The 68,961-nt window shown below is 42.5% G+C and overlaps 7 protein-coding genes across 7 annotated transcripts in view; 6 read left to right on the plus strand and 1 right to left on the minus strand.

Annotated features, from left to right (window-relative positions):
* LOC115101347 (phospholipase A and acyltransferase 3-like) overlaps positions 1-25 on the plus strand; it is a 3,263-nt gene extending 3,238 nt beyond the window's left edge. Inside the window, exon 4 of the mRNA XM_029620755.2 lies at positions 1-25. This exon is cut by the window's left edge and continues 657 nt beyond it. The gene's annotated coding sequence lies outside the window, so the exon portion shown is untranslated.
* Positions 26-3,512: 3,487 nt separating this feature from the next.
* LOC115147039 (zinc finger protein-like 1) lies at positions 3,513-6,603 on the minus strand. Its single transcript, XM_029689031.2, has 8 exons — positions 6,465-6,603; positions 6,080-6,196; positions 5,854-5,965; positions 5,552-5,745; positions 5,223-5,298; positions 4,798-5,004; positions 4,445-4,568; positions 3,513-4,236 (listed from the first exon to the last, which is right to left on the minus strand). Exons 2-8 carry the CDS (start codon positions 6,179-6,181, stop codon positions 4,050-4,052), a joined length of 1,002 nt encoding a protein of 333 aa, XP_029544891.1. The 5' UTR covers positions 6,182-6,196; positions 6,465-6,603; the 3' UTR covers positions 3,513-4,049.
* A 3,354-nt stretch (positions 6,604-9,957) lies between these two features.
* LOC115147040 (sororin-B-like) lies at positions 9,958-15,679 on the plus strand. Its single transcript, XM_029689032.2, has 5 exons — positions 9,958-10,282; positions 10,732-10,799; positions 10,935-11,003; positions 11,118-11,615; positions 12,765-15,679. Exons 1-5 carry the CDS (start codon positions 10,249-10,251, stop codon positions 12,843-12,845), a joined length of 750 nt encoding a protein of 249 aa, XP_029544892.1. The 5' UTR covers positions 9,958-10,248; the 3' UTR covers positions 12,846-15,679.
* Positions 15,680-17,317: 1,638 nt separating this feature from the next.
* si:dkey-273o13.3 (filaggrin) lies at positions 17,318-27,435 on the plus strand. The gene is made up of 7 exons (XM_029620756.2): positions 17,318-17,704; positions 18,098-22,124; positions 22,509-22,534; positions 22,698-22,859; positions 23,089-23,155; positions 23,305-23,412; positions 23,989-27,435. Exons 1-7 carry the CDS (start codon positions 17,484-17,486, stop codon positions 24,838-24,840), a joined length of 5,463 nt encoding a protein of 1,820 aa, XP_029476616.2. The 5' UTR covers positions 17,318-17,483; the 3' UTR covers positions 24,841-27,435.
* A 2,699-nt stretch (positions 27,436-30,134) lies between these two features.
* LOC115101350 (RDS/peripherin-like protein xRDS35) lies at positions 30,135-34,151 on the plus strand. Its single transcript, XM_029620757.2, has 4 exons — positions 30,135-30,821; positions 31,928-32,358; positions 32,540-32,786; positions 32,990-34,151. The coding sequence occupies exons 1-4, from the start codon at positions 30,672-30,674 to the stop codon at positions 33,179-33,181; spliced, it is 1,020 nt and encodes a 339-aa protein (XP_029476617.1). The 5' UTR covers positions 30,135-30,671; the 3' UTR covers positions 33,182-34,151.
* A 913-nt stretch (positions 34,152-35,064) lies between these two features.
* LOC115101351 (ribosomal protein S6 kinase alpha-4-like) lies at positions 35,065-58,594 on the plus strand. Its single transcript, XM_065004848.1, has 18 exons — positions 35,065-36,055; positions 36,657-36,728; positions 36,935-37,002; positions 37,108-37,258; positions 38,751-38,866; positions 39,036-39,143; positions 39,359-39,439; positions 39,571-39,674; positions 40,038-40,188; positions 40,304-40,465; positions 49,369-49,494; positions 51,115-51,248; positions 52,239-52,332; positions 53,274-53,444; positions 53,810-54,001; positions 54,097-54,265; positions 55,479-55,642; positions 56,346-58,594. Exons 1-18 carry the CDS (start codon positions 35,962-35,964, stop codon positions 56,568-56,570), a joined length of 2,382 nt encoding a protein of 793 aa, XP_064860920.1. The 5' UTR covers positions 35,065-35,961; the 3' UTR covers positions 56,571-58,594.
* Positions 58,595-67,631: 9,037 nt separating this feature from the next.
* Positions 67,632-68,961, plus strand: part of LOC135562538 (dentin sialophosphoprotein-like) — a 91,640-nt gene continuing 90,310 nt past the window's right edge. The window contains exon 1 of the mRNA XM_065005039.1: positions 67,632-67,760. Within this exon, the coding sequence (XP_064861111.1) occupies positions 67,632-67,760 (129 nt within the window). The remainder of the gene's footprint in view (positions 67,761-68,961) is intronic.

Raw genomic sequence — 68,961 nt, forward strand, 5'->3', positions numbered from 1 at the left:
TTGTTAATTAAAAACTACACCCTTGGTATGACTACAGTACATATTTCTAATTTAGAGGACCCTTCACTACACACATTATAGCCGATAATGTGGATGTGGATTAAGGCAGCCCCCCCACACCTCTCTGATTCAGAGGGGTTAAATGCGGAAGACACATTTCAATTGAATGCATTCAGTTGTACAACTGACTAGGTATCCCCCTTTCCATACCCAGAGCCTTCTATTTATTTGTAAATAGGCTTGTGTTCATTACAATGAAAAGATTCAAGACAAATTTTTTAAAATTTTGGTCCAATATTTAGAATCTTGGTTCTTGATGTTTCTGTGATGTCATAGCTGGAGAATATGAACATTCTATTACCTTCAGACAGTTCCACACTTCATCACAGTAGGTGTGCTGACAAATTACAAGTTGGGACAATTTTATTCAGTCCAAGAATCTGTATCATTGTGCAAGTGTCGGTCTAGGTCTCTCAAGAGTGGGCCACCAGTAGTTTGTGACATGGCAGAAAGTGGTGACCTCTTCGAGAATGTAAACTATGTTCCGTTTCTCCTTTTACACACAAATCAATTCACACATACATAAATAGTAAATGTCTTACAATCTGCTGGACAAAGACAATGCTTTACAAATATAATCATATAATGAATGATATGTATGATATTTATCCTAGATCCAGTTAGTCATTATCCTTATTTTATATTCAATTACAGAAAATGCTTGTTCTCATCTCATCCATTTTGTGAGCAGGGCAACACCTCCGCTTTGATGGCATGGCTGTTTTCCCTGTCTGTGTCAAAGAGAGGGCTGTACACAACCATGTCGCTGCTCCTCTGCATCTTTCAGCTAGGCCTACTGGTCGCTGATGTCATCCTGCACTTTGTTATCAAGGACAACAGCTTTCCAAGCCAGCACCACACAGAAGCCATACTGGTGGCTACTTCTCATTTGATAATTATCATTGATAGAGGTTATATGAAAATTGAGATATTTTGTCTGGGTATTGATATGAAGACAATCCCTAATATATTTTTTTTACTCAGTTGTTTCAGGTGGTGAGTTTCTACTGGTCACTGATGGGCTCAGTGTATTCACTCCAAGCAGGAAATCGCAAGATGGGCTTCATTGCCCTACTGTCAGTCTGTGAGTCAATCAATGTCTGCATGGTCATCACTCCTAATTTTAGAGATACAGAGCTTATTTGTTTTGCATGCTCCAGTTACTGTTTGACATGAGCGCCTTCATTTCTCTCTTTTTCTAGTTTTTAACTTGGTCATTTTCATCACTCGCTTCTGTTATGAGTTACTTATGATCCAGTACAGAAGAGAGCAGTTCTGAGAACAATAAATTAAATCACCTTAACCTCAGGAAACAGAGACCACTTGCAAGAGTCATCGTTATTTCTCAGAGGACATGTTGCCATGTGAAAATTATCAGTATGACATGATATAAGGCCTACAAGTGTGTGTTCATAGATAAATGAAGTGTTTACAGATATTTTAATTGAGAAATATGTGAATAGTTAAAAAAACATAATGGGTGTTTTTTTTGTATGTCTGCTTTATCAAAAGCATATATTCCTCAAAAACGACATATTGTTACACTGACAGAATTGCCTTCTGCAGAGTAAGCATCAGCAAGAGAGATGTTTGTTCCTCAAATCATTTAACGTGTTTAATGTCACTTGGGGAAAAGTGCAGAGATATATAATAACAGCAGACTGATATAGGTGGTGTAGAATTTGATTTCAATACAGAAATGTGACTTCTCAAACATATATACAGTGCATTTGGAAAGTATTCAGACCCCTTGTCTTTTTCCACATTACAGCCTTATTCTGAAATTGGTTAAATAAAAACAAATACCCCATAATGACAAAGCCTAAACCGTTTTTAGAATTTTTTGCTAATTTATTAAAAGATAAAAACAAATAACTTATTTACACAAGTATTCAGACCTTTCGCTGAGACTCGAAATTGAGCTCAGGTGCATCCGGTTTCCATTGATCATCCTTGAGATGTTTCTACAACTTGAATGGAGTCCACCTGTGGTAAATTAAATTGATTGGACATGATTTAGAAAGGCACACACCGGTCTATATAAGGTCCCACAGTTAACAGTGCACGTCAGAGCAAAAACCAAGCAATGAGGTTGAAGGAATTGTCCGTAAAGCTCCGAGACAGAATTGTGTCGAGGCACAGATCTGGGGAAGGGTACCAAAAAAGTTCTGCAGCATTGAAGGTACCCAAGAACACAGTGGCCTCCCTCATTCTTAATTGGAAGAAGTTTGGAACCACCAAGATTCTTACCAGAGCTGGCCACCCGGCCAAACTGAACTATCGGGGGAGAAGGACCTTGGTCAGAGAGGTGACCAAGAACCCAATGACCACTCTGACGGAGCTCCTCTTTGGATATGAGAGAACATTCCAGAAGGACTACCATCTCTGCAGCCCTCCACCAATCAGGCCTTTATGGTAGAGTGGCCAGAAGGAAGCCAGTAAAAAAAGGCACATGGCAGCCCGCTTGGAGTTTGTCAAAAATGAACCTAAAGGGTTCTCAGACCATGAGAAATAAGATTCTCTGGTCTGACGAAACCAAGATTGAACTCTTTGGCCTGAATGCCAAGCGTCACAACTGGAAGAAACCTGGCACCATCCCTATGGTGAAGCATGGTGGTGGCAACATAATTTTGAGCGGCAGGGACTTGGAGACTCGTCAGGATCTAGGGAAAGATGAACGGAGAAAAGTACAGAGAGATCCTTGATGAAAACCTCAGACTGGGGTGACGGTTCACCTTTCAACAGTACAACGACCCAAAGCACACAGCCAAGACAATGCATGACTGGCTTCGGGACAAGTCTCTGAATATCCTTGAGTGGCCCAGCCAGAACCCAGACCGATGAAACATCTCTGGAGAGACCTGAAACTAGCTATGCAGCAACCCCCCCCCCATCCAACCAGGAGAGAGCTTGAGAGGACCTGCAGAGATTAATGGAAGAAACTCCCCAAATACAGGTGTGCCAAGCTTGTACCCAAGAAGACTCAAGGCTGTAATCAATGCCAATGGCCCTTCAAACTACAGCGTAAAGGGTCTGAATACATATGTAAATTTGATATTAGTTTATTTGTAATACATTTGCAAAAATGTCTAAAAACCTGTTTTGGCTTTGTCATTATGGGGTATTGTGTGTAGATTGAAGAAAAAAACAACTTTAATCGTTTTAAAATAAGTCTAACATAAGTTAAGGGGTCTGAATACTGTCCGAATGCACTGTACTTATTTTAGAGGTCCCATCAACACACCTTTCATAACACTTCAAACTCAGGAGAAAGTAGATCACTCTATCAAAGTGTCTGAGCACAGGGCACTTGTGGATTTAAGACTGCATGTGCCATTTTAATGCTAAACCAAGACCAATGTCCAATGGGTTAACCACTACTTGAATATCCTCACAGTATCTGTTGTACATTTTGTTTATCCACAAAATATGAACGTATATTGCATACAGAATTTGAGAATTGGATAAACATTTATTCCAGTTCAACACAAAACACACTATCATCTCGTTAAATTTCTATATTTACAGATGCATTTAATCACCATACAATGTAGTATGTGAATGTCAGACGTAGCATTCTTCCAATTCAACACAAACATCACTGTCAATTTACTTGAACAACTTATTGACACCCCCTTCAAAAATACCTGTTTTAGCAGATGTTGCAAAAAGCCATGTGTCATAGAATACAGTATTTCTGTGGTGAAAATCTGTTTTCCCCATCACCATTCATTCCAACATTGCAATCTCATTTGATGTGGAGTGGGTCAAAATATATAAATTCATTGTACATATAGCTCTAAAAGCAACTGCCTATCCCAAAGAAGGGTTTAAGGTTGCCATCATTTCCAGGACAAAATGCACCATCCCATCCTCTTTTCTTTCATGTCTGAGAGAGAGAAAAGGTATCTCTCTGCCTTTACTGGTCCCACCATCTTAGATGGCCTATATCGGCCCTATGTTCAACACTCACTAGGACTTGGAGCTGGTCAGTTGTTGCCCACTCGGATGTTGGGGTTTAGTAGGGGGTCTAAGTTGGGGTCGGAGTCGGCTGAAGCACGGCCCAGTTTAGCCATAATGATGATCAAGGTAAAGAATCCCAGAACTCCAACCAGAAGGAGCATGAAGACCCTCTGCTTCCAGGACAGGCCTGTCCTCTTGGAACCTGCCCGGTTTCTGAGAACACAAATTCATTTACATTTTCAGAGTTAAGAGAAATTGGAAAAAGGACTCGACCTTTGGAGACAGAGTAATAGATAATCGGATCTATAAAATGTAAGTCAAATACGGTTCTCCATATGTAAGGAGGTTTGCTAGGAAAGACGTACTTGCTGTGTAATAACAAAATGAAGCAAAACTTTGAATAACTAGTAACATTACTGACTTGAGAATCCGTGCAAACCAGCTGAGTGCTGGTCGTCGCCGGTACTTGTCGTCATCAAAGTCGATCTGTGTCACAGAGCTGTGTGCGGAGTCCCTAGTGTCATAGATCTTCCTTGGGGATGATGCTGGAAGCAATAATTCACATTAAATGAATAAACCAAATATATGAGGATACAGCATACATTATACACTACGTGAGGAATGTCAAATGTGTCATCAAAAATGTCAGGAACTAGGATTAGAGTTGAGGCTAAGGATTGGATTAACGTATGGCATGACAACACTGTGTGTGGCTGGTAATGGTTAGGATTAAGATAGCTCCACTAAACCTAGGTACCATTCATAGTCCTTTACCTGTGTGTAGGGTGATGGTGTCACTGGTGGTTGCAGTGATCATGTTGACCAAAGAGTGTTGTTCATGAGCCACCATCTCCCCTTTGTTGTGGAGACTTCCATGATCTTCCTGAACTGTGTTTGGAACTGGAGTAGGGGCGGGGCTAGGGTGTGGTTGGGAGGCGTAGGAGTCGGTGGGGTAAGCTTCAGTAGGCTCCAATGCTGGTGCTAGCAGAGTAGGGGAGAAGGGAAGGCAAATGTTACAGTAAACTCCCAGATTCAAACAAACATTTCCAACATTCAGCTTAGCATATGTCATGACGCCCTGGATAAATAAAATAAAAACATCTGATATATATTATTATGTATTGCAACATTCAGTTGCAATACAGGCTCCCTTACTGTGGACCAATAAGGCAGTATCAACAGCAGAAACAATTACTTACCATCAAACGTGGACCAGTCGGCATAATCAGTGACATCCTGTGTGCTGTCTTGAATAGCTTTTACAGGTTCTTCAATCTTGCAGTGGAGAAACGATGTACCTGTTAGAGTTGAATTGTCACAGAACACCTATTTCATAATATTTGTGTCTTCTTTCTAAAAGAAACTCTTGATTTATGGGGTCCTAAAAAGTGAATTATGTTTAAGCTCTGACATACAGTATTTTACACAAATATAATACACAACTGAATGTCAGCCAGCATTTGAACCAGTATCCCCCTTGTCACTATCCCTGACTGCTAGTGTGACTCAGCCCACCCATATTCCTCACCAGAGGTAGGCCTAGTCCAGCTCTGGCCCAGTTGACTAAGGACAACTGTTCCCTCAGCATATCAGCTATTGGGCTGGCCAGGTTGGAGGGGGGGAATACTGGACCCTGGCAGCTGGGGCACTGGTATCCGGCAGGAGCAGTGTGTAGGGGCAACCGGGCTGCCAGGTGATGAAGACAGGCCCAGTGGAATACATCTTGGATAGAGAGAAAGAGCAATGAACCAGAGGGTTTGAGCAAATTCCATACAGCAGTAATATCAAGCAACAGCAATAAGGATCTATCCTAGATGTTGACATTCTTACCATAGCAGACCAATCTGACAGTATCCTGGGAGATCAGTGGGTTATTACACAGTCGACAGTTAGGGTTGTAATCACTATCCTGAAGCCACTGGAGGTAGGACTGCACTATACACTTGGGATCAGACAGGTAGAGAAAATAGCTTAGTTTAGTGGCAAACAACTACTTTGTGGTCCATATTTAATTTAACATGACACATTGGGTACTTAGAGCTGCCCATCCACTGACCTTGTTGTGGTTGGAGACCAGGCAATGCTCACACACATTCACCCGATGTTCAAAGCAGAACAAGTTGGTCACCTTCCTCTTAGGACACTTGCACAGACCCATGGTCTGTCTGTCGTGCTGTAGACAAGTGATCACCAAAACAAGCTTCAGCAACGACAGAACTAGTTAACGTTATAGCTATTAACTAAGCAATAGTCTGATAACCAAGGCAAATCGACTCATGGTTCAAATGTAGTTTGATTATTACATATTGCATAGGTGCAAGACACTACTTGTATGTATTGAAAATGTAGATTTATAGTTAGAGCTAACGTTAACGAAGCTAATTCACGAGCATCAGATGCGTTTCGGGTGGCTTTAGTTGTAAAAGTTAACTGAACCCTACCTGTCACACAAGTTTTCTCCTCGATGATTTATCGTTTGAAGGAAAAGGTGGTACAAATAACTAAAGCTAGAAAATGCGAACGTTCTCAGAAGCGGACATTTTGCCACGTCTCTTCCGGCAGTCGCAGTATAATGACGTCATATAAACGGGGAAGATATACCGTAATGTTTAGAAAGGATCCAGCTTTTATTCAAATTAAAAGTCAAAAGTTTATTTTTTTTTGCATTTTAGCTAACCTTTTACCTAATTATCCTACCCGGCTACGTTAATTCTCCTAACCTGCTTCGAAAAATCAAATCTGACATTAAATTGACAAAAGGTGAAACCATTCTAGCCAGGGACCCACATTGTATACCAGCTGGTCCACGGGCAGGTTTTACAGTTTGAATTTAGGTTGTCATGTTACGATTGGTTTGGAGAGAGCTGATCATCAATTCTATTTTATTTTACATTAGAAAGAAACGTTGGCGCACTTAATGGGTGTGTCAGCCTCACCCACATTAAATTTCGATTGATTTACTAATTCAAATCCAAATAAAATGAAATGTTATGTCACATGCGCCGTATCCAACACGTGTAGACCCTACAGTGAAATGCTTACTTGCAAGCCCTTATTAACCAACAATGCAGTTGTAATAAAATACCTAAAAAAAAGTATCAAATAAAAGTAACAAACAATTAAAGAGCAGCAGTAAAATAACAATAGTGAGGCTATATAAAGGGGGCACCGGTACAGAGCCAATGTGCGGGGGCACCGGTTAGTCGAGTTAATTGAGCTAATATAGATATTCAGGAGTCTTATGGCTTAGGGGTAGAAGCTGTTTAGAAGCCTCTTGGACCTAGACTTGGTGCTCCGGTACTGCTTGCTGTGCGATAGCAGAGAGAACAGTCTATGACTAGGGTAGCTGGAGTCTTCGACAATTTTTCGGGCCTTCCTCTGACTCCGTCTGGTATAGAGGTCCTGGATGGCAGGAAGCTTGGACCCCAGTGATGTACTGGGCCGTACGCACTACTCTCTGTAGTGCCTTGCGGTCGGAGGCCGAGCAGTTGCAACCAGTCAGGATGCTCTCGATGATGCATCTGTAGAACCATTTGAGGTTCTGAGGACACATGCCAAATATTTTCAGTCTCCTGAGGGGTAATAGGTTTTGTCGTGCCCTCTTCACGCCAAGGAACTCTCAACCTGCACCACTGCAGCCCCGTCGATGAGAATGGGGGCGTGCTCAGTCCTTAATAAGGGTGTTGGAGTCGTGCATGGCCATGCAGTCATGAGTGAACCAGGAGTACAGGAGGGGACTGAGCATGCACCCATGAGGGGCCCCCGTGTTGAGGATCAGCGTGGTGGATGTGTTGTCACCTACCCTTACCACCTGGGGGTGGTCCGTCAGGAAATCGAGGATCCAGTTGCAGAGGGAGGTGTTTAGTCCCAGGGTCCTTAGCTTAGTGATGAGCTTTGAGGGCACTATGGTGTTGAATGCTGAGCTGCAGTCAATGAATAACATTCTCACATAGGTGTTCCTTTTGTCCAGGTGTGAAAGGGCAGTGTGGAGTGCAATAGAGATTGCATCATTTGTGGATCTGTTGGAGTGGTATGCAAATTAGAGTGGGTGACCAGCCTTTCAAAGCATTTCATGGCTACAGACGTGAGTGCCATGGGTCGGTAGTCATTTAGGCAGGTTACCTTAGTGTTCTTGGGCACAGGGACTATGGTGGTCTGTTTGAAACATGTTGGTATCACAGACTCAGTCAAGGAGAGGTTGAATATGTCAGTGAAGAAACTTGCCAGTTGGTGCGCATGCTCGGAGTACATGTCCTTTTAATCCGTCTGGCCCTGCGGCCTTGTGAATGTTGACCTGTTTAAAGGTCTTACTCACATCAGCTGCGGAGAGCATGATCACACAGTCGTCCGGAACAGCTGATGCTCTCATGCATGTTTCAGTGTTACTTGCCTCGAAGCGAGCATAGAAGTTATTTAGCTCATCTGGTAGGCTTGTGTCACTGGGCAGCTCTCAGCTGTGCTTCCCTTTGTAGTCTGTAATAGTTTGCAAGCCCTGCCTCATTCAACTCGCTTCTAATTCTAATACACTCGCGTCTTTATCGTAGTTTATTTATTTAGATGGAATCACATATTTATCATTAATTTAGTCTCTGTGCAGTGCTGAATCACAACCGGTCGTTATTGGGAGTACCATAGAGCGGCGCACAATTGGCCCAGCGTCATCCAGGTTTGGCCGGTGTAGGCCGTCATTGTAAATAAGAATTGTAAATAAGAATTGTCGAGTTAAATTTTAAAAAATACATGTGATTTGGTAAGAATGCCCCTCTACCTGTGACTGGCAGAACAGGTGTTGTATGTTGAGGATGAGGGCTGCAGTCAATATCTCAGATAGGGGGGAGTGAGGCCTAAGACAGTTTTATAAATAAGCATCAAGCAGTGGGTCTTGCGACTGGTATACAGAGATGACCAGTTTACAGAGGAGTATAGAGTGCAGTGATGTGTCCTATAAGGAGCATTGGTGGCAAATCTGATGGCCGAATGGAGAGCACCCTTACCTGTCGATCTATAAATTACGTCTCTGTAATCTAGCATAGGTAGGATAGTCATCTGAATCAGGGTTAGTTTGGCAGCTGGGGTGAAAGAGGAGCGATTATTATAGAGGAAACCAAGTCTAGATTTAACTTTAGCCTGCAGCTTTGATATGTGCTGAGAGAAGGACAGTGTACTGTCTAGCCATACTCCCAAGTAATTGTATGAGGTGACTACCTCAAGCTCTCTTAACCCTACCTCAAGCTCTAGTGTGTTAAAGGTCCCCAAAGCACACATCCCTGGGTCCCTCCTCTTTTCAGTTCACTGCAGCTAGCGACTGGAACGAGCTGCAACAAACACTCAAACTGGACAGTTTTATCTCAATCTCTTCATTCAAGACTCAGTCATGGACACTCTTACTGACAGTTGTGTCTGCTTTGCATTATGTATTGTTGTCTGTGCCCAATAATGTGTGTACCATGTTTGTGCTGCTGCCATGTTGTGTTGCTACCATGTTGTTGTCATGTTGTGTTGCTACAGTACCATGCTGTGTTGTCATGTGTTGCTGCCATGCTATGTTGTTGTTTTAGGTATCTCTTTAGGTAGTGTTGTGTTTGGAGGATCTAAAATGGTGCCAGAAGAAATGGCAGCTGTTTTATGGGCGCCCAACCAATTGTGCTATTATGTGTTTTTCACCTTTTTTGCACTATTGGTTAGAGCCTGTAAGAAAGCATTTCACTGTACTACACCTGTTGTATTCAGCGCACGTGACAAATACACTTTGATTTGATTTGTTGTCTCTCTTTATCCTATATATTTTATTTAAGTTTATATTTTTAGTCCCCCCTGCAGGAGGCCTTTTGGTGGGCCGTCATTGTAAATTGTTCTTAACTGACTTGCCTAGTTAAATAAAGGTTAAATCAAATAAAAAAAAGAAAGATAAAATAACGGACAGGAACTGCACTCCAATGTCACTTCCGGTACTTTCAGGCGGGGAATTTTGAAACTTTTGAGGACTGACGAGTTAAATCAAAATTAACTGCTCTCAAGTTATTCAGTCGTAGTTTTGCATTAGTTATTTGTTGCCTAGTTAGCTTGTTTGATATATGTATTTGCTAATTAATTGTTTTACTACTAAGTTAGCTAGCTTGTTGTCGATAGCTACTAGCCAGATTACGTTCATGTGTATTCTTGCTAGCTAATCACCCACCGAATTAATGTATTAACGTTAGTAAATAAGTTGGACAGACGGCAAGAATGAGCAACGAGACACATCAATCCTGTTTGGCTGGTCAGTATGTTTAATATGTTGTTCTTTATTTTTTAATTTAGAGAAGTGCTTCTGTTTATAGTAGTGCTTGTCTGTAATTAGCAGATGTGTGGTTCACTCCAATGGCGAGATTATTCTAAATTGTCAAATGGTGCCTATTGTGCAGACTCCGTTAGACAGCTAGCTATATGCATCAATCTCAAATCAATGGCGAAGATGGACAGTACAATTATGGAAACAGATGGTCGTCTTCATATTGAGGCATACAGCTGGATCTTCACAACATCTCGACATTACTCCAAGTTTTTAGATAACAAAAAAAAAAAACCTGTCAATTGACTTTATCAGTCAAGGGACCAGTCAAGTCATGTTGCTAACTAAATATCTCACATCATTGTTAGCTGTAATAAAGGGAAGCCAATGAGCCAATATTGTTGATGGTTGGACCATTATTTGTCTTATCAAACCAGATTCTACCAGCCAGCCACGAAGGAGGTCAGTGCGGTTGACCTCTCCAAATCAAAATGTCCCCAACTCAGTAAGTAGTACCTTTTGTCAGCACAACCAGTAACATTTCAATTTACCTTTTGATGTAGTCAAACTGCATCCTGCAAGCATCTTCAGTCTTGTCAGTGCTTTGTCTAAGTATATATAATGTTACTGTAATCCACAGGCTCCTACAGACACTGTGAAACGCAGCATCACTGTGAGGAAAATTGCACCCAGGAAAACACAATTCAATGTGAGTTGAAAGAACACAGCAAATTCATTTACAGAATAAGCTGCATAGTTTTAATGTTTGGTCCTGCTATTTCATATCAGCCCAGTCATATGTGCACAATTGCTTTTGTTTCAGGTACCCTCTGAGGACAACAAAGAAAATGAACAAAGATTGTCTGAAGGCAGTCTGAAGAAGGCCAAAATTTCTATCCCAGGAACTGCCCAGGTTCCTCCTCCAAAAGCCACCATGCTCTCCCCGATCTTGGCCCCCTATCCCCAGGCTGCAGGGAACCCTGAGGACTCAGCATGGTCACAGAAGGTTCGTCGGTCCTACAGCAGCCTAAGCCCAGGGGACCGTTCGTTTGAGCATCCCCAAGGCCAGGACGTGTCCTCCCCATCTCTGCGTCGGGAGACCATGTTTGGGTTTGAGAAGCTTCAAACACCCCAGGTTCTCCGCAAGGTGGAGCAGTCCAGGGTGGGCTCTGAGGCCTCCAAGTCATTCTGTGGGGTCAGCTCCTTCACCCTGATAGAAGGGGACGACAGTGCTGCAGCTGCTCCTGAGCCAGATGTCAACATTCCTGGAGTTGCTGTGGTAAAGGAGAAGAGGAGGAGGAAGAAGGTTCCTCAAATAAAAGTAAGTGAGACCATAACTGTATCGCATTAGTGGATACCCACTGCTCTCAGGGCAGGTCTGACGGATTTGACTAGCAGAAGTGACTACGTAAGAGGTTAGTAAAATGTAAATGTTAGGAGAACTTATGCAGCAGGTTAGTACAATTACGAATAGGGTTAGCTAAAATTGTCCACAACTTAAACATATCTAGCTATAACCACGCGTGCCTGAGAACAGTCTTGGTTTCCAATAATGTGATTCTGTGAGAAGAGGGCATATGATACTACTGCGGTCACTATTGACAACATTAATAAACAACTTAACCATAGTACACTACAGTGTATATTCAATCTAATTTATTCATGAAGCCCTTCTTACATCAGCTGATGTCACAAAGTGCTGTACAGAAACCCAGCCTGAAACCCCAAACGGCAAGCAATGCAGGTGTAGAAGCACGGTGGCTAGGAAAATCTCCCTAGAAAGGCCAGAACCTAGGAAGAAACTGGGTGGCCAGTCCTCTTCTGGCTGTGCCGGGTGGAGATTTTAACAGAACATGGCCAAGATGTTCAAATGTTCATAGATGACCAGCGGGGTCAAATAATAATAATCACAGTGATTGTAGAGGAGTAAATGTCAGTTGGCTTTTCATAGCTGATCATTCAGTGTCTCTACCGCTCCTGCTGTCTCTAGAGAGTTGAAAACAGCAGGTCTGGGATAGGTAGCACGTCCAGTGAACAGGTCAGCGTTCCATACCCACAGACAGAACAGTTTAAATTGGAGCAGCAGCATGACCAAGTGGACTGGGAACAGCAAGGAGACATCAGGCATGGTCCTAGACCTCAGGTCCTCTTGAGAGATTTAGAGAGAGCATACTTAAATTCACACAGGACACTGGATAAAACCGAATAAATAATCCAGATGTAACAGACTGACCCTAGCCCCCCGACACGTATAAACTATTGCAGCATAAATACTGGAGGCTGAGACGGGAGGAGTTGGGAGACACTAAGGCACCTTCCGATAATACCCCCCAAAGAGGGCCAAACACCATCAAGAAATGAAAAGTAACACTTATTACTTGCTTAAACTATTTTCAAGATGGAGATGTGTAAGACCCTATAGCATATGTACCTTTGTGTTGATCTACTTTTCCATTTCCTTCCTACCCAGCTGGCAGAGTTGGACGACCTTGCTGCAAAGATGAATGCAGAGTTTGAAGAGGCGGAAGGATTTGATTTGGTGGTGGAATAAACTCATAGGTCATCCTCAAAGACTTTGACATGTAACTAGAAATCCTTTTTGCCAAGATTGGAGAAAGTAAACTTTTTACACTTCTATGATGGCATTTCAAAGGTGATGAGGTGTGAAAGTAGTTGATATTTGCATAAATATGGCACCTATGGGAACAACAGGATTAATTTACAATACAGATGTAGGCTTTTTCAATGTTCTAAATGTGAGATTGGTTTAATAAGTGACTTAATAAGAATTGTGTAATCTTAAAACCAGTTTCTATCTTTACTGATGTTCCTGTCACTTTGATAGGTTGATATTTCTTTTCTTTTTGAAATGACAACTTCATTAGGTCACAGGGACATTATCTTGTGTTGAAGAGCACCCTTTTATATTTTAAATCATTGTAAATTGGATTACAGACATCAGGTGTGTTATAACTTGTCAGATTTATTTACAAAGCATTTTCTGTGATGTTGAGATTACAGCTGTTTGCTTTTTACTTTGTTCTTTTCCTAAGTGTTAATTTGGGACAGAACATGTCCAAACTAAGAATCTTCATCATGGCAGATTGTCATGTCCTACTATGATTTCAGAACTTGTGTTTTTGGATTTAATTGAAGCCTGCATGTCATGCATTCCCTTATCACATTTGTTCTCTAGAGGGTGCTCTCACCCTCTCATTGTGGAAGCCATCACTGTTTTTACATATAAAATATTAGTTTAAATGTAATTATTTATTCATCTCATATACAGTTGAAGTTTACATACACCTTAGCCAAATACATTTAAACTCTGTTTTTCACAATTCCTGACCTTTAATCCTAGTTTTGAAAAATCCCTGTCTTGTGGCAGTTAGGATCACCACTTTATTTTAAGAATGTAAAATGTCAGAATAACAGTAGAGAGAATGATTTATTTAAGCTTTTAGAATTTTGGCTCATTCCTCCTGACAGAGCTGGTGTAACTGAGTCAGGTTTGTAGGCCTCCTTGCTCGCACACGCTTTTTCAATTCTGCCCACAAATGTTTTATTCGATTGAGGTCAGGGCTTTGTGATGGCTACTCCAATACCTTGACTCTGTTGTCCTTAAGCCATTTTTCCACAACTTTGGAAGTATGCTTGGGGTCATTGTCCATTTGGAAGACTCATTTGTGACCAAGCTTTAACTTCCTGAGTGATGTCTTGAGATGCTTCAATATATCCACATAATTTTCCTCCCTCATAATGCCATCTATTTTGTGAAGTGCACCAAGTCCCTCCTGCAGCAAAGCAACCCCATAACATGATGCTGCCACCCCTGTGCTTCACAGTTGGGATGGTGTTCTTCAGCTTGCAACCCTCTCCCTTTTTTCCTCCAAACATAACAATGGTAATTATGGCCAAACAGTTCTATTTTTGTTTCATCAGACCAAAGGACATTTCTCCAAAAAGTACGATCTTTATCCCCATGTGCAGTTGCAAACCGTAGTCTGGATTTTCTATGGTGGTTTTGGAGCAGTGGCTTCCTTGCTGAGCGGCCTTTCAGGTTATGTCAATATAGGACTTGTTTTACTGTGGATATAGATACTTTTGTGCCTGATTCCTCCAGCATCTTCACAAGGTCCTTTGCTGTTGTTCTGGGATTGATTTGCACTTTTCACACAAAAGTACTTTCATCTCTAGGAGACAGAACGTGTCTCCTTCCTGAGCGGTATGACGGCTGCGTGGTCCCATGGTGTTTGTAGAGATGAACGTGGTACCTTCAGGCGTTTGGAAATTGCTGCCAAGGGTGAACCAGACTTGTGGAGGTCTACACATTTTTTTCTGAGTTTTTGACTGAAATTTCTTTTGATTTTCCCATGATGTCAAGCAAAGACGCACTGAGTTTGAAGGTAGGCCTTGAAATACATCCACAGGTACACCTCCAATTGACTCAAATGATGTCAATTAGCCTATCAGAAGCTTCTAAAGCCATGACGTTTTCTGGAAGTTTCCAAGCTGTTTAAAGGCACATTTAACGTAGTATGTACATTTAAGACCCACTTGAATTGTGATACAGTGAAATAATCTGTAAACAATTGTTGGAAAAATTCTTGTGTCATGCACAAAGTAGATGTCCTAACTGACTTGCCAAAACTATAGTTTGGCCAGCAGCATACCACCCTGCATACCACTGCTGGCTTGCTTCTGAAGCTAAGCAGGGTTGGTCCTGCTCGGTCCCTGGATGGGAGACCAGATGCTGCTGGAATTGGTGTTGGAGGGCTAGTAGGAGGCACTCTTTCCTCTGGTCTAAAAAAAAAAAATATTCCAAAACCCCCAGGGCAGTGATTGAGGACACTGCCCTGTGTAGGGTGCCGTCTTTCGGATGGGATGTTAAACGGGTGTCCTGACTCTCTGAGGTCGTTAAAGATCCCATAATCTGGCCTTCAAACCATCATGATTTGATTTGATGGTCACCTAATCCCCAGTTTACAATTGGCTCATTCATCCCCCTCTTCTCCCCTGTAACCATTCCCCAGGTCGTTGCTGCAAATGAGAATGTGTTCTCAGTCAATTTACCTGGTAAAATAACGGATTAAAATAAAAAATAGTTTGTTAACAAGAAATTTGTGGCGTGGTTGAAAAATGAGTTTTAATGACACCAACCTAAGTGTGTGTGAACTTCTGACTTCAACTGTATGATGGTTTAGATTTGAGTGATTTAAGACTTTATCTGATCAAATTTATTATCAGATTTAACACTTCTTATTGGCTGTCTTCTCCATGACTGACTCCAGTATATTGCATTTTTGTTGTTGTAAGGACTAGCTTATAGTGGTTGCTTTTTTGTAAATTTCTGTTTCATGAATATAATAAATAGTTTGAGCTATATTCTGTCTAGTAATGGTTGTACGAAACACACTGAGTTGTAGATGTTGTGTCCTTTTGTATGGGTTTGGTATTAAGGTAATTCATGTTTCTTTAAACATACTTTTTGAAGGAATATTTTCCCAGGCCAGTGATCCTGAATGTCAATTTGTTTATATTAAGTATCAATGTTCTAGGTCTCTGAAAAAAGATTGTCCTTAGAATTTAAGGAGTCACTTGATTTCTGAGTAATCTAACCTATATTTGGGTTGGGTCTCACATTAGCCCCACACTGCTTTGTCCTTCCCTTCTCTTTGCTGGAGGGTCTCAATGCAGTACTGCCATTGATTGTGAGTGGAGGGCTGTGCTGTATCACACAATTGGCAATCGATTCGGGGGAAAGGGGCTGCGGGCGATGGACAACTACAGACAATAGGATTGTATTGCTATAACCTCAGAGCTAGAAATGAATTAAAATGAATGTCTATATAACTGGTGTCAAACATCCCGAAAGCACTTGTGTCCCTCTGTACCTACCAACTGTCAGGGTCTAGTGATATGGTAATTGAATGTGATCATTAATTGCAAACAATCATGTTTCTTGGTATGTGGTTGCTTAACATGCTATTGTAATTCAATGGGGTTCTCAACGCTTTCCTTAATTTTCGTTGTCATTGTGTCTTTTGCAGTGATACAATAGGGACAGGCAGGTCCATAGCAAGCTGGATATTAATAACCAGTCAATCTCCTAAACACTGGAATCCAAACAGTTGAATTGTATACATAACTTAAGGGCAACTTTATTTGAGAAAATGCATAGACAACATTTTGGTTTCAGTCTAAACTGTCTTGACATGAACATAACAATAATGAATTATTGAATATTGATATTGAGTAAACTAAGCTTGTTGCACAAATAGGTCTTCTTTTTTTTAAATGAACATTGCCCATATCATTTGAATAGAGTAGCTGACCAATGTTTAATTTTATCGGGCGTGATAAAAATAGAAAAAGAGCACGTGTTTTGTCTATGAAGTAGTTTTCACATGAGATTTGAAAAATCGCTTTAGGCTAGTGGATGGGTGCAAAGGATTTATTGATGTTTCATGCTCCACCGCAATTGGAAAATTGTTACATCAGATGGAGGGTGCAAGCAGAATCCTGGTACAAAACATCAATGAGCATCTCAACCTGTGTCATTCTTATGGGTCCTCTGACAGAGTATATGCTAGCACTCACTGCTTATGTGGTTTAGGATATCAGAATTAATGATTCAGATCAAGTTAATTGAGTTAAGTTGACTATTTATGCTTCTTGATTTAGACAGATAAGGATTCTTGAATTACTGGCACGTCTAAAACATTTCACACCATGTTTTAGGTAAGTCTGACTGTGATTTGAGATTGATGGTATTTGCTGATATACTATGTTTGTGTTGACTTAAAGTATTTCAAGAATAACTTAACAGATGTCAGTAGTTTTGTAACCGCTTCATTTAGGAAGAAAATAGTTGTAGTTGATGATGTGGTTAATGGCCTGTTTTAAGTTAGCATAACTATTATACCCTTATGAAAGTGCTCAGTTAAATTAGCTCAGAAAATGTATTCAGCATGTAGTAATGTCCTAACTTTGCTATAATTCTGTTATTTTTCCAAATAGTTGAGCTATGGTCCAGAAAATATATTTGAATCATCAGAAAGTAACAAGGGAATAACACAGGAAGAGGAATAGTTGCAGACCGAACAACAGGGAAACGATTGTCCCTGCACCCAGGGACTACCACACAAAAGCAGTGGAGGAGGACTTGGGTTTGGGGAAGCAGCAGGTGATGGAGAAGTACTTCACTCCCGTGCAGCATAAGCAGGGGACCAGGAGCCACAGGCACAGCAGGCCCCACCTCCATGACCATCACGAGAGGGACCACAAGCATTGCAAGATTGCTGACCAAAAAACTGATCACCACAAACACCATCACCACAACCATGATTATCATCACCATCCTCATCACCAGCACGAGCTAGATTGGTCAAAGGATCACAATTGTCATGGGTATGTTTGATTAAATTAGTTTATTAGTTCACCAATTTCTGAAATCTTGGATGGAATTTCTTGTTTTTATATTCAACATTTTGGAAATTGTACATATTTTGAGAAATATTCAGATGTGACCAAATGATCTTGGCCTAGTTAATTTAACCAGCCCTGCGTTATTGTAAAACGTGTAACTCACAGGAGGTTGGTGGCACCTTAATTGGGGAGGACAGAATTGTTGTAATGGCTGAAGTGGGAATTAGTGAAAAGGTGTCCAATACATCAAACACATGGTTTCCATGTTCCATGCATTATTATGAGCTGTCCTCCCCTCAGCAGCCTCCACTGGTGTAACTGAGCCCTAAGAGTATGGTCTCTGAACACTGCTGTCATCCTGTTCTCCTCTTGCAGTAGCAACCATTCAACATCAGAGGGCAACATTGTCTGCCACCATGGCCACAACAACCACCCTCACCACCACAATGAGAAATCACACCACTCTCCTCCTGGCCATCCTCATCACCAACACCAACCGCATCACCATGCTACAGATGTGACCTCCCACCCTCAGGTTGCAGCAACTTCTTCCAGCTCTACCTCTGGTTCCTCATCATCATCTTTCTCATCTTCCTTCTCTTCCTTAACATCATCCTCTTCCTCCTCGTCATCCTCTGGCTCTTCATCCACCTGGTCCTCTCAGACCACTATAAATGAGTCTGTGAAGGATTACAAACATCCACTGCAGAACCCCAAGTACTCACAGTCCTGCACTGAAATCTCTGAGGGGAGGAAGGCCTATGATGAAGAGGAAGATGAGACATCTCCTTTGATAGATGACGAAGGCTATCTCCACAAGTCCCCAAGCCAGGAAAGGAGCCTGAAAGGAAAAAAGAAAAAGAAAGCTGTGTCCTCTCATCTGACCCCTGCCAAGATCACCCTGAAGAAGCAGGAGAGTGCTAAATTGGTAGGAATGGCTGGCAAAGTCCGCAAGGCAAAGTCAATGGAGGCGCTGTCCCATTGTGAGGACAGGGATGGAGATGCAGATACCATTGTAGATCAGGAGGAGTTGTGGAAAAGCAAGGAGGTAGCCAATAAGAACTTAGTGAAGGACAAGCTGAAGTTCTCTGCCTTTCTGAACGAGATCACCAGGCAGGTGCTCAGCCCATACAGACTCACCTCTCTTGGAGTCACAGCTGCTCACAGGCCTAGCAGCCCAGGACAAGCCTCCCTGAGGTTCCCCAAGGTGGAACGCACAGGGGAGCAGAGTCAAAGACAGAAGAGTAGTCGGCCTGGCAGTGCAAGCTCTACGACAGTTAGTGTTCACTCCCACATCAGTAGGCATTCCCATTCCAGGAAGCACTCTCATTCCATCAAGCACTCTCGCTCCCATCTCGGCGCAAACCAGCATCACCAACACCATTGCCACCATCAGCCTGCAAGAGACATACACCACAGTCCTAGCAGCCACACCGATGACAGCAGTAGCCCAGGAAATAGCCCCTCATCAAGACATCACTCCCGTTCTTCAACACCACACAATCATAACCAGCATCTCTCCCATTCTCAATCTCACCACCATCACAGAGGTCTTCAAAGTCCATCTCATCACCATGGAGACCACCAAAGCCCAAAGCATCACCATGGAGACCACCACAGCCCCACTCATCCCCATCACCATGGACACCACCACAGACAAATTCATCCCCATGGAGACCACCACAGCCCAAGCCACTCCCGTGATCATGGGGACCTTCACAGCCCCGGTCATCCCCATCTCCATGGAGGCCAACACAGCCCAACTCATCCCCATGGAGACCTCCACACCCCCAGTCATCCCCATCAACATGGAGACCTCCACAGCCCCAGTCATCACCATGGGGACCTCCACAGATCCAGTCATCTCCATCACCATGGAGACCACCACAGCTCAACCCATCACCATGGAGACCACCACAGCTCATCCCATCACCATCCCCATGGAGATCACCACAGCCAAACTCATCCCCATGGAGACCACCACAGCCCAACTCATTCCCATCATCATGGAGACCACCACAGCCTAACTCATCACCATGGAGGCCACCACAGCCCAACCCATCACCATGGAGACCACCACAGCCCAACTCATCCCCATCACCATGGAGACCACCACAGCCCAACTAATCCCAATCACCAAGGATACCACCACAGCCCAAATCATCACCATGGAGACCACCACAACCCAACTCATCCCCATCACCATGGAGACCACAACAGCCCAACTCATCACCATGGAGACCACAACAACCCAACTCATCCACATCACCATGGAGACCACCACAGCCCAACTCAATCCTATCACCATGGAAACCAACACAGACAAATTCATCCCCATGGAGTCCACCACAGCCCAACGCACCCCTATCACCATGGAGACCATCATAGCCCAACTCACCCCCATCACCATGGAGAAACACTTTCCCATCACCATGGAGATCATCACAGCCCTAGTCATCACCATGGAGACCACCACAGCCCAACTCAACCCCGTCACCATGGAGACCACCATGGCCCAACTCATTCCCGTCACCATGGAGACCACCACGGCCCCACTCATTCCCATCACCATGGAGACCACCACAGTCCCACTCATTCCCATCACCATGGAGACCACCACAGCCCCACTCATCCCCATCACCATGGAGACCACCACAGCCTAAGCCATTCTCATCACCATGGAGACCACCACAGCCCAACCCATCACCATCACCATGGAGACCACCACAGCCCAACTCATCACCATTCCCATGGAGACCACCACAGCCAAACTCATCCCCAACACCATGGAGACCACCACAACCCAACACTTTCCCATCACCATGGAGACCATCACAGCCCAAGTCATTCCGATCACCATGTAGGTCACCACAGCCCAACCCATCACCATTCCCATGGAGACCACCACAGCCAAACCCATCCCCAACATCATGGAGACCACCAAAACCCAACTCATCACCGTCACCATAGACACCACCACAGCCCAACTAATCACCATAGACACCACCACAGCCCAACTCATCATCATCACCATGGACACCACCACAATCCTCTCCACCCAGATTCACACCATCACCACGGCTCCCATCCAGAATCTCTCCATCACCACAGATCCCATCCAGAATCTCTCCATCACCACAGATCTCATCCAGATTCTCTCTATCACCACGACTCCCATACAGAATCTCACGATCACCGCAGCTCCCATCCAGAATCTCTCCATCACCGTGGCTCCCATCCAGAATCTCTCAATCACCAGGGCTCCCATCCAGAATCTCTCCATCACCGCGGCTCCCATACAGAATCTCTCCATCCCCAGGGCTCCCATCCAGAATCTCTCCACCACCGCGGCTCCCATCCAGAATCTATCCATCACCAGGGCTCCCATCCAGAATCTCTCCATCACCAGGGCTCCCATCCAGAATCTCTCCATCACCGCGGCTCCCATCCAGAATCTCTCCATCACCGCGGCTCCCATCCAGAATATCTCCATCACCATGACTCCCATCCAGAATCTCTCCATCACCATGACTCCCATCCAGAATCTCTCCATCACCATGGCTCCCATCCAAAATCTCTCCATCACTATGGCTCCCATCCAGAATCTCACGATCCCCAAGGCTCCCATCCAGAATCTCACGATCCCCATGGCTCCCATCCAGAATTTCACGATCCCCATGTCTCCCATCCAGAATCACACGATCCCCATGGCTCCCATCCAGAATCACACGATCCCCATGGCTCCCATCCAGAATCTCACGATCCCCATGGCTCCCATCCAGAATCTCACGATCCCCATGGCTCCCATCCAGAATCTCACAATCCCCATGGCTCCCATACAGAATCTCACAATCCCCATGGCTCCCATACAGAATCTCACGATCCCCATGGCTCCCATACAGAATCTCACGATCCCCATGGCTCCCATACAGAATCTCACAATCCCCATGGCTCCCATACAGAATCTTTCCAACACCATGGCTCGCATACAGAATCTTTCCAACACCATGGCTCGCATACAGAATCTCTCCATCACCACCATAGTTCCCACCAAGATTCCCACCACCACCTCTCTCATTCAGAATCTCAACATTCACACTCCCATTCTGAACCCCATCACATTTCTACCAACCCAGAATCTCATCATCACCACCATCCTTCCAATTTTGAATCTCACCAACATCCCTCACCTGCAGACACACAGCACCACCATCAGCACCATGAGGGTCACCACAGCCCATCAAGCCATTCTAAGGAGCACTTTCCTGTCAGTGCATCGGCTACAGAGCTGGAGTCATTGTCCCATTCCAGCAAGTCTGGTTATTCCAGGAATACCAGCAGCCCCACGAGTCAGGACGAGCAGCAGACGGGCTACAGCGGCTCAACTACCTCTCTACATAAAGTATGACATTGCTCCGGGGGTTGGGTTTATCACTATCGCTAGTTATGTCAAGCATTATCTACAGTATACTGTATATTTATTGACCATTTTCTACCGCTGAACATGCTTTACATTCTTAATTAAGCAATTATGTAAGAATGTTCCACTCGTTTTTTCCCCATCGATTGTGGAATTAAACGTGCAGGCTCCTTCCTAACTACGTAATCATGAATGACACATGGAAAAAGTGATCACATGCAAACTCATGCACATCAAATTATCACACAATGTGTCCCTATTGGTTATCAATGTCTTTTAACTAGAAGCTGCAGAATCAATTTCTATTTCTGAAATGCACGTTGTGGACGACTGTAAATACTTTTTTGTTTTGTCCTTCCCATACAGGAAGCATCTGAGGTTAATCGAATAATGTGAGTTTGATTTTGTTTAATTTGATCTCCATCTTATTGTTTATTGGGGGAATCATTTTAATTGATAAAATAAAGTTGAAAAAAAACGTATTTTCTTGAAGATACACATTAGTATCTAACTGAGCACTAAACCCCTCCCCCTCCACTCTCCTACTTCATTCAGGAAGCTTCAGGAGCAAAATGTGGATCTGCACCACAGTTTGTGCCAGACTGCCGTGCGAATGGAGTGCATGGGCACCGAATTTAAGAGCAGTCACCAGCTCCTCGAGTCAGAACTACAGAACACTTGTGTCGAGCTGAGCAACCTCCTGGACAAATTCAAAAGGTCATGGGTGTGATGAGACGTTGGGACGGGTAGCTCTAGCATTATGAGGGGGTTCAGAGAGGACTGGCAGTTCCAATCCATTTGAGTTGCCTTTTACAGTGACTCTTTCAAAAGTTTAGACAAATTCAAATCAGAATTCATTTTGAGTTAATATGCATGACATTGTCAGGCTTAGATAGTGCTATTATTGTACCTCTTACAGTCCTTATGTATCTCTCTCCCATTTCAGACTTACAGATAACAACTCCTACACTCAACAGACCAACAATCTCCTGCAGCAGAAGCTTCATTCAGTGGTGAGGCACCAGAAGATCAAAAGCTCATTTTGCATACAAGTATACATTAGATAAGTCAATAGAAGGGATTTTGTTCACATATCTGGAAAATGGTATCACCATTTTCATCATGTTTATGTTTGTTCTGTCTTATGTGTGTTGTCTGTCAGGCTCAGAGTATGGACGGGGAGCATGAGCATTTGAACCAGCGGATCACATCCCTGACAGATCAGCTGTCCTCAGCCAAGAACACCATCCACAGCATGGAGACTATTAACGTGAGAACTCCTGATGAACAGATCTAGCCGAGACAAAAAGACAACCTAAAACGTGCGCAAAACCAGACCAGAGTGGCCAAGTACAGAAAAATACTACTAGTACAGGCCCTGAAACAAATTCGCCTGACCTCTATGATCGCCTGACCCTCAAGCCCCAACCTAGGAATGTATTGCAATAAGAATCAGCTATAGTGCATGGTATGCACTTACACAATGTAGCAAATTGTAACTATGTTCCTCTTTGTATAGTATAAAATGTCTCCTACCTTTCACCATCCAAATCTCCCTTTAGTTTGACCTTCTGTTTATTCATCATGCCCATTTTAGTTGAGAGTAAAACCACCAATAGAAACCATTGTTTTTGCTTCGAGCTGCATGTAGTTAATAAATGTTGTTTTACATAACCCATTGTTTCTAAAAAAAACATTGTTAATGAGTTGTCTTTTAGTTTAGATTTTTTTTTCTTGATGTATAATTGTGCGCTGTTCTTTGTCAACAACATGCCTGTATTCTGTTCTGTGTTTTTAACTTTTGACCATGATTGACGAATCGATTGATTACTCCTTCACCCCTTAGGTAACATCATTGCTGCAGGAAGCCTTGGACCAACATTTCCACAGAGATGATTCTGTCAATCAATTAAATCTCCCTGCTGCGCCACCACCGGTCCAGTTCATGGATAGTCATCATTATGGAAAGGTCACCGCCACAGGGGAGGACCTATCGCTGGGAACATTGCCAGAAGAGGAGGAATCGGATTGGTCGGAAATGGGGGATGAGGCTCCAAAATGTGTTCTGAGGTCAGGGGGAGATCATCATGGTGGTACAGCGGTTCAACCGTGGAGACAAGAGCGTATTCGCTGGGCAGGGCAGGGAGAAGGAGAGACAGAGAGTGAGTCAGGGAGTGAGGAGATTGTCAGACAAAACCCTCCCCGCTCCCAGCAGGTCCCCCATCTCCATGTTACCATTCGCTCTGAGACCTTACCAGCCCCCATAGATGGTGTCACCCTCACCACCATTTTCAAGAGCTCAGCTGATGGCCCAACAGAGGATGTGTACAGGGCCACTGCAAGCCGCAAACTAGGCTCTCCCATCCGCATCCTGTCAGCCAGTCTGGATGAGATCCCCTCCTGTAGGGGGAAGAATCAAAGACAGGAGGATCAGCATGGCCAGCTGAAGGGTACAGAGGCCATGATGGACCTCCACCAACCAGAGGATGGTACCATGGATGACTCAGAAGATGAGATCATCCGTAACTGGAGGACAAGGAGCGGGGACATGGGTGATGATGGCGGTGTGGATACCACGGAGGCAGATCCTGGCAGCAGTCTGGAAAACTTGCAGTCGGCCCAAAATATGCTCAACCACTTCATCTGCCAGCTGCAGCCCAGCGAGGGGGAGGACATGGGATACCGGACAAAGTGCTGAATGGGGAAAGAACACAGCTGTGACACCTGATCTCTTCACAGAGACACAGATGTTGACTGAGTTGGTGCATAGTTGTTTAAGTAATTAAACTTAAGAGTGATTTTTGTTACATTTGATATTCATAATTCATCTATGAGTATGTTGTATTTTAAACATAAAGCAACAGAATTGGTCTTTATAACCAATTTAATAATAATAATTTAAATTATAATTCAATTATTTAAATCTGATTTGAAAGTTTCCAGGCCTAAATATTATTCAAAAATTTAAAAACAGCCAGCAACAAGTAAGAAAGAAACTAAAATATTATTTTTGCTCTGCACCTGAACCTATTAAGGCAAGCGGCCCAAGTTGGAGATCGAGGATCCCCAGTTCCACGTTTTGATATTTATGATATATTTCTCTATTCATAGTCAAAAACATGTCCTGGTGTGTTTTTGTTGTTGTTACGCTATGCTGTGAATGGCTTTGATGTCCTCCAGAGGTAACATCAAACACAAATCACGTCGCTTTGACATCTCCTGTTCTCGGGTGCAATCTCTCCGGGAAACACTGTCCAGGCCTCCCTCCGTCTCATCATAGCAGAGCACCGAGAACTTCACAGCCCAGCGCTTTCCCATCACCATGGAGACCACGGCCGAATCTCACCCATTCCACTGATTTATAGAAAATAGATCCTTTCAGAACCTCTTGTGCATAATTCATTATAGTGGTTGGTGTGTGTCTTTCTCTCGGTGCGTGCATGTTAGATAAGACGACAAGTGTTTCACAGAATATAGGTCCTTAGGTAAGATTTAAGACATGTACATAGATATACTTTGTTTGTCCTCATAAATTAATTCCTCTGCAGACAGACATAATGCAAGGTCTAGTTTGGACAATGTATACCATCAAATATTTACTACAAATAGTATCCGTTGGACATCACGGTGGATTGGAAACAAGCTTTCTTAAGACCGGTTTTAGTTAATGGTGATAAAATGAGAACAGAATTTGGGGATGGATCGTGTGGTCTGGTGTGAATGGTTCCAACTGCTAAAATGTATAAAGATTTCCTCCCTAAAGTAATAGTTAAGAATCATTTACATTTAAGTCATCCTTGGGGAAAACAAAGAAACATATTTATTCTTCTTGCATGCAAACTATGTTTTATCTTAATATATTTATGTCTCCATGTTGATATGATGGAAAAAGCAACATGACATAATGTAAAACAGAATCACCATTATCATTGTGTTCACCAGAGGCATGCAACAGTCCAGTGAGATACACTACCTTTCAAAAGTTAGGGGTCACTTTGTTTTGTTTTTTAAATAAATCCACATTTTTTTGTCCATTAAAATAACCAAATTGATCAGAAATACAGTTAATAATAGTTTAATGACTATTGTAGCTGGAAACGGCAGATTAAAATATATATATGGAATGTCTACATAGGTGTACAGAGGCCCATTATCAGCAACTTCACTCCTGTGTTCCAATGGCACGTTGTGTTAGCTAATCCAAGTTTATCATTTTAAAAGGCTAATTGATCATTAGAAAACGTCAACAGTGAAGAGGCGATTCCATAGATGCTGGCCTTCTAGGCATTTCTTGCATGGAATAGCCTTCATTTCTCACAACAGAAATAGATCAATTGTTTCTAGCCATTTCGAGCATGTAATCGAACCCACAATCGCTGATGCTCCAGATACTCAACTAGTCTAAAGAAGGCCAGTTTTATTGCTTCTTTAATCAGAACAACAGTTTTCAGCTGTGCTAACATAATTGCAAAAGGGTTTTCTAATTATCAATTAGCCTTTTAAAATGATACACTTGGATCAGCCAACACGTGTCATTGGAACACAGGAGTGATGGTTGCTGATAATGGGCCTATGTAGATATTCCATAAAAATTCAGCCGTTTCCAGCTACAACAGTCATTTACAACATTAACAATGTCTACACTGTATTTCTAATCAATTTTATGTTATTTTAATGGACAAAAATGAGCGTTTCTTCCAAAAACAAGGACATTTCTAAGTGACCCCAAACTTTTGAACGGTAGTGTATGTATGATACAGTATAAGCAATGTTATTATTCCACATGACATTTCTGTTTTGTCCTGTATGGGATTTCCCACTGGTGACCATAGTAAAGATATTTGGATGGATTGGAAGAAGCATATATGCAAAGTTGAAAAAATACTACAAGCAACATTTATTTATCTTCAACCTAGCATATAGAGACATGTTGGGAACATATATCTCTATTTTCAACCAAAATCATAGTCACATGTCAACATTTGAGGAAAGCACAGTGTTTTGTGATGTCTATGTTGCCATGCTCTCTGCTGCCTCTCCCTCCAATCCATACCTCTGTCCTCCATGGTGTATTTCAGGACCAGTGATAGATAGATTTCCACTATTTACGGTTATTTAGAAGTGGCGCTTGCTATCACCATATTTCACCTTGTTCTAATTCCCTAGGTTGATCTTAATTTAAACCAACCATGTGTGATATGGTTTAGCACTGTAGAGCTGCTACTGTCTGTATTTTTATCGTTGTGTTGTGTCCTATAAATGTGTCTGAATGTTCTCAATAAATATAGTCATCTATCATTTACAAATGTATTAACATCAAATAATTCCATAAAACATCTAGCATAATTGATTCAGTTGAATATGTTAGAAGGTGACAGAGTTAGATTGAGTCAGTTATCACCAAGGGGAGCCACTCTTTGATTTATGGTTTCTCTGCATACAGCAGCTTTACTGAGATATGAGTAATATATGAGTAAATGTATTTTCTACCCATTTCTCAGGCCATTTTAGTGGCCTGTTAACTTAGGGGCACTCTCTGCGGTGGTTGGCAATGAAGCGGATGTTTCCAGAGTATTTTCAACCTAACTTCCGTTTCTCCTGAAAAACGGATGTGGGGACTCCACTCAAGCATATTTTTTCACCTGCTATCTTAACTTAGGGATTGGCTTGTCCCAAGGTTTTATTAACACTGATGTACTTTCATAAGGTCATGTCAGTCCACCTTCTTTATGGTCGTTACTAGTTACCACAGCCACAAAGTGGCTATATCGTAAAAATTCATGAAAACAAACATTTGCTTTTTGGTATTAATATAAAGTTAGGGTTAGGTTTTAAATCAAAATTGTAGAAATAGGCAGGTTTTAGCCATTATTGTGGCTGTGATAACTAGTGGCAACCCTTTGAGTGTGTCACGTATATTCGTTCTGAATTGTCAAGAGCAAGCCACATCATGGCAGTTTAAAATGGGTGTTACTGTCACAAACCCACCCAGTAAACAGAGAAGTCCATGTCCTCTATCTATCTTAGGTTTTTAGGCTGGAAATGGTTTTCCATGTTAGTTTAAACTCACCCTGCTGATAACCAGATGTGTTAGTAAAAAAATATTGATTTGGGGTCTTGAGATATACAGTGGGGAGAACAAGTATTTGATACACTGCCGAGGTCTGTCATTTTTATCATAGGTACACATCAACTGTGAGAGACAGAATCTAAAACAAAAATCCAGAAAATCACATTGTATGATTTGTAAGTAATTAATTTGCATTTTATTGCATGACATTAGTATTTGATCACCTACCAACCAGTAAGAATTCTGGCTCTCACAGACCTGTTCGTTTTTCTTTAAGAAGCCCCCCTGTTCTCCACTCATTACCTGTATTAACTGCACCTGTTTGAACTCGTTACCTGTATAAAAGACACCTGTCCACACACTCAATCAAACAGACTCCAACTTCTCCACAATGGCCAAGACCAGAGAGCGGTGTAAGGACATCAGAGATAAAATTGTAGACCTGCACAAGGCTGGGATGGGCTACAGGACAATAGGCAAGCAGCTTGATGAGAAGGCAACAACTGTTGGCGCAATTATTAGAAAATGGAAGAAGTTCAAGATGACGGTCAATCACCTTTGGTCTGGGGCTCCATGCAAGATCTCACCTCGTGGGGCATCAATGATCATGAGGAAGGTGAGGGATCAGCCCAGAACTACACGGCAGGACCTGGTCAATGACCTGAAGAGAGCTGGGACAACAGTCTTAAAGAAAACCATTAGTAACACACTACGCCGTCATGGATTAAAATCCTGCAGCGCACGCAAGGTCCCCCTGCTCAAGCCAGCACATGTCCAGGCCCATCTGAAGTTTGCCAATGACCATCTGGATGATCCAGAGGAGGAATGGGAGAAGGTCATGTGGTCTGATGAGACAAATAGAGCTTTTTGGTCTAAACTCCACTCGCTGTGTTTGGAAGAAGGATGAGTACAACCCCAAGAACACCATCACAACCATGAAGCATGGAGGTCGAAACATCATTCTTTGGGGATGCTTTTCTGCAAAGGGGATAGGACGACTGCACTGTATTGAGGGGAAGATGGATGGGGCCATGTATCGTGAGATCTTGGTCAACAACCTCCTTCCCTCAGTAAGAGCATTGAAGATGGGTTGTGGCTGGGTCTTCCAGCATGATTATGACCCAAAACATGCAGCCAGGGCAACTAAGGAGTTGCTCCGTAAGAAGCATCTCAAGGTCCTGGAGTGGCCTAGCCAGTCTCCAGACCTGAACCCAATAGAAAATCTTTGGAGGGAGCTGAAAGTCCGTATTGCCCAGCGACAGCCCCGAAACCTGGAGGAGTGGGCCAAAATCCCTGTTGCAGTGTGTGCAAACCTGGTCAAGAACTACAGGAAACGTATGATCTCTAATTGCAAACAAAGGTTTCTGTACCAAATATTAAGTTTAGCTTTTCTGATGTATCAAATACGTATCTCACGCAATAAAATGCTAATTAATTACTTAAAAATCATACAATTAGATTCTGTTTCTCACAGTTGAAGTGTACCTATGATAAAAATTACAGACCTCTATATGCTTTGTAAGTAGGAAACACTGCCGATATTGCAGGTTATCAAATACTTGTTCTCCCCACTGTATATTTGACTATCAATCTGATCAAAATTGATATCAATCACCAATAAATGTTGACTACAGTGCTTGAGAGCAAGGCCATACACATAGTTAAAAAACATATATAATAATTATTAGCTTCATGCTAACATTTCAGAGAGGTTACAGGTTATAGTGGCAAATGTATCAGTGGCCCTGCTTCTACGGTATCTTTCACCCTGTCATCTTCAATTTGGTTAGTCAGAGCTCATCTATGTCCCCACCCCTGGTTCAAGGTAGGCTAGCTTTGCTGACCAGACAATGGCCTGGATTCCAATTGGAAAGGCCTGTTTAATAGGACAGGTTAGGGATTAGTGCTAAGACTCTCCCGATGTCCAAATCCATTGTGTCTCACCTACCTAAGCATGGGCACACAGGTGCTAGAACAGGACTGAAGGGTCACCTGGACTTTCTTTAACTTTTTGGGGGGATCAAGCAGGTGAACTTTGACACACCACCACTAACAAATCCAGGAGATACTAATTAAGATACAACGTTCAGTATTTTGTGGCTTTTATTTCTCCCCAAAGATTTTGTTCACTAAACCATTTTGGTCTGATTATTCCTTATTTTCTTTTGGATTACAAACCCATCTTTCTCCTACAAGAATCCTCTAACCAAACAATCATCGAATCAGTCAACTTCATTTAAAACGGATTTCTACCTGTTGCACTTCAAGTTTTTCCAGACATACTCTTCTTCACATTTGACCTTACCCACCCTTTCCAGGTCGCCTCTCAGATTATTCCAGTAGTCAGTCGCTGCACTCCTCCTTCCCCACCAGATCCCACTCATCATTCCTTCATCACCACATTCCTAATTTATTTCTCCCAGTAACCCTCGGAGCCTCCGTGGGCTCCCACCACCTCCATGGTGCTGATGAAGATGAAGTTCCCTTTTGAGAAGAGGGTGAAGCTGGCCCAGGGGCTGTGGCTGCTCTCCTGGATGGCCACACTGGCCGGAGCGTTCACCTTCACCCTGGGCTGCTTCCTCAAGACCGAACTCCGCAGGAGGGCAGAGGTAGGCTACTGCAATGCTCTACAGCTGTACACTGTACGCTCTTAAATGTTTCGCTATCTAGAAACTAAAAGGGTTATTCGGCTTTCCCCATAGAAACCCCTTTGAAAACCATTTTTGGTTCCAGGTAGAAGCCTATTGGGTTTGATGTAGAAGCCTTTCCCCAGAGGGTTCCACATGAAACCCAAAATAATTCTACCGGGAACCAAAAAGGGTTTTCCTATGGGGACAGTCAAATAACCCTTTTGGAACCCTTTTTTCTAAGTGCGTACAACGCCACTAGGGTTCTTCCAATACAATGCATATGACTTATCTAGAAGCTTAACTTTCTCAGGGTGTATTCAGTGAAGTTCTACAGTATGCCTGAATCAAAGAGTGATACTTGTAAACTTCTGGTCATAAACTGCACGAAAAGTATGAGGGTGAATAGGGGGGGGGGGGGGTAATTCATTACACCTTATTTTAGTGCATTGTAGCTTAAATTAAGAGTACATTTTTTGAGTGTTTCTAGATGACAATGAAATGCATTGGAGTGTTGAAGATAACATCTCATGTAGAATTCAGGAGCCTTTGATAATGCTCTCGTGAGTGGGATTGGGATGAGGTATCTATAGATCTGTTGGATAGGTGGTTAGATGTGAACGTTATGAACAAGGGGAAACTGTCTCTGGTCTGAACATACCGGTGATAAGCTCATAATAGGGATAAGATGAGCTGACCAACAGAATGTGGAGTGACTGAGTGATTGACAGTTTTATTATGATCCTATTCATCATTTATCTCTTGAGATTACAGTATTTTGAATAATATACTGTCAATTATTGCACTTGTTGAGTACATCAACAGAAACAAAATTCCCCTCAATGCAGCCTTTTTGCAGAAAATATTTATGTTCAATTTCAGTAAAAATAAAAACAACCTAATTGATTTCCTCCATTATACAATATAGCCTTCAGTTATGTTCCCCACTGTAAACCATGAGATTATTCACTGACCTCTACATGTTCACTTTTCCTTAAATATGGGATCAATGGGTTGACAGCCTAACATATCAGTTTATACTGTATAGTTTGCTGCATCACTGATGCATGAGGTTCTTCTGCCTACAGGTAATGGACAACACAGAGATCCATGCTGTTCCCAACACCCTGATGATAGTGGGTCTGGCCTCTCTGGGTATCAACTACTTTGCAGGTCGTATGTGCCAGGATGCGCTGGACGCCGGACGCTTTCCCCGCTGGAAAACCTTCATGCAACCCTACTGGGGTGTTTCCCTCCTCTTCACCCTGCTCATGTTGATGGCTGTGATCATGAGCTATGCCATGAAGGGGAACCTGGAGTCCTCCCTGAAGATCGGCCTGAAGAACGGCATCCGCTTCTACAAGGACACAGATACCCCCGGCCGCTGCTTCCAGAAGCAGACCATTGACCGCCTGCAGATGGAGTTCCGTTGCTGTGGAAACACCGACTTCAAGGACTGGTTCGAGGTCCAGTGGATCAGCAACCGCTACCTAGACTTTAGCTCTAAGGAAGTGAAGGAGTGAGTATTAGAGGACTGGGAGCAGTCTGACAGTCTTTGGTAAAGGAAGAATCCCATGTCAGATTATAATTGAAATAAATCATTAAGGTTATAGGAAATGAGATGGTTGAGGTAATACAAAGGCATGATGTAGACCGTTTATTCTCTATTTACTTCCCTTCCTTCCTCTCTTCTTCTTTAGCCGTGTTAAGAGCAATGTGGATGGGCGTTACCTGTTTGATGGGGTCCCTTTCAGCTGCTGCAACCCCAGTTCCCCAAGACCCTGCATCCAGGACCGCCTCACCAACAACTCAGCCCACTACAGCTATGAGCACCAGACCGAGGAGCTCAACATCTACATCCGCGGCTGCAGGGAAGCTCTAGTCAACTACTACATGGGCCTGATGAACACTATTGGTGCTGGGGTCCTGTCTGTCTTCCTGCTGCAGGTACTGTGCAGATATACAGTACATATCAACCTATACACCTAAAAGTGAGCTAATGTCCTGTGTGACAATCAGAAGGCACCCGGACTCCTGTGAGTGGCCACAATTATACTTGTAGCTCGCTGTTGAGTAGTAATACAGTATATCCAACATCCTCCTGTATAACCTTTCTCCCTTCTCTTCCCTCTCCTATCCTTCCCCTCCAGTCATCTGTGCTGGTAAGTCTGCGGTACCTGCAGACAACCATGGAAGCGTTGGCAGGGCAGGAGAACACTGAGATTGAGACTGAGGGCTACCTGCTGGAGAAAGGGGTGAAGGAGACGATCATGGAGTATGTGACTCCTGTGCTGGTTTTCCTTCAGCTGAACGAGGTGGGCAGTGAAGACACTGAAGCTTAGGCGACCCCCGCCAGATAAGGTGGAGAAATCAAAATGTTTCAGACAGGGTGGTGTAGGGGACAAACGTGGCATTTTATTGGGTGATAAATAATCTAACTAGACACTGATCAATTAATCTGGTATTTCTTTGACATCACAATCTATTTTAATGCTGATATATTTCTGTGTTTAATGTTTTACCCCTAAATGCAGTGTTTTTCCCAAACTCGGTCCTGGGGACCCCAAGGGGTGCACGTTTTGATTTTTGCCCTAGCACTACACAGCTGATTCAAATAATGAACTCATTATCAAGCTTTGATTATTTTAATTAGCTGTGGAGTGCTAGGGCAAAGAGTTTGAGAAATTCTGCCTAAACGAGTGACATGATTGTTGTAATCTATTTCAGTCACCTGAGGGCTAATATATTTTTGTATCAGTTGTCCGGGGACAATGCACCCCAGTCTTAGGTATCCATGGCTGCACTAACACACACACACACACACACACACACAAAATAAATAAATAGAGGCACACATTAATCACATTAACCTCACCCCAAACCCTCCACAATTCTCCATGATTAAATAGGGTTTTTGATGTTTAATCAATTACATATACTCCCCAAAGGAGAAATAAAAAACACATTATTGTAATTTTGTATTTTATAACTCTGGGTTGCTATGCATGGTTATTTCCACCTCACCAATGCAGTGTTCTCTCAGTTAATACCACAACAATATTATGGTTGACACTTAACAATGCAAAGATATCTCCAATTACTAAGGGATAGAATTATATGAACATTTTACATTTTGGGGAATATTTTAAAAAGCACATGTTACATTTTGAGTAAAAGACTAACAGCAATGTAAAGCTGACTGTAGAAAGATTCAATGCTCTGCTATGTAACCCTCAGCAATATGACAAACACAGCACTTTATTACAGAGCTATTATGACGGAGAATTATTAAAGGTTCAAGTTTTTAATTGATTTGTGGAGTTCTGTCATTTTGTCTGTGTCTTTGTTTTGACCAGCTTTCCTTTCCCTACCATTTCCACCTTTTGACCCCCGCCCACCCACACTTTGCTCCCACACTTTGCTCCCACACTTTGCTCCCACATTTTATTTTTCTTATATTCTCTTTCGACCTGTAACCCTATCTCTAAGGGTGCGTACGTAAATGCATCAGTTATTCTGTGCTCCGTAAGTGTCAGTCAGTGGGAGGAAGAGAATTATGAAGATGATGATTGATGTCATTAATGCAATGAAAGCTGTGAGTAGGGCTATGTCTGTGACCTCTGTCCTGACACCTTTCACAACTCTGCTAATCCCTGGGATAATACTCCAACTGCTGCCCCAGCAGGCCATGCAGCAGAGAGGAGATACATACATACATACATACATACGTAGGTGGTTTATTATGCAAAACAGCATTCAAACCAAGGAACATTATATGGAATAATATTAAACAACTGGTGGTTTGTTGTGCAAACCAGAAATACAAGGAGCATTATATGGAATAAGATTAAACAATTGGGAATAATAATGTGTTAGCCTACTATATAATATTACTGAATGATTATGATAGCAGATAATTAATCAATATAACAATAATCATCAGCATCGTCATCAAATCAAATCAAATTTATTTATATAGCCCTTCGTACATCAGCTGATATCTCAAAGTGCTGTACAGAAACCCAGCCTAAAACCCCAAACAGCAAACAATGCAGGTGTAAAAGCACATCATCCCCATTACTGTCATCCCCACAGTCAAATAATTTACCTAGCTATTATCAGCACAATTTCGGGTAGTTAGTAGACCTAAAAGTATTACCTGTAGGGTGTAGCAGCCCACTTCTAAGCGGTCTAACCAACAGGTCTCCCAAAAAAGTTCCTAAAACTGTGACATTGCGGCTTCCGTACTATGGACTACTCCAGCCACAACATCAACTAGCTACCTAAACCTACTTTTCAAATCATTGTTGTCAAATAACTTAAAAAGTGGTATATCTTCAGCGTGTGTCACATCCTATCCGGACGAAATAGCTATAAATAGCTATAAATAGTACGCTTGCTATGAAATTAAAATTAACCGACAGTCAGCAAGCTAGCTAACGTTAGCTAGCTCTGACAGGACAGCTAGCTTTCTAGTTAGCTAATGACGTTAACAGTTTGGTTGTGAAGTTGCCGAGGTTTTACATAGTTTTGACGTATTACTGAAGGTTAGTTAACTAGCTGTAATTGTCTATAACCGGTTAGCGTAGCTACAAATGAGTAGCTAGCTAGTTGCTAATTTCAGTTTGTCAAAAAGATTGTTGCAAAAGGTAGCTAGCTAGCAAGAGATAGGCCACTCGCTACTATGTAGCCAGTTTAATGCTGTCTGGTCAGTTCGGCGCTATATTGTAATCAAATCAGTGCTAGAGATCAGCAGCAGTTAACGTTAGTCTGTTGTAGTAGGCAATAACATCCTAATAGACACCGTTATCTAGCTAGCTACAGACGTACGATTCTGGTTTATTATTAGTTCAGTGTTAGCTAGTATTTTCGTTTTAGTAGTAGATTAGGCAGAACAGCGGGATGTCTAGGGGATTAAGTCTAGCAATGATATTGTTTAGAAAATAAAACAACAAAACTATGTTTATAATGCATGCAACGGCTCCCAAATTAATTCGTACATAAGGCTACATTTGTTATTTTCTTTGACTACATAAAATCTAATGCGTCTGAGGTTATTATACAAAACACTTCAGCTAAATCGGTTTATTTATTTTGAAGAGTAGCCACATAAACATTTGAAATGTCTGGAGACGGCTCGGATAGTAGTAGTAGTGAGGACTCCGATACTGGGATCCGGAGGAAAGCCTGCACTGTCAAACATGAGATCACCAATGGTAAGTAACCATCAAAGTAAACTACTGTTTCATAATGTATTATTTGAACCTGTCAAAGGATTTGAATATGCTATACACTTTGGGTAAATGTTGCCCATCAGTATTTCAGTGAATGAATAGAACAGGCTTCCCCAATTCAAGTCGATGGTGGACTGGCAGACATTGCAGGTGTACCCATGGGAGTAAAGCAGGAAGTAAAAGCAGGAAGTGTACCCTTCAATATGTGCTTTGCTTTGTTGATTAATTCTACTGACGTTACCAAAAATACATTCCATTGCATGAGCCACATCTGTTAACATCATTTGAATGAACATTATGCATTACCATGGAAATTATTGCATCATAATACCAGGCAGCCTCTGTGAGTGTACCCATGAGTTTAACAGTCAAATTGCCGCGGTTAGAGGTTCCAAGGTTCCTAGTTCTATGACCCGACACCTGGGATCACAGCAATGGATGAATGCAAGCAGACCATCAATGTTTGTTGTGGTGTCACAAAATATTTACAGTTTACTGTGCTCAGCTGTGTTTCCTCAGTGTGTGTGTGCACGAGCGTGTGTTGTGCGTAAGCACTGACACTGTACTCTTTCCCCCATACCAGCGAACCTCACAGGCCATACTGAGAGAGTGGGCATGGAGAACTTTGAGCTTCTCAAAGTCTTGGGCACAGGAGGTGAGTCTCACTGTGCCGATCTGGGGTTCATAGCATAGGGTCATGGTGTTATTGGAGACCTGGATAACTTTATTTTACTGTCTATTTTTTGTAGAACATTTAGAATAAACTATATTAAATGTAGTGCAGGCTCCTGGGTGGGTGGTAGTGGCTACAATCAAATGTGATGCAGAGTTTTCCATTCTGTGCTGTGTGTCTCTGTCTAGCCTATGGGAAAGTGTTTCTGGTCAGAAAGAACAGTGGTCATGATGAAGGGAAGCTGTATGCCATGAAGGTGAGTCTCTGTGACATTGGTCCAAAGACAACCCAAGCATTGACATTGTCTGATGTAGGGAGAATTTATGGGCTGGTTGACTGACTGTTGATGATTATGTCTCAGGTGTTGAAGAAAGCAGCCATCGTTCAGAAGGCAAAGACTGCAGAGCACACACGTACAGAGAGACAGGTGCTGGAGCACATCCGCCAGTCCCCGTTCCTGGTCACACTGCACTACGCCTTCCAGACCCAGACTAAGCTCCATCTTATCTTGGGTGAGCGCTGGGTCAAAAAGACCCATACATGGAACACTCCGGCTATGATCTTGAAGTGCTGAAAGTGTATCTTTCTGTGTATATACTAGAGGTCGACCGATTATGATTTTTCAACACCGATGCCGATTATTGGAGGACCCAAAAAGGCCGATACCGATTAATCGGTCCATTTTTTTATTTGTAATAATGACAATTACAACAATACTGAATTAACACTTATTTTAACATAATATAAAACATCCATAATATCAATTTAGCCTCAAATAAATAATGAAACATGTTCAATTTGATTTAAATAATGCAAAAACAAAGTGTTGGAGAAGAAAGTCATATGTGCCATGTAAAAATGTGTGCCATGTAAAATATGTGCCATGTAAAAAAGGCTGACGTTTAAGTTCCTTGCTCAGAACATGAGAACATATGAAAGTTGGTGGTTCCTTTTAACATGAGACTTCAATATTCCAAGGTAAGAGGTTTTAGGTTGTAGTTAATATAGTATTTATAGGACTATTTCTCTCTATACCATTTGTATTTCATATACCTTTGACTATTGGATGTTCTTATAGGCACTTTAGTATTGCCAGTGTAACAGTATAGCTTCCGTCCCCCTCCTCGCCCCTACCTGGGCTCGAACCAGGAACACATCGACAACAGCCACACTCAAAGCATCGTTACCCATCGCTCCACAAAAGCCACAGCCCTTGCAGCGCAAGGGGAATAACTACTCCAAGTCTCAGAGCGAGTGACGTTTGAAACAGTATTAGCGCACACCCAGCTAACTAGCTAGCCATTTCACATTGGTTACACCAGCCATTAGGCGGATAGGCTTGAAGTCATAAACAGCGCTGTGTTTGCGAAGAGCTGCTGGCAAAATGCACAAAAGTGCTGTTTGAATGAATGATTACGGGCCTGCTGGTGCTCAGTCAGACGGCTCTATCAAATCAGACTTAATTATAACATAATAACACACAGAAATACGAGCCGTTGGTCATTAATATGATAGAATCCGGAAACTATAATTTCGAAAACAAAACGTTTATTATTTCAGTGAAATACGGAACCGTTCGGTATTTTATCTAACAGGTGGCATCCCTAAGTCTAAATATTCTTGTTACGTTGCACAACCTTCAATATATGTCATAATTATGTAAAATTCTGGCAAATTAGTTCGCAATGAGCCAGGCAGCCCAAACTGTTGCATATACCCTGACTCTGCGTGCAATGAACGAAAGAGAAATGACCCAATTTCACCTGGTTAATATTGCCTGCTAAACTGGATTAGTAGTTATAACTAGTGATTATGATTGATTGTTTTTATAAGATAAGTTTAATGCTAGCTAGCAATTTACCTTGGCTTCTACTGCTTTTGCTTAACTGGCAGGATACTCGTGGAGTGCAATGTTTAGAGCGTTGGACTAGTTAACTGTGCGGTTGCAAGATTGAAACCCCTGAGTTGACAAGGTGAAAATCTGTCTTTCTGCCGTGTGTGTAGACTATGTGAGCGGAGGGGAGATGTTCACACACTTGTACCAGCGAGATCACTTCTCTGAGGAAGAGGTGCGGATTTACATCGGGGAGATTATCCTGGCCCTGGAGCACCTCCACAAGGTATGTTATCGAGCATTTCTGTCCTTTACATTACTTGGCAGATATTCCATTCTATTTACTTCCAACATGTTAATCTTACATAATTACGTGAAGGCTTGATTCTATCCTCTCTCTGTTAATCATATGTTATCCTGTGTATGTAACTTCCTGTTCGGTATGATTCTCACAGCTGGGCATCGTGTACCGGGACATCAAGTTAGAGAACATCCTCTTGGACAGCGAGGGACATTTAGTGCTGACAGATTTTGGGCTCAGCAAAGAGTTCCTGGAGGAGGAGGTATGTAAAAAATTGATGCTTCTATTTGTGTGGACGCAATCTGTGCATGTATGTATCCATGCATATATTTTTGTCACTACAGACTAGTCTTATCTGGTTTTCAGGGATACATCTAATTCAATCTAGCTTCCTTTTCCGCTGAAAACTGCATTCTTTTACACCTGCTACGTTAGGTTACTACAGACTGAGTCATGTGTTTATTTTCCCCACTACAGAAGGAAAGGACATATTCGTTCTGTGGCACCATAGAGTACATGGCTCCAGAGATCATCAGGGGGAAGTCTGGTCATGGAAAGGTAAGTGTTAACGCATCACACAGGGAGAGAACTTTGGACATGCGCTGTGAGCTACAGCATTTTATTACACATCAATTACTGTAGAACACAGAGTCATCTTTCGTTTATTTTATCATCCTTCCTTTCTCCAGTCGGTAGATTGGTGGAGTCTGGGGATCCTGATGTTTGAGTTACTGACGGGGGCGTCACCATTCACCTTGGAGGGGGAAAGGAACTCCCAGAGTGAGGTGTCCAAGTGAGTGCTGTGTGTCATCCACCCCTCCTCACAAACACTGGTTCCGTTCCACTCTTTCATCATTGTCTATGGCCCTCGGCAACTTATCAAAATAATGACATCTATTGTAAAGGTGGCTCGTTTCACCCTCTCTTTTAGCTTACTGTCTGAATACAATAACAAAGAAATTAGTTGTGCTGCATCCTTTGTGTAACAAAGCCTGCAGCTTAATTAGATATTTTGTTAATGTGTTGCTTTGCAATCGTGTTCTTTATGGCCATAATGGTTGGCTTATAATTAGGGCTGGGTTTACACAGTGTATACAGTGATTGTTCTTCCCTCTTTCTCTTTTTCGTTCCTCCCCCCTTCCTGCCCTTCTCTCAGGCGCATCTTACATTGTGAGCCGCCATTCCCCTCTATGATCGGCGCCGTGGCTCAGGACCTGTTGAGGAAGCTGTTGGTCAAAGACCCCCACAAGAGACTGGGCTCTGGGCCCCGAAGGGCCGAAGACATCAAGACTCATGCCTTCTTCAAGGTGCTCGTCTTCACTCCTGCTCTGTCTCTAGGCCCATCTCACTCCCTCTCTTTATCTTCCAACTGCCACACACACACACTCTCACCATTCTCTTTCCATTGCTCTATATTCATAGGGTCTCAGTTGGTCAGACCTGGCTGAGAAGAAGGTAGTCAGCCCATTCAAACCAGAGATCAGGAGTGAGCTGGATACAGGAAACTTTGCTGAGGAGTTCACTGGCATGAATCCTCTCTACTCTCCAGCCAGCACCCCACCAAGCACTGATCGACTGTTTCAGGTACCCCTTATACCCTACCCTCTGCAATATGCAGAATACCTACTCTGTCCCTACACTGTCACAGGAAGACACCTTTTGATAGTCCCTCCACAAATAAGACTATTCTCATTATGGTAGGAGACTATAACACAGTGTTAAGTACCTCAATGGACCGTAAAGGAAATCACTTTACAAACTATCATCACCGTGCCCTTAACCTCTTGCCTCTACTTGGGACGCTTGCGTCCCAACTAGAGCTCTGGAAATGCAAATGCGCTACGCTAAATGCTAATAGTATTAGTTAAAACTCAAAAGTTCATTAAAATACACATGCAGGGTATCAAATTAAAGCTACACTCGTTGTGAATCCAGGCAACAAGTCCGATTTTTAAAATGCTTTTCGGCGACAGCATGAAATATCTGATAGCATGCATTATCTGATAGCATGCACCAATACACTACAACAGAAAAGCACAGCAGGGGACGTAAACAAAATAATTAGCATTTCGGCGTTACACAAACCGCACAATAAAATAGAAAACAGTCATTACCTTTCACCATCTTCTTTGTTGGCACTCCTAGATGTCCCATAAACACTATTGGGTCTTTATTTAGATTAAATCGGGCCATATAAAGCCAAGATATCGTTATATGTAGACTGTGTGATAAACGAAAAAAACAGCGATTTCACAACGTAACGTCATTTTTTTAAATTCAAAAAGTAGACGATAAACTTTCACAAAACACTTCGAAATACGTTTGTAATGCTACTTTAGGTATTAGTAAACGTTAATAAGCGATAAAAATCATCCGTAGGCGATGTAAATATCATTAGCTGTCGTCTTGGAAAACATTTCAGGAGAGTGCTCTTCCGGAATGATCTGGGCGGAGACCGGAGGTAAGCGGTGCCCCTGTTTCGGTTCAACCAAGAATCAAAGATGATTCAATTCACAAGACTCTAGACAACATGGGGATGCTGTGGGAGTTGAATGCTCGGTCTTATCTAATTCGGCTCACTGTTAACAATTGCTGGAAGTGGCGCAAGGATATTTTTTTCCATTTTCTGTGATCAGGTTTTCCTGCGCTTTATGTAATAGCCACAGTCGTGATTTAACCAGTTTTAAAAACGTCCGAGGGTTTCCTATCCACACATTCTAACCATATGAACGTACTATATTCCTGGCATGAGTAGCAGGGCGCTGAAATGTTGCGCGATTTTTAACAAAATGTTCAAAAAAGTAGAGGGTCGACTGAAGAGGTTAAGGAAATCACAAATATTATGGACACATTAGAAATAGTGGATATTTGGAGACTAAAAAACCCTGACCTAGTGAGATATACATGGAGGAGACTTAATCAAGCTAGTCGTCTTGACTACTTTCTTGTATCTTTGTCTCTTGCATTAACTTCTTGCGTCGAGCCATCCCGGATCCGGGATCGTGAATACAGCCTCAAGCTCATTACCATAACACAACTTAACTATTCATGAAAATCGCAAATGAAATGAAATAAATAGGCTAGCTCTCAAGCTTAGCCTTTTGTTAACAACACTGTCATCTCAGATTTTCAAAAATATGCTTCTCAACCATAGCAAAACAAGCATTTGTGTAACAGCATTTAGCGTTAGCATTCAGCAGGCAACATTTTCAACAAAAACCAGAAAACCATTCAAATAAAATCATTTACCTTTGAAGAACTTCTGATGTTTTCAATGAGGAGACTCTCAGTTAGATAGCAAATGTTCAGTTTTTCCTGAAAGATTATTTGTGCAGGAGAAATCGGTCCGTTTTCTGCGTCATGTTTGGCTACCAAAAAAAAAACGAAAATTCATTCATCAAAACGCCAAACTTTTTTCCACATTAACTCCATAATATCGACTGAAACATGGTAAACGTTGTTTAGAATCAATCCTCAAGGTGTTTTTCACATATCTCTTCATGATATATCGTTCCTGGAATTCTCCTCTCTGTCTCAATCACATGGATGAATGCGAGCAGCTTGGAGATTACGAGGCAATTTCAACAAAGGACACCGGGCAGACACCTGGTAAATGTAGTCTCTTATGGCCAATCTTCCAATGATATGCCTACAAATACGTCACAATGCTGCAGACAACTTGGAGAAACGATAGAAAGGGCAGGCTCATTCCTGGCGCTTTCACAGCCATATAAGGAGACAATGAAAAACAGAGCCTCAAAAATCCTGCTCATTTCCTGTTTGAAGTTTCATCTTGGTTTCGCCTGTAGCATCAGTTCTGGGGCACTCACAGATAATATCTTTGCAGTTTTGGAAACGTCAGAGTGTTTTCTTTCCAAAGCTGTCAATTATATGCATAGTCGAGCATCTTTTTGTGACAAAATATTGCGCTTAAAACGGGCATGTTTTTTTAATCCAATAATGAAATAGGGCCCCCATAGGTTGAAGAGGTTAAAGGTTAAAAAAGCTTTAATAGGAGACAGAATGCGATCGGATCATCATCTAATTGGCCTTCACATAACTCTTATAGAATTTCCATGTGTACGGGGATATTGGACATTTTAAGTTTACTGGAGGACAACTTATTTTTAACTAAGACAGAATGATTTATAACAGAATTGTTTCAGTATAATATAGGAACAGCAAATCCACTTATTGTTAGGCATACCTTTAAATGTACCATCGGAGGTCATTCAATTCATTATTCATCAATAATAAAAAAGCAGTTTCTGGCTAGAGGACAGAACAGAGAGGACACTGAACAGAGAGTAGAGACACCGCTGCTAAGCAGAGAGGACACTGAACAGAGAGTAGAGACACCGCTGCTAAGCAGAGAGGACACTGAACAGAGAGTAGAGACACCGCTGCTAAGCAGAGAGGACACTGAACAGAGAGTAGAGACACCGCTGCTAAGCAGAGAGCACACTGAACAGAGAGTAGAGACACCGCTGCTAAGCAGAGAGGACACTGAACAGAGAGTAGAGACAATGCTGCTAAGCAGAGAGCGCACTGAACAGAGAGTGCAGTTGCAATTGGCCAAAGTCAATTCCAGTAATGAAATAATTATAAATGTACTCTGACACCTTGTGACCCACCATTAACAGGTCTGCGACCCACTTTGGGTCACGACCCATACATTAAGAAAGGCTGCTCCAGAGATACAAAATAAATTAAAGGAAAAACAAAACGAACTTGTGGAACTTATTCAAGAACAATCTAATGTAATCTATTAAAAAAATAAAGCATACTGGATGGAATATGGAGAAAAATGCACAAAATACTTCCTGAATCTCCAGCAGAAACTCGTTACTGAAGACGGAGTCATCTATGATTCTCCAAATGATATTTTAAAAGAGGAAGCTAAATATTTTAAGCAGATATTCTCTTTTCCATCTCATCCTCTCCCACTGATTGAAGAATTCTTTCTAAATAATACAAAACATTTCAAATTAATAAATGTACAGAAAGATCAGTGCGAAGGCCAAATTACAGAGGAATAGGCCTGGTATTTATAGCGGATTTTGAAAAGGCATTTGATAAAGTAAGACTGGATTTTATTTATAAATGCCTGGATTTTTTTCAATTTCAGTGATTCTCTTATAAAATGGGTAAAAGTAATATATAGCAACCCCAGGTGTAAAATAGTAAATAACCCCTACTTCTCAGAGAGTTTTGAATTGGATGTAATAAATATATCACTAGTCACTTTAAACAATGACACTTTTATATAATGTTTACATACCCTACATTACTCATCTCATATGTATATACTGCATTCTATGCCATCTACTGCATCCAGCCTATGCTGGTCGGCCATCACTCATCCATATATTTATATGTACATATTCTTATTCATTCCTTTACACTTGTGTGTACAAGGTAGTTATTGTTAGATTACTTGTTAGATATTACTGGCTGGTCGGAACTAAAAGCACACGCATTTCGCTACATTCGCATTAACATCTGCTAACCATGTGTATGTGACCAATAAAATTTGATTTAATTTTGAATTGTTAAATGGAGTTAAACAAGGGTGTCCACTGTCACCATATCTATTCGTTATGGCCATCGAAATGCTTGCTATTAAAATCAGATCCAATAACAACATTAGAGGATTAGAAATCAAAGGCTAAATAACAAAGGTGTCTATGTATGCAGATGACTCAAGTTTTATATTAAGTCTGCAAGCTAGATCCCTGCTATGTCTCATTGAAGATCTAAATAACTTTTATGGACTCTCTGGACTAAAAACCTAATTATGATAACTGTACAATATTACGTATTGGATCTTTTAAAAGCACAACTTTTACATTACCCAGCAGTTTACCTATAAAACGGGCTGCCAGTGAAGTAGCCATACTTGGTATTCATATCACAAAATATATAAATAAGCTCTCCACAATGAATTTCAATAGAAAACTTGTAGACAAGATCCTGCAACCATGAAGAGGTAAATACCTGTCTATTTATGGAAAAGATTGCCCTGATTTAACTCCTTAGTCATATCTCAGTTTACTCACTTACTTATGGCACTGCCTACTCCTGATGCTTTGTTTTTCAAATCATATGAGCTAAAAAATACTTTGTTTTATCTGGGACACTACACCAGACAAAATAAATCGTGCTTATCTATATAATGAATTGGGTGGGTTGAGATTATTAAATATAAAAGCACTAAACCTCTCTCTAAAAGATTCACTTATTCAAAAGTTTTACTTGAACCCTAAACGGTTCTCAAGTAGATTACTAAGAAAAGCTCATCCATTGTTTAAAAATGGCCTTTGTGCAGATTGCCACGTCTCATTTTCGATTAATTGAAAATGATACTTTTTTTCAAAGTATCTCTCTTAAACAAGCTGGCTACAATTTCAATTTCATCCCCCTGAAAAGATAGAACAAATATTACAACACATTTTATGGCTGAACTCAAATGTGCTGGTTGATAAAATACCTGTATTTATGGGAAGGGTATTTTGTTCTTAAATTATATTGTAAATTGGAATGGTAGAGTTATGTCTTTCATGGAGTTATCAGAATTGTATGGGAAGGTCTGCTCAATCCAAGAGTACAACCAATTGATTACAGCATTACCCCCAAAATGGAGGAGGCTGGTGGCAGCTGGAGGAGGTAGGGAACTGGTCTGTCTGCCCACTTTAAAGGATCAAAACTTGCGGAGGAATAAAACTATCATAAATAGGAAAGTATACCAGTTTCATTTGAGGACCAGGATGTTGACAACTGTGCCATACAGATTGCAAAATAGTTGGGAAGAGATTTGTGATGTACCGATTCCATGGTCCAGGGTGTATTAGTTGATATATAAAACGACGCAAGATTCAAGACTTTGTGCTTTTCAGCTAAAATGATTATATAGAATTATTGCCACCAACAAAATCTTGAATATTTGGGGCATAAAATCATCCAAGCTCTGCAGATTTTGTTGTGAGGATACAGAATCAATAGACCATTTATTTTGGTATTGCCCTCAGGTAGGTAGCCTGTTTCTGGTCTCAGGTTCAGGAATGGCTGAAAATGCATACGGTAGCATTGATCTAAAATTGACCCTAGCAATAGTACTGTTGAAAGACCGGGCCAGTCAATTACTTATATACTAATACTCTTAGTAAAAGTATTTATCTTCACCTCGCAATCTGTGGATTCTTTTCGATTAGATAGATTGAAATTGTACGTTAAACATCACAGCATAGTTGAAAGATATATACAGTGGGGCAAAAAAGTATTTAGTCAGCCACCAATTGCGCAAGTTCTCCCACTTAAAAAGATGAGAGAGGCCTGTAATTTTCATCATAGGTACACTTCAACTATGACAGACAAAATGAGAGAAAGAAAATCCAGAAAATCACATTGTAGGATTTTTAATGAATTTATTTGCAAATTATGGTGGAAAATAAGTATTTGGTCAATAACAAAAGTTTATCTCAATACTTTGTTATATACCCTTTGCTGGCAATGACAGAGGTCAAAGGTTTTCTGTAAGTCTTCACAAGGTTTTCACACACTGTTGCTGGTATTTTGGCCCATTCCTCCATGCAGATCTCCCCTAGAACAGTGATGTTTTGGGGCTGTTGCTGGGCAACACGGACTTTCAACTACCTCCAAAAATGTTCTATGGGGTTGAGATCTGGAGACTGGCTAGGCCACTCCAGGACCTTGAAATGCTTCTTACGAAGCCACTCCTTCGTTGCCCGGGCGGTGTGTTTGGGATCATTGTCATGCTGAAAGACCCAGCCACGTTTCATCTTCAATGCCCTTGCTGATGGAAGGAGGTTTTCACTCAAAATCTCACGATACATGGCCCCATTCATTCTTTCCTTTACACGGATCAGTCGTCCTGGTCCCTTTGCAGAAAAACAGCCCCAAAGCATGATGTTTCCACCCCCATGCTTCACAGTAGGTATGGTGTTCTTTGGATGCAACTCAGCATTCTTTGTCCTCCAAACACGACGAGTTGAGTTTTTACCAAAAAGTCATATTTTGGTTTCATCTGACCATATGACATTCTCCCAATCTTCTTCTGGATCATCCAAATGCTCTCTAGCAAACTTCAGACGGGCCTGGACATGTACTGGCTTAAGCAGGGGGACACATCTGGCACTGCAGGATTTGAGTCCCTGGCGGCATAGTGTGTTACTGATGGTAGGCTTTGTGACTTTGGTCCCAGCTCTCTGCAGGTCATTCTCTAGGTCCCCCCGTGTGGTTCTGGGATTTTTGCTCACCGTTCTTGTGATCATTTTGACCCCACAGGGTGAAATCTTGCGTGGAGCCCCAAATCGAGGGAGATTATCAGTGGTCTTGTATGTCTTCCATTTCCTAATAATTGCTCCCACAGTTGATTTATTCAAACCAAGCTGCTTACCCATTGCAGATTCAGTCCTCCCAGCTCTTGACAGCTCTTTAGTCTTGGACATAGTGGAGTTTGGAGTGTGACTGTTTGAGGTTGTGGACAGGTGTCTTTTATACTGATAAGAAGTTCAAACAGGTGCCATTAATACAGGTAACGAGTGGAGGACAGAGGAGCCTCTTAAAGAAGAAGTTACAGGTCTGTGAGAGCCAGAAATCTTGCTTGATTTGTAGGTGACCAAATACTTATTTTCCACCATAATTTGCAAATAAATTCATTAAAAATCCTACAATGTGATTTTCTGGATTTTTCTAACCTAATTTTGTCTGTCATAGTTGAAGTGTACCTATGATGAAAATTACAGGCCTCTCATATTTTTAAGTGGGAGAACTTGCACAATTGGTGGCTGACTAAATACTTTTTTGCCCCACTGTATGTTGCGTAGAAATCCGAAGAGGGTGGCCAGCACAGATAGGTGGGATGGGCTGAGGGTTAGGATGTGGAATTGGAGACAAGTGGGAGTGGAGTTGCTTGGCAGGAGATAGAATGATGGTCAAAAATAAAGTATAAAACATAATAAAACGTAAGTTTGAACGACACTGATGGACAGTGTTTTTACAGCTAATGCTGGTTTGCCTGAGGCTGATGCTGATGTTTGTACACATGCATATACACACACTCTCATTCAATACACTCATACACAGACACATACATATGTAAATAGTGCCAGACATGCACTCAAATATATACAGTTGGCCTTGCTGTTTTGATTTTAGTTGTCCTTGATTTCCTTTGTTTTGTTTTTTTGCATTGTTTTCTGTTTACTTTTGTCTTTCTTTTTTCTCATGAGCTCATTTTCTTGGTTGTTGGTGCATAGGGGGTGTTCTTGGGGGGGTGGATGGAATTAATTCAATTTTTTGTTAGATTTTTCTTGGGGGGGGGTGACTGTGGGATGGGTCTCGGATGGTTGAGGGACAGCTGTGATGAACTGTGGGAGGATCTTGGAGGGTTTGTGTCCCCGTTTTTGAATGGGAGTCTGTTGGGTGATTGGTGTGATGTACCGTCATTTCCGGACTATAAGCCGTTACTTTATTCCCACGCTTTGAACCTCGCGGTTTATACAATGACGCGGCTAATTTATGGATTTTTCCCGCTTTCACAAGATTCATGCCGCCAAAAAACTGAGCACCGTCACATAATGTGACGTAAATCGAGCGCGCTCAAACTTCCCATCATTCTGATTACGGTAGTAATTTTGTCACCCTCATCATGGCAAAGACACGGAGAAATGCATATGATGCAGCTTTGAAGTTGAAGGCAATCGATCTGGCTGTTGGAAAAGGAAATAGAGCTGCTGCACGGGAGCTTGGCCTTAATGAGTCGATGATAAGACGTTGGAAAGCAGCGTGAGGAACTGACTCAGTGCAAAAAGACAACAACAGCTTTCAGAGGGAAGAAAAGCAGATGGCCCAAAGTATTTGCAGCCACTCGACATCAGTGTAAATCGTCCATTTAAGGTGGCGCTCCTTGTTCAGTGGGAGGCTTGGATGACAAGTGGGGAGAAATCCTTCACTAAAACGGGCCGCATGCGAAGAGCAACTTATGGTCAAGTCTGCCCGTGGGTCCTGACAGCATGGAGCATTGAGCTCAGCAGGGTATTTGCCTCCGGATGAAAGTGACGAGAGCGACAATGAAAACGATCCAACATCGGATGAAGCAATTCTGAGGCTATTCAACTCCGACACCGAAGGAGATGACCAGTGGTTTCAGTGCACAGGAGGAGGAAGATAGTGACCAATGACTTTCTTGGTAGGCCACTGTTTATTTTTGTTATAAGCCGTGTTTCGTTTAAAGGCTGTGTAAAGTTCATTTGTTTCAATGTACCGGTAGGCACCTGCGGCTTATAGACATGTGCGGCTTATTTATGTACAAAATACATATTTTTTTATAATTCAGTGGGTGCGGTTTATATTCAGGTGCGCTTAATAGTCCAGCAATTACGGTAGTTGTTGAGCGGCTTCACTGCAAGTATATTGTATGTTTTGGATTTTCAATAAAATAAAAAGACTCTTCTCTTCCATTTCAGGGCTATTCTTTCGTTGCTCCCTCCATTCTGTTCAACAAGAACGTGGTGATGGGGGACTTCATGGAGGGCCAGATGGGAGCAGAGCGACCGGGCTCATCCACTGTCCGTCGCAGTGCTATGTTAGCGGTATGGATCTAGTCCTCACATGGCTGTAGGAAAGCCAGTGCTATGTTAGCGGTATGGAACTAGTCCTCACATGGCTGTAGGAAAGCCAGTGCTATGTTAGCGGTATGGAACTAGTCCTCACATGGCTGTAGGAAAGCCAGTGCTATGTTAGCGGTATGGATCTAGTCCTCACATGGCTGTAGGAAAGCCAGTGTTATGTTAGCGGTATGGATCTAGTCCTGACCGGGCTGTAGGAAAGCCAGTGCTATGTTAGCGGTATGGATCTAGTCCTGACCGGGCTGTAGGAAAGCCAGTGCTATGTTAGCGGTATGGATCTAGTCCTCACATGGCTGTAGGAAAGCCAGTGTTATGTTAGCGGTATGGATCTAGTCCTCACATGGCTGTAGGAAAGCCAGTGCTATGTTAGCGGTATGGATCTAGTCCTCGCATGGCTGTAGGAAAGCCAGTGCTATGTTAGCGGTATGGAACTAGTCCTCACATGGCTGTAAGAAAGCCAGTGTTATGTTAGCGGTATGGAACTAGTCCTCACATGGCTGTAGGAAGCCAGTGCTATGTTAGCGGTATGGAACTAGTCCTGACCGGGCTGTAGGAAAGCCAGTGCTATGTTAGCGGTATGGAACTAGTCCTGACCGGGCTGTAGGAAAGCCAGTGCTATGTTAGCGGTATGGAACTAGTCCTGACCGGGCTGTAGGAAAGCCAGTGCTATGTTAGCGGTATGGATCTAGTCCTCACATGGCTGTAGGAAAGCCAGTGTTATGTTAGCGGTATGGATCTAGTCCTCACATGGCTGTAGGAAAGCCAGTGTTATGTTAGCGGTATGGATCTAGTCCTCACATGGCTGTAGGAAAGCCAGTGCTATGTTAGCGGTATGGATCTAGTCCTCACATGGCTGTAGGAAAGCCAGTGCTATGTTAGCAGTATGGAACTAGTCCTGACCGGGCTGTAGGAAAGCCAGTGCTATGTTAGCGGTATGGAACTAGTCCTCACATGGCTGTAGGAAAGCCAGTGTTATGTTAGCGGTATGGAACTAGTCCTGACCGGGCTGTAGGAAAGCCAGTGCTATGTTAGCGGTATGGAACTAGTCCTCACATGGCTGTAGGAAAGCCAGTGTTATGTTAGCGGTATGGAACTAGTCCTGACCGGGCTGTAGGAAAGCCAGTGCTATGTTAGAGGAATGAAACTAGTCCTGACCGGGCTGTAGGAAAGCCAGTGCTATGTTAGCGGTATGGAACTAGTCCTCACATGGCTGTAGGAAAGCCAGTGTTATGTTAGCGGTATGGAACTAGTCCTGACCGGGCTGTAGGAAAGCCAGTGCTATGTTAGAGGAATGAAACTAGTCCTGACCGGGCTGTAGGAAAGCCAGTGCTATGTTAGCGGTATGGAACTAGTCCTCACATGGCTGTAGGAAAGCCAGTGTTATGTTAGAGGTATGAAACTAGTCCTGACCGGGCTGTATGAATGTTGTTAGGTGAATGTATTACGTCAGGTCTTGCTGGCCTGAGCTCAGTCTGTGCTGCTTTAATAAATATCCGTCCAGCCAGCAATTTAAATATTTAATTTGGACACATTCTACAGTTTCCTGTGCAGTTGTATTTGACTTCCCTCTCTTGTCCTCTGCAGGACTCCACGTTCTTCCAGCTGTATGAGCTGTGCCTGCAGGGGGCGCCCCTGGGCGAGGGCAGCTTCTCTGTGTGCAGGAAGTGTCGACACCACCAGAGTGGCCATGAGTACGCCGTTAAGATCATCAGCCGCAGGTGAGTCAGCCGGGGTGTGGTGATGGCTGAGACTCTGTCACTCGCTAATGCAATGTGTCATTATTACACCAGCATGATGAATTACACACTTCACGCTGCTGTGTTTTAATGCCTATTCCATGGCATTTTGTTATTTTTTTATTTTAAGGGGGTAGGGCGCTTTGCATTACCAACCACAGTATTTTTCAGACCAGTTAGTACATACTAGCAACACGCATAACCACCAAACCAGACAGGCAAATTCAGGGAAGCTAAGACAATCCAAGCCAAGGACAAATCATCTTAAATCTACAGTTTTATATAAAGCCATAGCTAAATGGAACTCTTTACCAATCCATACTTCTCAGGTAAAAAGTAAATCCACCTTCAAGAAAAAAATAAAAGCGCATCCATCTAATGTGATAGACCAAATGACTGGACAGGAAATAGAAAGAACATCTAATGTGATAGACCAAATGACTGGACAGGAAATAGAAAGAACATCTAATGTGATAGACCAAATGACTGGACAGGAAATAGAAAGCACATCTAATGTGATAGACCAAATGACTGGACAGGAAATAGAAAGAACATCTAATGTGATAGACCAAATGACTGGACAGGAAATAGAAAGAACATCTAATGTGATAGACCAAATGACTGGACAGGAAATAGAAAGAACATCTAATGTAATAGACCAAATGACTGGACAGGAAATAGAAAGCATCAACTGAATGTTAAATGTGTTTCCTGTCAGGTATTTTAATTGTCTGTATTGTCTATCTGTTGAATATTTGTGAAGTCTTGATTTGTGTTTGTAATGTCTTGTTAATTGGTGTTGGACCCCAGGAAAATTAGCTAGCATTACGGTGTTAGCTAATGGTGATCCTTATAAAAGTACAACAAAAGAAATGACCACAGCTTTTTCATAGGCTGTTTGGCGCACTGAGGTGCTTTGTGTTGTTGACCTTTAATGTGTGAATGCCTCTCACTCTCTCTCCTGCTTGTTAGAATGGAAGTGAACACTCAGAGGGAGATTGCTGCCCTCAGGCAGTGTGAGGCTCACCCCAACATTGTCAAACTGCATGAGGTCTACACTGATCAGGTACAGAAGGATGATATTATGCACATGCACACACCTTCAAGCACTAACAACTACAGGCACGCACCTTCAAGCACTAACAACTACAGGCACGCACCTTCAAGCACTAACAACTACAGGCACACACCTTCAAGCACTAACAACTACAGGCACCCACCTTCAAGCACTAACAACTACAGGCACCACCTTCGAGCACTAACAACTACAGGCACCCACCTTTGAGCACTAACAACTACAGGCACCACCTTCGAGCACTAACAACTACAGGCACCCACCTTTGAGCACTAACAACTACAGGCACCACCTTCAAGCACTAACAACTACAGACACCCACCTTTGAGCACTAACAACTACAGGCACCACCTTCGAGCACTAACAACTACAGGCACCACCTTCAAGCACTAACAACTACCGTCACCCACCTTCAAGCACTAACAACTACAGGCACACACCTTCAAGCACTAACAACTACCGTCACCCACCTTCAAGCACTAACAACTACAGGCACCACCTTCGAGCACTAACAACTACAGGCACCCACCTTCAAGCACTAACAACTACAGGCACCACCTTCGAGCACTAACAACTACAGGCACACACCTTCAAGCACTAACAACTACAGGCACCCACCTTCAAGCACTAACAACTACAGGCACCCACCTTCGAGCACTAACAACTACAGGCACCCACCTTCGAGCACTAACTACAGGCACTTTCTTTCTCTTCTCCTTGGCTGTGTTTACTTACAAGGTTTCTTGAATCACAATAATGTTTGATATTTGGGGTATTTATTGGGGAACTTCATCAATCATGCAGCAAGAATATTTTCTCATCATACAACCTTATTATTTTCTCTTTCCCCACCCCCTCTTTTCCATCCTCCCTCCCCCCACCTCCTTCTCTTTCCCCATCCTCCCTCCTTCTCTCTCCCTCCTCTCTCTCAGTTCCATACGTACCTGGTGATGGAGCTGCTGCGTGGGGGGGAGCTGCTGGAGAGGATCAAGAAGAAGAAGCTGTTTGGGGAATCAGAGGCCAGTCAGCTGCTCAGGAGCCTTGTGTCAGCTGTTGGCTTCATGCACGAGGCTGGAGTGGTGCATAGAGACCTCAAACCAGAGGTGGGCCAACAGACAGACACAGACAGCGAGAGAGAGGGAGTCTAAATATATTCTATAGAAATGTATGGCCCGAAATAAGTCATTGAGTTTGCTGCAATTAGTACTCTGTACCAACCAAAGCCTGTAGGCAGTGAGTATGATGAGATCAAAGTCTTTAGCAATACTGTAAAAACCACTAAGCATGGCCTATCAGGTTTATGATTTTATTTTGTTGGTTCAGGCTAAAATAAATTGACATTTGTTGCTCCATTACATCAGCCAATGACTGTAACCTTCTGTTGACTGTGTTGTTCCTGCACGGCCCACTCACTTCTTTCTCGCTTGCTCGCTCGCTCTCTCTTTCTCTTTCCTTTTCTCTTTTTCAGAATGTGCTGTTTGCAGACGAGGGGGAGGACTCGGTGCTGAAGGTGATAGATTTTGGTTTTGCCCGGCTGTGCCCTGCGGGCAGCGCCCCCCTGCAGACTCCCTGCTTCACACTGCAGTACGCTGCTCCTGAACTCTTCCACAGCACCGGTTATGACCAGGCCTGCGACCTCTGGAGCCTTGGGGTCATCCTGGTACTTACTCTCCCAACCTGACTCTGTAATGTGTCATTAGTAAAACCAATTATCGTTACATTATTAATGACTTTGTGTGTCCGTCCGTCCGGCAGTACACCATGCTGTCAGGACAGGTGCCCTTCCAGAGTAAGCAGCAGCAGCGAGCGGGGATGACCTCATCTTATGCTGCTGACATCATGCATAAAATTAAAGAGGGAGACTTCTCGTTGGCTGGAGAAGCCTGGAAGGGTGTGTCAGGGGAGGCTAAAGAGCTTGTGAAAGGTATGTTCTGCATCCCTTACATTATCCTTATTCACTCATTGACATGATCCAAATCACATTTTATTTGTCACATGTGCCGAATACAACAGGTGTAGGTAGAGCTTACAGTGAAATGCTTACTAACAAGCCCTTAACCAACAATGCTTTAAGAAGTTTTTTTTTTTTTTTTAAGTGTTAAGTAACAAATAGAAAATAAAAAGTAACAAAAAATTTAACAACAGCAGTCAAATAACAATAGCAAGGCTATATACAGGGATGTGCGGGGGCACCAGGTTAGTTGAGTTAATTGAGGTAATATGTACATGTAGGTAGAGTTAAAGTAAATATGCAAAGATAATAAACAGAGAGTAGCAGCAGCGTAAAAGAGGGGTCTGGGTAGGCTGTTCAGGAGTCTTATGACTTTGGGGTAGAAGCTGTTAAGAAGCCTTTTGGACTTGGCGCTCTGGTACCGCTTGCTGTGCGGTAGCAGAGATAACAGACTAGGGTGGCTGGAGTCTTTGACAATTTTTAGGGCTTTCCTCTAACACCGCCTGGTATAGAGGTCCTGGATGGCAGGAAGCTTGGCCCCAGTGATGTACTGGGTCGTACGCACTACCTGTAGTGCCTTGCGGTCGGAGGCCAAGCAGTTGCCATGCCAGGCAGTGATGCAACCAATCAGGATGCTCTCGATAGTGCAGCTGTAGAACCTTTTGAGGATCTGAGGACCAATGCTAAAACTTTTCAGTCTCCTGAGAAGGAATAGGTTTTGTCGTGCCCTCTTCACGACTGTCTTAGTGTGTTTGCACCATGTTAGTTTGTTGGTGATGTGGACACCAAGGAACTTGAAGCTCTCCAACCTGCTCCACTGCAGCCCCGTCAATGAGAATGGGGGCGTGCTCGGTCCTCCTTTTCCTGTAGTCGACAATCATCAATCAATCACGATGCAATTATTCCTTCTCCATTCACTCAATCTTTTAAACATTTCCCCCGCCTTTATCTGTCCCTGCCCTGCCCTCACTCACTTTCCTCTTTTCTGTCATGCTTTCTCTGCCCCTCCCTGCTCCTTCCTTTCCTCTCTCTCTCTTTCTTCTAAACTAACCCCCCTCCCTTCCCAACCTTTCATATTTTTCATTTTTGCTTTCCCTCCCTACTTCCTTCCCTCCCTAACACTTCTAAACCTCCCTCCTTCCCTCCCTAACTCTTCTAAACCTCCTTCCTTCCTGTTTGTGTTCAGGGCTTCTGACGGTGGATCCAGAGAGGCGTCTCAAGCTGTCTGCTCTGAGAGAGAACAGCTGGCTGCAGGGCGGGGCTATCCTATCCTCCACCCCCCTCTGCACCCCAGATGTGCTAGAGTCCAGCGGCCCCATCGTCCGCTCCTATGTCAACGCCACCTACAAGGTAATGGAATTCCAGTGGGAAGAAAGTATACATTTTCTATAACCAGTAGATTACATTCCTTGTGTTCTTTTATTTATATATATTTTTTGAATCTCCCAATCAAATCAAAGTTTATTTGCCATGTGCAGAGTATAGCGTATTGTACGCATTACAATGAAATGCTTACTCACTCGCCAGCTCTCCTCTTCAACAGTGCAACATCTATAGAAAAAGTATTCAATCAAAAATGTAAGTTAAATGTTGGAGTAAAACAAATAGAGAACACAATATAAAAAAGCACTATAGGAATATAATAAAGGGTATGCGCAATATAATGACAATAGAGAAATAACCACAATAGAGAAATATAATGGAGGTGTATATGCGTTGTAATAGAATAGGTAGGTTATATTTAAGCAGTTAGGCCAGAGGTGTGGTATATGGCCAATATACCACTGCTAAGGGCTGTTCTTCAGCACGGCGGAGTGCCTGGACACAGCCCTGAGCCGTGGTATATTGGCCATATACCACAAACCCCAGAGGTGCCTTATTGCTATTATAAACTGGTTACCAATGTAATTAGAGCAGTAAAAATAAATGTTTTGTTGTATCCGTGGTAAACGGTCTGATAAACCACGGCTGTCAGCCAATCAGCATCCAGAGCTCAATTCACCCAATTTATAATATTGTATGTACTATTGTATGTACATCCTCTCTCCATTAGGCGTTCAACAAGGGGAAGAGGGAGGGCTTCTTTCTGAAGAGTGTTGACAACGCCCCCCTTGCAAAGCGACGCAAGCTCAAGATGACAAGTACAGGTGTGGAGACTCGACGGAGCTCCTCTTGCTCATCCTCTTCTTCCTCTTCCTCAGCTGCCTCTGCCGCTGCAACAAACTCAAAAACACAGCCACCACATCAAACTCTGCCCCCGAAGCTAGAAAAGCACTAGAAGGGGAGGAGGGGGAAGAGTGGGAGGAATAAAGTTAGAAGAAGGAAGCACATTAATTCAGATATGACAGATTGGGATACTGTCTCTGAAAGACCAGAGATGACTTGATTCGAATTCCAAAGTCATCTAGAATCTCCAAATTCTAAGTCTAAGAGCTTATTTATGAACCAACTAAGAGACTAGTTAAATATTTAATGATTCACCTCCCTGTTTTCTAGAAAGACGATGTTTTTTGCATTGTCGTAATGATGCAATGACTTTATCTATATGTGTTTATACCATTTGCAGTAAACTGCAGTAGCTTGTACCATCTCATTTAATTTTCTCAAGAAATTAACTAACATGTAAATTCTTGAATGGCTTTAGACCAGTGTTTTCATAACTCTGGTCTAGAGGATAAATATCAGTATGGTAGGTTATGGAAGACTATTGGCTTTAAGGTCATACTAAGGAAGGTTTCAGTCACCTTGCCAGGGTGATGATGATGAGCAAGCAGTTATCCTGATGTTAACATGTTCTCAGTACCAGAGGGAGGGAGGCAGGGTGGAGGGAGGGAGGCAGGCGGGAGGGAGGGAGGGAGGCAGGAGGGAGGGTGGAGGGAGGCAGGCGGGAGGGAGGGAGGGAGACGTAAAGGGAAATGAGGAGCCATAATGAGCACAAGCCATATATACATAGGGAGGTCATGACCTCTACACCGGAGCACTTGTAGATACATACACAGCACTCATCGCATGACAAACCGAGGCAGTGGTTAGGAGTCTGTTGGAAGTCTCTCACTGTATCTAATGGTGTGGTTGAGATTGAGAAATAATGGTGCTACTGTACTATATAAAAGAAAATCTATTATTATTACTGCGGACAGCTGTTCAAGTGAACTTTGACCCTGCGTGATGATCCCAGTCCATGGGACGCAGTCTTTGTGACCCAGATGTCCCATACTGCCAATTTACAGGAACCTTAGTATCATTCCCTTTGGCTTGAGATTTCAGTGTTCTATTGACATTGGTCTCGCTGTGTATACTTAACTGGTTCACTGAAGTTCACCTGCAAGTCAAATAACAGCATCCATTGTCCTGTGTGTGAATATGTGTGCTTCATTAATTAACAAGCATCATGATTCTGACTAAATAAGATAAAACGGGGAAATAAACACTGGGTTATGATAAACATTCTGATTTGATTTTATATTCTCATAAACAGATGACAGTGCCCTACAGCTCATGGTGTTGAGTTCTTATGAGCAGAGCAACTTTTCGCTATATTTCTCAAAGGGACAAATCAAAATATGAATTATTTTGTACTGTGAGTAAGAATTGTCACCCTGATTTAAAGAATTTCATGTTTTTTTTAAGACATTTCGGTATTTTATCATTGAATGTCAGTTACACTGATCATTTACCAATCACTTTTTTACCCAAATATATTGACTGTTGATTAGATTTGTACCTGGATATCGCACAAATGTAGTCATTTAATCAGTGATACACATTTCAGCTTTAAACACAATGCTTATTTGAGTATTTATTACATTTTATGGGTTGTGATGTGTTTTTCTGATGCTGTGGTAATGGTTTTCAGACTGATTTACCTTTGGTGGGTTTGAGTGTATGTGCTGTATGCATGTTGATTGGTTTGCGCAGCGTGACTGGTTCTGGGTATTATATGTGCTCTTTTCCTTAGTCTCCAGGTAAACCATTATTGCAAGTTAATGTAGTAAATATATATATTTTTCGTTATTTCTTATAAACATTATTTTGTGTCGGGAACTGTGCTTTTGTTCTATTGTTTGTATTTTCATTTGGCTGTTGATGTCGTATGTTGTCTTTTTAATGTTATGAATTTGAGATACTATTTTTAATGAGCTACTGCCCATGCCATGTATTGTTGTCCTTTTTGGCAAAAAATATAAAATGTTCTTCAAAGCATATCATGATATTGAGATACACTATGTCACAATAACTTGTAATGCTTTGTCTTGTGTCGAACACTTAAATGTGGAGAAAAATAAATGATTTTACTCATTATTTATTCATTTTCTTCAGTTCTTAGTCTCTTACATAAATTTGCCGTGAGTCTTTTTTCTCAGGAGATAATGATTGATGTATATTTTTAATTCAACTTTGTCTTGCATTTTATGCATCCAGGAAATATTTGTTACATGAGGTACAGTATTGGTTGTGACAGTTGACAGAAATGGACTTTAGTGTTAATGTAACCAGCAGGGGGCAGTAGGGTGCTTACCAGTAGCAGGCCAACAGGCACAATGAGCCATTGAAAACCAATAGACAACATGGCTATAACATGATTATCATTTTGCCATTAATCAAAACTATACTTGAGTGGATCATTTCAATGGGAAATTGTGATATATTGAACGTGACACAGATGGATATGGATGAAACTGTAAATCATGACCATTCCAATAATTACAGTACAATCTGCAGTCTTGGAAATGACCCAAGGCATGAGCCTGCCTTTGGTAAGAGCACGCGAACACACACACACTGGGATGGATTAAATGTATACTTGAGCAGATACAGCCAGCCCTTTAACACAGACCCATGCAAACTGCTTTGGCAGACCTCAGAGCCCTGCAAACACCACATATAGACTTTGTCTTACATTCATCCACCAAGCTTTTAAATAATTAAAACAGTAGAGAAGCTCTACTCGTGTCAATGCATCAAGTTTGATTTCATGGCAGACCTACCACTCTCTATTCTCTGCCATCAAAATTGTATTATTTATTTCTAAAAACTCCTTTCATTATTAAGTACCAGTACCTAAACATGACTTCTGTGCACCATATAACCCGAGGAAGAAACATTCCATCACCAGCATGTTCTATACTGAACCCAAACAGTTCCAGTGCTATCAGGTAGAAAAAGCAAAACCAGCAATCATGTGACTGGAGGCCAAGAGGGTGTTCGCATGCAAGGTCACTGGTGGTGAGTGCTCATTTGTAAGCCCGAGCACTAGAGTCACATTGACGGATGTGTTGTGCGGGGAAAAACATGGAAGGAATATGCGTAAGCAAGGCTAACATACAGTGCCTATCGAAAGTCTACACCCCTCTTGGATTTCTTCCCATTTTATTGTTACAAAGTGGGATTGAATTGTCATTTTTTTATCAACGATCTCCACAAATTCTAACATTTTTTTAAGATTCATGAAATATAAAACACTAATATACCTTGATTAGATACAATTAAGTACATGTTATATACATGTTATAAAGTCAATACATGTTATTAACACCTTTTGCAGCTGTGAGTCTTATTCAGGAAAGATCCTAGGGGAAAACCTACTTCAGTTTACTTTACACCAGTAACCAGGAGAGGAATTTACCTTTCAGCAGGACAATAACCTACAACACAAAGCCAAATCTACACTGGAGGTGCTTACCAAGACGCCAGTAAATGTTCCTGAGTGGGCAAGTTACAGTTTTGACTTAAATCTTGAAAATCTGTGGCAAGACTTGAAATGGGCTGTTCAGCAATGATCAACAACCAACTTGACAGAGCTTGAAAAGAATAATGGGCAAATATTGCACAATCCAGGTGTGCAAAGCTCTTAGAGATTTACCTAGAAAGACTCACAGCTATAATTTCTGCCAAACATGTAATGACTCGGGTGTGAATGCTTATGTAATTGAGATATTTCTGTATTTAATTTTCAATAAATGTGCTGAAATTCCTAAAAACATGTTTTCACTTTGTCATTATGGGGTATTGTGTTAGATGGGTGAGAAAAATATATTTAATACTTTTTGAGTTCAAGCTGTAACAAAATGTGGAATAAGTCAAAGGCTATGAATACTGAATACATATGCATGTTTTGGAATATTTTTATTGTGTATATTTGTATTCTTTTCACTCTGTAATTTAGGTCATTATTGTAGAGTCACTACAATGTTGTTGATCCATCCTCAGTTTTTTTTTCCATCACAGCCATTGAACTCTGTAGCTGTTTTAAAATCACTAATGGCCTCATGGTAACATCCCTGAGCATTTTCATTCCTTCCTGTCCTGCAGCTCATTTCAGAAGGACAACTGCATCTATGATGTGTCTGGGTGGTTTAATGCATCATTTACAGCATAATTATTAACTTCGCCATGCTTAAAGATATATTCAGTGTCTGATTGGTTATTGCTACCCATCTACCAATCACTGCCCGTCTTTGTGAGGCTCCCAGGTCTTGTAGTTGAATCTGCGTTTGAAATTCAGTACTTGACTGAGGGACCTTACAGATGTTGTATGGGGACAGTGGAAGAAGTAGTCATTGAAAAATAATGTCAACCCCTATTATTTCACACAGAGTGAGTTCATATAACTTCTAATGTGATGTGTTAAGATACATTTTACATCTAAACTAATTTAGGCTTGTCTAAACAAAGGGGGAGAATACTTTTGCAACAACGATATTTTAGTTATTCTAAAAATGTTATTTTCACTTTGATATTATGGAGTATTTTGTGTAGATCAATGACAAAACATTACAATTAAATCTATTTCAATCCCACTTTGTAAGGCAACAAAATGTGAAAGAAGTTCAAGTGGGTGTAGAATTTCTATAGGCACTGTATAAGCTAAATCTACATATAGGCTATTTCTCCATCGTGTGTGTGTGTGTGTGTGTGTGTGTGTGTGTGTGTGTGTGTGTGTGTGTGTGTGCGTGCGTGTGCGTGCGTGCGTGCGTGCGTGCGTGCTTCTTCATACAGCATGTGTGGGTGGCAGTGTTAGTGTCCTTATGCTTTGGGAGATGTCTTGCTGAATACTGCAATAGCCATCTGTCATAAGGAGAAGAGGAGGTAAGAGTGATCCTCAGTGTCTGTCCTGTCCCCTTTTACCTCTCTCTGCCTCTCACTCAATGACATTTGCACAAGACACTTTAATATTGCAACAGTCAACATCTGTGAGTAGGTCTGAGACATCTGACTTAGAGAGTGTGTGAACAGTACACACACACACCCAATCACAGTACACTCTCTCTCTCCTTTTCCTGTCATTGCGGTAAGCGTCCACTTTACCACTGGCAATTAAATAGCTTGAAAAATAACAAAACTATCTTTCATTGTTTTATGCCAAGACTTTTTAAACATAAATACACATTTAATTTGAATAGCTCGGCTGTTGAGAGCGTTGGGTTATCATGATCATTGATCAATATTGAATTGGATTATATTTAGGAACAGATTTAAATTTAGGGGAGGATTGTCAAAATTGAATTGGATTATATTTAATGACCTTAAGGACCGATTTATATTTAGGGAGGGTTGTCAAACTGTGTGTTTTGCTTTGGGGAGGGTTGTGTTGTTTTTTATTGGGCACAGAGGAGGGAAGTGCGGTTTTTCCCTGGTTTACATTCGCTCTTTTGCGAATATTTCTTCCATCCTAGCCAAATTTCCTCATCTGCTAACGGGCGCCTTCCTTATACCAAGGTGTTTTGGTATTTCCCTTATGCACTACGCTTTTCCTTACGCTAACTTTTACTATGCCACAGGTCAATATAGTCTACCAGTGTAACTGTATATCCTGCCCTGTATCCACCATTCATAGTGTCAATAGTGGTAGGTGGATCGTTTATCTGTATCTGCAATAGGCCAACTAGCAATTATACCACACATAAAAGTATTCAAAGCTGCATACATTTTCAATAATGAATCCACAAGAACAAATGGCAATAGCTGATAGGCAGCAAACCGGAGAGGCCAGGTGCATTATTGCGCATGAAAGAACAATGAAGACATGAAGCATGCAGCTCAAAAAGCCCTCCTATTGATCGGGAAAATGTAAGTATCCTACCCAAGTCTAACTTACAACAACACCACAATGCAAGATATAATTGCATTATTGTTTTCAAGAGTGCAAAATTCTGCAGTGAAAATGTCATTTGAATAGCGGCTCAAAAGACCTGTGATTTGAATGTTTCATTCCATTTGGATCAGTTGTGGGCCTAATCTCAACAATTTATAAGGTCTAGACAAGCACAGTAGCATACTGGCTGTATTTTTACTTCTGATACTGAATGCGCTGTCTGTTGCAGATCATGATTCTCCCAAGTCATCCTTTAATAATATGGCCACATAGCTCCTGGCAGGCCCAGTTTTTCAGGAAAGCTTAATAAATTCTCTGCATCCTCCAGTCCGAGCGGCTATTATGTGATAACCATCTTATGGGTTGACATAAATACTTTCCCCAAAACCTTCTCAATTAAATGTTAACTGCAAAGTAGGCTTACCTGGCAGAAGTATATCATGAGGAAGTATATAAATTGTATCTACTATTTGTTATTTTTGAACTTTCCCATGAAATGAGCAGCAGCAGTACAGAACCATCACTATCCCTTATATTAGATGCACATTCCTCAGATGTGCAATTAAAGGGCAAGATGCGCAATTAAAGGGGAATTACACTCACAAATCCACATGTGTTTGTTTTCTTCCAGACCTAAAAAAACTTGTCTTATGTGATGTAAGCATTGATATGGACTCAGAGCTGGTACCTATATATGCAGGGAGTCAGGAAGCAGGTGCAGACGGTGAGTTTATTAATAAGAAACATTCAGATTAACAAAACAGGAGTAGCGTACTGAATGTAAACAAAACCAATACTGCCTGAAGACTGAGGCTACTGAGGGCTAAATAAAAAGGAACTAATCAAGGTAATGATGAAGTCCAGGTGTGCATAACGATGGGGAGCAGGTGTTCGTAATGATGGTTGCCAGATGTGCATAATATGGGTTGCCAGGACCGGTGGCTAGTAGACCGGCGACATTGAGCGAGAGGGGGAACCAGAGTAGGCGTGACAGTACCCTACCCTCCCCATCTCCGATGCTCAGCTCCAGACACAGGATGGCCCCAAGGGCGACGAACGGGCCGGCGGAGATGGAAATCGCAGATAATGTTGGGGTTCAGGATATCGGCCTCCGGAACCCAACAGCGCTCCTCTGGGACATACCATTCCCAGTCCACCAGGCACTGAAGCCTACCCCCACAACGTTGGGAGTCCAGTAGGGACCTGATGGCATAGGCAGCGGGGACCACGAACTACCGGCCTGGGGAGGGAAACATGAAAAGAGGGTGAGATCCGGTAGTTGGTGGGGAGTTGTAAATGGTAAGTTACCTCATTAACCCTACAAAGGACATTGAAGGGCCCCACAAACCGGGGGCTCAGCTTCCGGCAGGGCAGGCAGAGCCCTGGTCCTCAATTCACATCGTGGGTCTAGAAAGCCTTTATGGAGAAGCTGGGGGCCATGGTCAGCCTCACATCCGGTTACCGGCCTCAGTCTAACAGGCTGGAGAGCCAGATGCGTCACAAGGATGGAACGCGGGAGCCTCACTGCGGTGGTGGTCCGCCTGATCCTTCTGATGTCGGGCAACGCGCCCGAGCCTCACGTGGGCATCGCGCCACACTTTCTCTGCACATTGGAACCACTCTGACCACTGCAGGGGCCTTGGTCTGGCTCAGAGTCCACAGAGCCAGGGCCGGCTGATATCTGAGAACGCCCTGGAATGGAGTCAGCACGGTGGAAGAGTGACGAAGTGAGTTCTGGGCGTATTCTGCCCAGGGAAGGAACCGGGCCCACTCCTGGTTGGTCCTCTCCACCTGCCTGTTGGACTGAGGCCGGTATCCGGATGTGAGGCTGACCGTGGCCCCTAGCTTCTCCATAAAGGCTTTCCAGACCCGCAATGTGAATTGAGGACCACGGTCAGAAACGATGTCCTCCGGAAGGCCATAGTGCCTGAAGACCTGCTGGAATAGTGCCTCAGAGACCTAGAAAGCGATAGATAGACCGGAGAGAGGGATAAAACAGCAGGATTTAGAGAATCTGTCAACAACGACCATAATAGTGGTTAAACAATCAGAAAGGGCGAGATCAGTTACAAATTCTTTGGACAGATGTGACCAAGGCCGCTGAAGCATAGGAAGGGGAAGTAGTTTTCCTGCTGGAGCGTGCCGGGGAAATTCGGATTGGATACCAACGGTGCATGAGTTAACATAGTGAGCGACGTCCTGCACTAAGGTGGGCCAACAGTATTTACCGGAGAGGAATTGGATGATGCGGGTGACACCTGGGTGTCCAGCGGTGATGGATGTGTGATCTCTCACCCCCGTGGGGACATGGATGCTCTCTGGGGGGCAGGTAGAAGGAGCGGGTTCCCTCTCCAGTCTGAGATTCAGTGCCTTAGACCGCTGCGCCACTTAGGTAATGATGAAGTCCAGGTGTGCATAACTATGGGGAACAGTTGTATGTAATGATGGTTGCCAGATGTGCATATTGTGGGTTGCCAGTACTGGTGATGAGTAGACCGGTGACGTCGAGTCCCGGAGAGAGGGAACGGGAGTAGGCGTGACAAGAGCATCCAATTTAGTTGTTTCTCGAAGAACAATTATAAAAATAAAAAACAATCCCATACTTTGGGAAAACATAAAACAGACTTTGGGAGAAAAAAGTCACAGATTTTATAGGGCCCCCCTTAGAGTTGTTTATTAACCATTATTTTACCAGGTATATTGACAGAAAACAGTGCACTACTTTCTTTTGTACACTAGGGAGGGATGTATTTTCTTTTTGTTAAGATTGACATAGTATTTTTATTGTGGTGTTGAAAACGCAAACCATGATACTGAAGTGCCCGAAGTTGGTATGATTTTTTTATTGGTTGTGTGGTTCATTGGGACCAGTGGAAATTTTAGCATGTAAATCTTGGTGGGGCAAATATTTTTAATGTGGGATGCATGCAAGAAAGCCAATACACAACACAACACTAAACAATACATTAATTGCACTATAACGGTGACAAACGGTGCCCACAAACTGTTAGGGCCTACATATAGCTGTCCCAATGTCACGACTCCTGCCGAAGTCGCCTCCTCTCCTTGTTCGGGCGGCGCCTGGCGGTCGACGTCACCGGTCTTCTAGCCATCGCCGCTCCACCTTTCATGTTCTATTTGTTTTGTCTTGTTTTTCTGCACACCTGTTTTACATCCCCTCATCACTCTCCGTGTATATTATCCTCTGTTCCCCCCATGTCTGTGTGTGTAATTGTTCGTTACGTGTCATGTGTGACGCTTCATGCTGGTTTTTCGCCGGGTCTTGTTTGGAACCCGTGGTATTGTATGCTGTACATTATTTGTGTGACGAGTGTGCTATTCGCTTTTGCCTTTGGCGGGAGTGTCGTTACGCAGTTGCGTCCGACTGTTTTCCTTATGCCAAATAAAGTGTGCCTGTTCACTCATCTCTGCTTTCCTGCACCTGACTTCAGTTGACCAGTTGTGCACACTGTTGACACCCAACACCTTACCACTACTACACCTGGCTATCAGTGGAGCCTTTTCTGGCCATGAAACAGTTCATTCAGCCTCATTTACTGCCTTTTTTTAAAACATAGCTGATATGGCTGACTTGCTTAAACAAATGTGGTTTCTACTGACAATTGAGAAGTAGAAACTATGGCATAAGAGGATGATAAGCAAATAAGAGGCAATCCGTAATTTAAATTAAGACATTAATGAGCGAGCTAGGACGGACGTAGTCAATATAACTATTTGTTCTGCACTTTTGAAATGTACAGCGACAGAATTCCGAACATGGGCCGTTCTTAAAGTTTTCTCCTAGTACACCAAATCAGAACCATAGGATAAATAAAGGGGGCATATAAGCAGACAATGAAAGCTCTTACAATATTTGATGATTAAGGGTTGGTTTCCAGAGAGACATTAGAGATTGTAACATTCTCTGTTTCACGGAAACATGGCTCACTCGGGATACATCATCAGAGTCGGTACAGCCACCTGGTTTCTTCACGCAACGCGCCGACAGAAACAAACATCTCTCTGGTAAGAAGAAGGGTGGGGTGTATGCCTTATGATTAACGAGTCATGGTGTGATCATAACAACATTCAGGAACTCAAGTCCTTTTGTTCACCTGACCTAGAATTCCTTACAATCAAATGCTGACCACATTATCTACCAAGAGAATTCTCTTTGATTATAATCACGGGCATGTATATCCCCCCCAAGCACACACCTCGATGGCCCTGAAAGAACTTCATTGGACTCTATGTAAACTGGAAACCACATATCCTGAGGCTGCATTTATTGTAGCTGGGGATTAAAACAAGGCTCCCTAAATTTTTATCAGCATATCGAATGCGCAATCCGGGCTGGTAAAATTCTGGATCATTGTTACTCTAACTTCCGCGACGCATACAAAGCCCTCCCTCGCCCTCCTTTCGGAAAATCTGACCACGACTACATTTTGTTGCTCCCAGCCTATAGACTGAAACTAAAACAGGAAACGCCCGGCAGCATTCACGCAAAACTGAAAGTGTGAACCACTGCTTTTAATCAGGGCAAGGCGACTGGAAACATGACCGAATACAAACAGTGTAGCTATTCCCTCCGCAAGGCAATCAAACGAGCTAAGCGTCAGTATAGAGACAAAGTAGAGTCGCAATTCAACGACTCAGACACGAGAGGTATGTGGCAGGGTCTACAGTCAATCACGGACTACAAAAAGAAAACCAGCCCCGTTACGGACCCCGATGTCTTGCTCCCAGACAAACTAAACAACTTCTTTGCTCGCTTTGAGGACAATACAGTGCCACCGACACGGCCCGCTACCAAAACCTGCGGGCTCTCCTTCACCGCAGCCAAAGTGAGTAAAACATTTAAACGTGTTAACCCTCGCAAGGCTGCCGGCCCAGACGGCATCCCTAGCCACGTCCTCAGAGCATGCGCAGACCAGTGTTTACGGACATATTTACGGACATATTCAATCAATCCCTATCCCAGTCTGCTGTTCCCACATGCTTCAAGAGTGCCACCATTGTTCCTGTTTCCAAGAAAGCTAAGGTAACTGAGCCAAACGACTATCGCCCCGTAGCACTCACTTCTGTCATCATGAAGTGCTTTGAGAGACTAGTTAAGGATCATATCACCTCCACCCTACCTGACAACCTAGACCCACTCCAATTTGCTTACTGCCCCAATAGGTCCACATGTAATCGCAATCACACTGCCCTAACCCATCTGGACATCTTACCTATGTAAGAATGCTGTTCATCGACTACAGCTCAGCATTTAACACCATAGTACACTCCAAACTCGCCATTAAGTTCGAGACCCTGGCCCTGTGCAACTGGGTCCTGGACTTCCTGACGGGACACCCCCAGGTAGTGAGGGTAGGAAACAACATCTCCACCCTGCTGATCCTCAACACTGGGGCCCCACAAGGGTGCGTTCTCAGCCCTCTCCTGTACTCCCTGTTCACCCATGACTGCGTGGCCATGCACGCCTCCAACTCAATCATCAAGTTTGCAGACGACACTACACTGGTAGGCTTGATTACCAAAAATGAGGAGATGGCCTACAGGGAGGAAGTGAGAACCCTAAAACAGGTTATAGGCTACATGTGTACCACCAAGTCAGAACAGTAAGCGAAATTAAGAGGGGAAAATAGACCAAATGATTAGGGTGAGGCACATGGGCTACTACTAATATAACATACACTTAGTATTACTTTCTTAGCTATAGTATACATATATATATATATATTACATATATATACATATATTACATATATTACATCATTTATGCAGCAGCATACAAGACATTTTTGGACTCATCTTGTTGTGCTGTGCTCACTTGAACAGGAATGTGGTATTGCGGTCCTTCGTGGGCAAATCATCAAACTTGGTCATCAAAGTCTGACATTCTCTGGATTTATGGTGCTTTCAAGACAACTGGGAAAAAAACAAGGTTGAATCATGGTGACGTCAGTGATCTAATCAAAGCTACTGTAGACGTGATTTGATGTCATTTTATCTGTGGCCAACAGTCTTGAGCCTTCTTGGATGGGCACTTCTAATGTAACTCTATGGCAGCACCCAAGGGGCTTGAATTTTCAAGCTCTACCCTTAGACTTGGCGGTGACGTAGTGTCCCATAAGTGACAGAACACTGAGCCAATCACGGCGCAACTAGAGAACATTACCAACACCTATGCTCTGTATCTTCCGCTGGCTACCCCACCATTACAGAAGCACTGAACTAGGCTGAAACACCTGCGTTTTGGAGCTGCCTTACTCAAGAAATAAAAAAAGAGACCATGTTTGTATGCGGCTTTATTAACTCAATGAACTGATTTATGGCACGTATTAATGCCAAAATAACATGCAAAACATGTTATTTTTTTATTTTACATTTTATTTTAAATTTTTTAATTTTACCCCTTTTTCTTCCCAATTTCGTGGTATCCAATTGTTTAGTGGCTACTATCTTGTCTCATCGCTACAACTCCCGTACGGGCTCGGGAGAGACGAAGGTTGAAAGTCATACGTCCTCCGATACACAACCCAACCAAGCCGCACTGCTTCTTAACACA

This window comes from Oncorhynchus nerka, linkage group LG19 (assembly GCF_034236695.1).
Source record: "Oncorhynchus nerka isolate Pitt River linkage group LG19, Oner_Uvic_2.0, whole genome shotgun sequence".
Lineage (NCBI taxonomy): Eukaryota > Metazoa > Chordata > Actinopteri > Salmoniformes > Salmonidae > Oncorhynchus > Oncorhynchus nerka.

Bases quoted from the DNA above. Each gene is read 5' to 3' on its own strand.
- LOC115147039 (XM_029689031.2), bottom strand. From the start codon at position 6,181: ATGGGTCTGTGCAAGTGTCCTAAGAGGAAGGTGACCAACTTGTTCTGC. The intron at 5,005-5,222 runs GTAAGTAATTGT...CTACTCTGCTAG, and splicing joins CGACTGGTCCACGTTTGATG to CACCAGCATTGGAGCCTACT. The intron at 4,569-4,797 runs GTAAAGGACTAT...TATTGCTTCCAG, and splicing joins CACCATCACCCTACACACAG to CATCATCCCCAAGGAAGATC.
- LOC115101351 (XM_065004848.1), top strand. From the start codon at position 35,962: ATGTCTGGAGACGGCTCGGATAGTAGTAGTAGTGAGGACTCCGATACT. The intron at 36,056-36,656 runs GTAAGTAACCAT...CCCCCATACCAG, and splicing joins CAAACATGAGATCACCAATG to CGAACCTCACAGGCCATACT. The intron at 52,333-53,273 runs GTACAGAAGGAT...CCTCTCTCTCAG, and splicing joins ATGAGGTCTACACTGATCAG to TTCCATACGTACCTGGTGAT.
- LOC115101350 (XM_029620757.2), top strand. From the start codon at position 30,672: ATGGTGCTGATGAAGATGAAGTTCCCTTTTGAGAAGAGGGTGAAGCTG. The intron at 30,822-31,927 runs GTAGGCTACTGC...TTCTGCCTACAG, and splicing joins AACTCCGCAGGAGGGCAGAG to GTAATGGACAACACAGAGAT. The intron at 32,787-32,989 runs GTACTGTGCAGA...CTTCCCCTCCAG, and splicing joins TGTCTGTCTTCCTGCTGCAG to TCATCTGTGCTGGTAAGTCT.
- si:dkey-273o13.3 (XM_029620756.2), top strand. From the start codon at position 17,484: ATGGAGAAGTACTTCACTCCCGTGCAGCATAAGCAGGGGACCAGGAGC. The intron at 22,125-22,508 runs GTATGACATTGC...CTTCCCATACAG, and splicing joins CAACTACCTCTCTACATAAA to GAAGCATCTGAGGTTAATCG. The intron at 23,413-23,988 runs GTGAGAACTCCT...TTCACCCCTTAG, and splicing joins ACAGCATGGAGACTATTAAC to GTAACATCATTGCTGCAGGA.
- LOC115147040 (XM_029689032.2), top strand. From the start codon at position 10,249: ATGAGCAACGAGACACATCAATCCTGTTTGGCTG. The intron at 10,283-10,731 runs GTCAGTATGTTT...TTATCAAACCAG, and splicing joins ACATCAATCCTGTTTGGCTG to ATTCTACCAGCCAGCCACGA. The intron at 11,616-12,764 runs GTAAGTGAGACC...CTTCCTACCCAG, and splicing joins AGAAGGTTCCTCAAATAAAA to CTGGCAGAGTTGGACGACCT.